Source organism: Vanellus vanellus (assembly GCF_965231255.1).
Source record: "Vanellus vanellus genome assembly, chromosome: 1".
NCBI lineage: Eukaryota > Metazoa > Chordata > Aves > Charadriiformes > Charadriidae > Vanellus > Vanellus vanellus.
This window is the reverse complement of record NC_138905.1, coordinates 117,136,481-117,205,606: the sequence shown is the minus strand read 5'-3', so window position 1 is coordinate 117,205,606 and position 69,126 is coordinate 117,136,481. Positions and strand designations below refer to the sequence as shown.

At 39.9% G+C, this 69,126-nt stretch overlaps 1 protein-coding gene across 1 annotated transcript; it reads right to left on the bottom strand.

The window, feature by feature from the left end:
* Positions 1–20,188: 20,188 nt before the first annotated feature.
* MAP3K7CL (MAP3K7 C-terminal like) lies at positions 20,189–49,824 on the bottom strand. The gene is made up of 6 exons (XM_082498611.1): positions 49,813–49,824; positions 49,551–49,611; positions 49,186–49,294; positions 40,439–40,497; positions 30,235–30,350; positions 20,189–21,356 (listed from the first exon to the last, which is right to left on the bottom strand). Exons 2-6 carry the CDS (start codon positions 49,566–49,568, stop codon positions 21,176–21,178), a joined length of 483 nt encoding a protein of 160 aa, XP_082354737.1. The 5' UTR covers positions 49,569–49,611; positions 49,813–49,824; the 3' UTR covers positions 20,189–21,175.
* Between the last annotated feature and the right edge of the window lie 19,302 nt (positions 49,825–69,126).

Here is a 69,126-nt window from a genome sequence, read left to right as displayed (position 1 = left end):
TGAGTGTTTGCAGTCTCAAGTAATGCTGTGGGATAGCAGCTGTGTGGGCTTTAGATGAATTAGCTCCCTGCAGCAGAAAACCGCTAAGCCTGAAACCAGCAGAAGCTTAGCTTTCCGCCAGATGCAGATCTGCAAGCAGATTCGTGGAAGGACTGAGGTTCTGGGAAGATGGAGGGAGACCTGGTGAAAAACCTCAGGCTTGGGGGACTGAGGATGTGCATTCACAGGACCACAAACTAAATGCATAGCAGCCCACAGCGTTTCTGTGTGCCCTTCCCTTATGAAAGGGTCATACTGGGGAAGAAAGTCATCTCTTCAGAAAATAGCCTTTGTGGTATTAGGGAAAGAAGAGCCCATCTGTTTTCCTGAAGTTATAATATAGTCTATTGACAGTCTTCTGAGTGAGCAACTTGGGATGGTTCCTCAGCACACCCTTGTTTAGGAGGACTAATAATTCTGGTAGTGCATTATTCCCACGTGTCTGGTTTGGAGCTCTTCTCTGGCTTTTGCTCTGAACTGCTCTAACTGAGGAGTCTGCTTGTCAGTGCTACGTTATCAGGGCTATCTGGAGTATGGGTTTGTTGCTGTTCTAGTGAAATGCAAACCCTCTCCACCCAGCCCTAGGTGAAAACCCAGGGAACGTTTGTTATATCCGTGGAAGGAGATATCCTGAGTTTTCTCAAATGACAAAAGTATTTGCGGGTGAGATCCTTGGAAGCGGGAAAGAAGTGGCTTCTCTCTCACACACATGCAGATTCATAAATCTCTGCACTACTTGAAACATTGAAACTTTGGACTGATTCCCTAAGAACTGTAGTCATACTCCTAAGAGGAGAAGGATGTTGAGTCATATTGAAGAAAGGAAAGAAAAGCTGAATGTTTTTTCTATTACAATCATCCTAGAGGTCAGACGCAACCAAGACAGACAGATGAACAACAAAAACACTGGTTAAATGATTCAAAAGGCTAGCTTTTCTGGCATGAGACAGAAACGTTTCAAGCCCTCTGAAAGAAAATATGGAAATGAATTGTCATTCCAATGTATCTAAGCATGTTTGCTTTTTGAGTCTAATGCCTGAAGAAGGATTAATTTTAAAATGTTTTGGTAGAAAACTTCTGAAGGACTTACACTTAGGCTGTCTGAAGGCTATTGTAAGTGTACCAGGATCAGAAAGGTGAACAGTGAAATTGCACTGGCTTTTGGAGGTGTCTGACAGTGTCGTAAAGAAGAGACAACACATGATTTTTTGCAGCATGATATAACATAATTTTTTTAAAGTACCTAATTAAGCTACTCTTTTGCCTAAATAAGTTCTTTTAGGATCACCCAGCTTGCTTTTGCTACATAGGATGATTGCAAAAGTGAATGATGTATTTGAAGACTTGTCTAAGACTGGAAAGCATACCAAAATTAGGAAAGAATACCATACATTCAAATACTTCAGGTTTTAATTTCGCAGCATAAGGTTCTTATTGTAACCTACTACTTCTGTATTGATCACACAATGACTTGCCAGGAAGACAGTTTGAGTGTTTGACGTATTAACTCTCCTCTTACAGCTTTCTGAAAAGGGGAGTTATTTTTCTGAGGTTGCACATTTTCCCATTTGTCATAACAGAGGAAAAATTGATTCAGTGCCTGCTTCTGTTTAGAGCTGCACGTTAAATGCCCCACAACAGAAGCTGTTCAGTCTCTGGGACTCATTACCAAGTTGGAGTCTCAATTGAGAAACGGGCGCAATTGCTAGTTTGTTTGTCACTGCGGTGATCCAGTAAGAGGAGGGAGCCAATCTTCACCCATCTGCCGTGCCTATCTGGATTCCCTCCTGTTCTCAAGCGATGGGCCAGTCAGCTCATGGTGTGCTTGGGTGTGACTGCAAGCCATGATGAGTCACGGTTTAAGTGCACAACTCATACCGAAAGGAAAATGAGGCCAATTTTAAGTCTACTTTTGATTTTATCTCTAGCTTAGTTCTGTGAAAGTCACAAAGAGCCCAAACCTGCTACGCACAGCAAAAGGTAACCCGGTGCAAATAAGACACAGAAGGAGATACCACCGTAAACATGCAAAAAAAGAGAGAAATATACCTGCAGTACTCTGGGCTGGGTCTGACTGTCATGGAGTCTCTTCTCAAAGCCAGAGAATTAGATAATGGAAAACCTAGTGTGGTCTCTTGTCGGAGGATGAAAGTTGCTGAAAACAGCAAGTTGACAATTGGAAAGTGTACTTGCGAATCTGCAATGTGTTATAGAAATGATGCGACTGATTATATAGTGTCATTTCCTGATAACTTGGTTCTTTGTTAATTTTTTGTCTTATGAGGTATTGCCTAGGACACAATAGTTTGTTAATTTTTTGTCTTATGAGGTATCGCCTAGGACACAATAGTCAGACAGTTACCTACTGTTCCTGCTTCCCTTCTCCCTTCCTTGGACAGGCAATGATCCACACCTGTGGAGGCTAGTTCTGCCAGCACTGGAGGAGACTTGTGACCTTTATTAGAAACCTTTTGGAGTTGGGTTTCTCACGGTGCAAGGTAGGAGCTTCTTGAAACCACTTTCAAAGTTTATCTCAGGAACACACTGTTGGTTTTTTTTCCCCTTTCCCTTCACAGAATCACAGACTGGTTGAGGTTGGGAGGCACCTCTGGCTGTCATCTGGTCCAACCTCCCTGCTCAAGCAGGGCCACTTAGAGTCAGTTGCCCAGGACCAAGTCCAGATGGCATTTTAATATCTCCAAGGATAGAGACTCCACAACCTCCCTGGGCAACCTGTGCCAGTGCTCGGTCACCCTCTAAAGTGAAAAAGTGTTTGCTGATGTTCAGATGGAGCCTCCGGGGTTCCAGTTTGTGCCCATTGCCTGCCACTGGATACCATTGAAAAGAACCTGTCTCCATCATCTTTATACCCTCCCTTCAGATATTGTACCCACTGATGAGATTCCCCCGCAGCCTTCCCTTAACAGGGATGAAGTACTAAAGGAGGGCAGAAATAGGCCAAGCTGCTTAGTCAGAGACAAAGCTGACATATCTACTCAGCAAAAACCTCTGGCGCTCTTCTTGCTACTGTCGAATGATTACAACACTTTTTGCGACTTGCTTTTTCTCAGGCAAACATGTAGATGTTGCACTTAATGACAGTGCAGGTCTTGGGTGTTTGTTGAAGCCTGGATGCTGTTCCAGCCAGAGCTTGCCTAGCCTGGAAGCTTTTCAAAACACTCTGCAAAAACACCTGAAAAAGGCAGTGAAGACTTATTTAGACACCCTGGACCACGCTGCAGCCTACAGTTTCCTTATGCCTTGTGCCAGATACAATATCCAAACTGGATAAATGTGTCTTAGGCTTGAGTGTAGGTATGAAAAGCAGCCTGCGGGTATGTTGGTGATAATCCTTATGGCATATTTTGTATCTTTCCTGAAATGACCCCCTATCTCTTGTTTGCAGAGCTCACGTAGGGTCGTCAGTCCCCAGAAGAGACCAGTTGGGTTACATGTTGGCTGCTTTACCTCTCAACAAGCATTCGGAGTGGTGAGGAAGAGGAGGGAAGGCAGAGGGAGTGAAGGGCTGCCACTCCACCAGAAAGGTGGGAGAGAATCAAATTCTTGTGGCTGCTTCTTTGCACACAGACTTATTTCCTGATAAGGAGAATTGCAAACCTGACCTTGAATTCCCTGTAAGGTGTTTTCTGATTGTTTAGTTTAGGAGATTAATTTTCTCATATTATTTCATATACCACTGTGATCTCGTTTCTCCTATACAAAATCCTCGTCTTTTTATCTATCTAGCAAATTCTGGCTATATTGATGCAAAGACTATCTCAGTACGTAGCTGATTGTTCTAGGACTTTGTGCAAGACACTTGTCTGTGGTCAGGTGTACTCCACAGGAGGTCAAGACCCTTACAGCCTTTCTAAGGGATGTGGCCATTTATGGGCTCTCCAGAGCAATATCTTCTCTATCTGCTTTTGCCGAGCACGCTGCTACTTTTGGGGCTTCAAGAGGGAGCGCTCAGCAGAGCAGTCTCCTCTTGAGTAACCTCTCAAAACACCCAGGGTCAGTTTAGGATTTGTGAGTTGCTCGCAGCAGCAATGTTCTCCGAGGTGTGTTGTACCTGTGCATATTGCCTACTTCTCCTCACGTCCCTCCACCTCAGAATGACTTGGAAAATTTGGGATTCTGGGGCTGAGGTGGAGTTTTGCAAGTCACGGTCCACCTGTTTACATCTCTACGTGCAGCCACGGCAGAGCACAGTCATGTTTGGTTCTGATAAGATACAAATCTTCAGCTCTGCTCATTTGCATGCCTTCCCGCCATGTGAAAGCAAGTTACTGTCTAAGAAAATACAAATACCTTGTACTTTATGACAAACGCTGTAAATCAGAAATTGTGGTAATTACCTCACATGACGTCACTCTAAGAAAGAAGAAAATACCAATGTTCTAGTTAAGTGCTTATGAATCACTACCTGTTAACAAATGACACCACCTGTCACATTTCACGTACGGGCTCAGAAAATGAGGAGGACGTACTGAACCGAGGCAGTTAGTGACTGCGTTGTACAGTGGTTATTATATGACATCATGAGATACAATATACCGCACGTTTCTTTCAGGCAGAGAAATGTAGCAGAAACTGCACAGCTGACACAGTGCTAGGAGAAGAAATCTTAAAACGATAGTTTAAGTCACAAAAATGTGCAATTTTTTGCATGCATAGAGCAGAACACAAATTAGGTATTTTTCTCTATGAACTTAATAAGCACATGCAGAAATTGCATGTAGATACACGGTAGTGACTATTGCCTTATTAACAGATTGCAAGGCGTAGGTAAGGATGAACAATCCAGGGGCATTTTTAACAATGTTTCTGGAACAAAGCAGTAAATGAAACAGAAGCATTCGGGAATGCAAATGAGCTGCCACTCCAGCTGGGAACATAGGCTTTGGGATTGGCATTTATAGCCTATGTAAGTAATGTTTATGCAAAATTGCACAACTCAGGTTGTGTGCTAAGTACTCCAAAGAGAGAGTAAAATGGAATACACACTGAGTCCCTCATCTGCAAAGACATTCAATGGAGTACATGTCAATAAGCGGAGGAGTAGTCCCACTAAGATCTGAATGAGCAAGTCGTTAAAAATCTGTTCAAAACATACCCTGTTCTGTTGCATATCAGGAAATATCAGAGGGTTTTTTTCTCCATTATTTTGATTTGTGTTTTTTTAATATCACTTGGCAGTTTCATTGGGGGCACAGTATGATTTAGAAGACTGTAATAGTAGCAGAATGGGAAGGAAACTTCCAAACACCAATTTAAAAAACAAGGAATACCAGATCTTCTGTATGAAACCAGTTTTTAGAAAATGCTCTTGTGTATTATCAATAATAACCAATTTTACTGTCTTTGGAAAATTACTTTTTTCCCCAACTGGTCCATATATGAGACTTCTAAACCTGCTGTCAAAGTGCATTCAGATCAGCTAAAATGTAAACTGATATATAAATAAAACACAGTTTGAGGTTCTGCCCATTCTGTCTCTCATTGTGCAAATCTTGTCACTTTAACTGAGAGAGGGCATGCGTCAGCACAGGCATGTTTGTTCGGATTAGTGGCTGTTCTTCTACCAACAAGAAACTTAAAACTGTTTTTTATGTTGTTGGCAGTTGTATTTGTAAGGGCATGATGACTAAGCTTCACATGTTTCTATTAATACAAAGTTGGCTGTCATTGATATCAATACTTGCTGTTGCATAAAGTGAGAAGTATTTTAGATAACCACTTAAAAATTGGTAGAAACTTCTCAAATGCATGTTGCGCTATAGATTTGGGTTTAAAAGTTCTCAGTTGTACAGTGCCAAGGAAGCCTTATTTCTGTCAAGACGTGAACAGCGTGCTTGTTCTTTCGTTATTTGCCAATTGCAGTGGAAATGATGCAGCACAAAAAACTGCTGACTGAAGAGTCAGTTGTATTTTCTAGGTGCTTTCTGGTTTTGAAATAACACTATGGGTTATCACAAGTGGTGCAGGTGTTTGAATACAGCTTCTGCCAAGTTTTTATGCTGCTGACGCTGGTAAGAATGGAGAAATTTACCTTAGAAGCTGCTTCTTAAGTAATATCTTGTTATTTTCAATATTAATTATGAAATTAAGTTTAAAGTAAAGGTCTCATTTGTCTTATTTGTCATGACATTCCTTAAATGAAATTGTATCTTAACAGTTGTGTAAAGAATAATATTGTGTATTGTATCACAGCCATTCGCTGCTGCAGATAGCTGTGATTTACTAGAACAAGGGAACAACCAGAAGGATGCGAGTTAACGTGTGCTGGTGCCAGGTGACATAACTCCACCAGTACTATAAATCGTTGTACCCCAATGAGCGATAATAAAGACGGTAAGTCTTTCAGTCAAGAAAGACGGCATTTTCACCCGATGAGGCCTGTGATCACCAGATGAGGCCTGTGATGGGGCTCTCTGACAAGCAAAGCACGATCCTACAGGCCCTTTGTCATAACCTGAAAGCCAGTGTCCCCGTGGAGAGCTGAGCAGACTCACACCCCGGGAACTTTCCAGAGGTTCGCACAGCCCAGCCTTGAGGGGGTCTGCTGCGCGCGGTGTCTGTCCTCAGGAGGGTCACTCTATTAGCTGGGGTCTATGCACCCACCTGCACTTCTAGCCCAAGTTCATGTAGGACACCTAGCTTTTGCCTAAATAATTAGCAAAGACATTAACAAAAGCTTGCATTGAAAAATTAAAGAACAGCGTTTTATTTGCAAGCATTGCTCTTCTGTGATTCTTCTGGGGAGCTAGAAGATGTAAAATACTAATTGGAGAAAAAGGGGAGGGAGGCGACTTCACAGAACAAGTAGCTACTGTGTTTTAAACATACCGCGTTCGGTACAGCAGTGAAAACAGCAGTCGTGAGCCGGTGATAGAGTGGCACAACTGCAAGTGCTGGACTGTGGAAGGAGTTTGGAAATATACCTAGGTGGATCTAGGTATACAAATACACCTGGTTATCTAAAACTGAGCTCTGCTTACGTCCAAAATGTTAAAGCAAGCAATACGCTCCTTGCTTCTCCTCCTGAACATGGCTCAGTTTACTCCATCCTTCCCTGTTTGACCTGAGCATCCTCTCAGTGCCTCTGGTTGTGCTGCTGAGGATGCACAGGCCATCTACGGCCCGAGAAAGTGGGTGCCTCGTCCCTGCTTAAGTGCTCTGCTTGAATTTCGGGGTGCGGGAGTGCCGAGTGGCGTTTCCAGTGTCCCCAGTCTGTGAGCACAGCTCACCTGGCGGGCACTGGCCTCCCACAAAATGCAGCACCTTGCCTTCTGACTGGGGCACCTAGCTGGAAACAGAAAGTACTCGGCCCCTTACCTCAGGGCTGCAAATTATATCAAAAAATATAAGCATAAAATTTGGGTGGGGAGCCCTGGTACCCAAACGTTAGGACCCTGTTTCTTATTTGCTCTCCCCCCGCTCACAGATTTTGCTGCACAAGGACCCACTTGCAACATGAGAGAATCAGTTTTCGTCTTCCACGTGTGTGCTTTGACCTATTTAACCTATTTTCTAGTGATGAGGACATGGTCTTCGAAGCTGACAAGGCCTTCCATTTCTTTCCTCTGAGCATTTTTTGAATGATTTTGGTAGAAATTACTAAAAAGTCACAGATAACAAAACTGCCATCACCAGTCTTCATTAGTTCTTCTCATCTCCTTCTGTTCATTAGTTCTTCAGGCATTAGCCTGCTTCTGTTGATTAAAAAGCTTCTCTTCTGAACACATCACAAGGGTTTTGTTTTAATCCATGTGCATTATTTTAACCTTGTAATTGATGCGTTACAAAAATAGGCAGCAGGCCATGAAAAATGTGAAAATTAGCTTGGATTAAACTGAGCTTGTTCAGATGCCATCAAGGTTTCAAAGAGCAAAATACAACATTTTGCCAACTATGCTGGCTAACTTTCAGATCCAAGATGTACACGATTCATTGGCCACCATAGTTGAGCAAGTGTTGTGGGATATATATATTAAAAACGAAGCTTCATCCAAAGGAAAAAAAAAAGTGGCATTTAGGTAGACAATGCCCTGGGAAATTCTTACAACGAAAGCATAAAATTTAACCGCTGATGGAATGAAGCAGAATTAGTTAACCAAAAACTCCTCCCAGAAACAAATTAGAAGTGCTGAGAAAAGTTGTATTAGTGCCTGTTTAATTTAAACTCATCCAGCTTATAGCAACTGTTAGAGTACAAAATATGTTGCATTATCAGATAAAGGCAGGAAACAAACTTCTGAGAAAATGGGTTCCAGGCAGGAAAGGTGCCTCCAGACTATCAGTGCCAAACCAGGCTGACTAGAGATAAAGTCTTCTCCCTACCCTACAGGTGGTGAAAGAGAAATAAGCTTATACCAAGGAGAAAAGTATTGATGTTGGTTTAAAAAAAAAAAAAAAAAAAAAGAAGCAAAGAAGAGGCTCAGAAGAGCACTGGGGAAAAATAAATCAACTGGTCAGCAAGAGGTTAGAAAGCAGAGTAATTATTAAACAAGTAGTTTATTGCCAGGGACTAACAATCAGGAAAAAGCTGCCCATCAAGAAAGTTAGTTGATTGTTAATAAATTAACAGTTATTTTGTTAGCAATAAATTCCTTTTTTTTTTTCCCCCAAAGTTTTGGTGTGGTTATTAAATTAATTTTCCTATGAAAACAGCCATCTAACAGCAGGTTGGAGCAGTTCTAGCAAAAACCGCAATGAAATGGTTCAATTCACAAAAGGAAATGAGGAACATTCTAGCTGAAAGAACAGGTAACAGAAAAGTTCAGTCCCAAAACTGTTTATAAACAGCATTGAAATTAAACATTTCTGCTTCTTCGAAATGGACTGGTAGTTCATACCAATGATGCATGGATAAACTGCACACAGATTTCCCAGAAATAATTAGGCAGAAGGGTGAAATCGGAGCCAACTTCACAGAGTGGGTAGCCCAGCTTTAAAGAAAATTAGTAATAAGATCCAGGAAGGAATCACCTGGAATAGCAACTGAAAAAAAATAGCAGTCCAGAGCAGCTTCTCAGCTGTTCAGAGTGAACAGACAAAGTGGGCTCCAGGTGGGGGCACGGCAAAGGATGGCAGGGAGCCCAGGCACTGCTCCTGCGGGGAGTCCCCAGGAGTTCCTGCAGCAGCAGAGGTGTCTCAGCAGACGCGTCCTGGGTTTTTAGGTCCTACAGACTGACTCTGGGGAGGAGAGAGGTTAGAAATCACTGCGTGCTTTTCGCCCTCTGTCCTCCGCCCATGAAGGAAAAAGTCCAAAACAGTTTTCCAAGGAAGCCCCAAAACACCCATGTACACTGTCACAAGGTTTACAGTGCATATCTATTTTCTTTCCAGATCTTTATTACTCTGCTAAGATAGAATAAAAAGTCTGTTCTTAAGCTGGGACATCACCAAAACCCTCTGAAGGTCAAAGCAAAGACTGCAGATGAGCAAACTTGTTTGTAGAGTGTGTTTCCCATCTCTCTTAGCTCAAACCAACAAGTAATTTCTTCTTTCAGCATATTAATAAAGCAGTGTCCTACCACTGGTCAGCTGTTTGTCTCCAGGATTTCCATTTTTCCGGCTTCAGACCAGAAGCAGTACAGAGACACCATTTCTTTGGGGTTTTTTTAAATGTTTTTGTTTTACAGACTACGTAAGTACCAGATGATCTTTTTCCACTTTGAAGAAGCTTCAGGCTGAACCCTGAAAAAGCTCAAGTTCTTCTTGAAGTAGTACAGACATTGTCCATTTGTATCTCATACATCTTCATTGCAGCATCACAGTAATATTTTTTAAAACTGTTTTTTTTTTTAACAGGAATGTTTCCATTGTGTTTTACATCTCATTTTCCATTGTATCTCCTCTTCCTGTCAAGTGCTCTAGAGCCCCTGTGGAACTGTGGGAGCATTTGCTCTGCAGGTTTGAAGTCTTTTTGGCTGCTTCTTTGCCACCTCTGGAGCCTGGTGGCAAACGGCCACCTTCTCTGTCCTCTGAAGACCTCTCTGCCTTTTGCCAGTTGCATGAAAAGCACCAGGCAGAAGCAGCCAGGCACGGTGTGGAGCAGTCCCTTTTGCTCCACTTGCCCCTGCAAAAGTTGGAGGTGGCTCCATGAGGAAGGGAAGTCACACAAACCTGCTGCGCTGTGTGTAGCACGCAGCAGGGCTTTATGTTAGACCCCTAAAGTCAAGAGGGCAATGACTGCACAGACATGCCATAGGGATCTCAAGTTCCCTTTCATGTGTGCTCAGTTTGTACCTGTGCCATACCCACCTGCGTGTGGTTGGCAGAACAGTTTGTTGATATGTATTTCGTTTTTGAGAGGGGTTTTTCAAGTGAAGACAGACCAATTTCCTGCTGATGCAACTCAGAATCCAAGTTTTAGGTACTTTTTATGGCCACATGGCATGACTCAGAGTACCAGGAGTCTCAGTGTTAGCAGCATTCCCAGAGGGCTAATACTTAAGAGCAGAGAGCCAGGTTTTAAATGAATGAATGGCTCTTTTATACAGATGCCATATGCAGTAAGGAAGAGGCACATGGAGACCCAGCTGGTGGGTGGTTGGACCTGAAGGTCCCTATACAGCCAGTGGAAAAGAAAAAGACCTCTACAGGAGGCACTTACAGTCTGAACAAACACCTACTCCCTGCTGTTGACTCTGTTCCCAGAATAGCAGCAGCCCCAGATAACATGCAATCTGAATTGCTCACGTCTTTTTTAAACTGGGGCGCTTTCCGTGGTAGTCCAAGTCCTTGTCAGGTATCAGAGGAGATCTTCGTACAGTCTAAATTTTCAAAGGTGGACCCTGGCTTGCTGCGATGGTTCAATTTTGTTTTATTTCAAAAATAAGATATTCAGAAAGCCTTATCACCCAGTCTCTGAGAATGAAGCCCTGAAAGACTACTGCATGTTGCTTACCCAAACACTACTTAGTTTTAAATTATATAGTGAGCGATCTAAGCCCACTGTGGACTACTCCATCTAAACTCGTCCTTTAGCTGGCATTGAGTCTTCTATCTAAAATAGTATTTAGGAATGTATCCAATACATAATTAAACGAGGCTGGAAGTTTTTCTTCGTTTATTTTTAAATAACAGTCCTCAAGAATACTCCAGTAAGGCTGAGACTACCTGAAGATGATGTGTTTCATAGATCGTCCGCTTGTTTCGGACAGATATTAAGTAATTCCTATTCTTGAAATAGGAAAGCGTGTCATCAGACAAAAAGCTCCAAATGCTTAAGATCATACTGAAATAGTCATTTTGTTTGTTCAGCTGTACATACCATGATAGGCCTGAGCTCACCGCCTCTCTCTCTTACAGATGCACTCTGCTTTAAGTTTCTTATCTTTCGTAAGCATATGTTTTAGTACTCCTGACTAGGTAAAAAAGAAGAAAAGAAAAAAAAAAAGAAAGGAAAAAAGAAATGAAAAAAGAAAGGAAAAAAGAAATGAAAAAAGAAAAATGAAAAAAGAAAAAGGAAAGGAAAAAGGAAAGGAAAGGAAAGGAAAGGAAAGGAAAGGAAAGGAAAGGAAAGGAAAGGAAAGGAAAGGAAAGGAAAGGAAAGGAAAGGAAAGGAAAGGAAAGGAAAGGAAAGGAAAGGAAAGGAAAGGAAAGGAAAGGAAAGGAAAGGAAAGGAAAGGAAAGGAAAGGAAAGGAAAGGAAAGGAAAGGAAAGGAGAAAGGAAAAATAAAGGGAAAGGGAAAGGAGGAAGGGGGAAGGGAAGGGAAGGGAAGGGAAGGGAAGGGAAGGGAAGGGAAGGGAAGGGAAGGGAAGGGAAGGGAAGGGAAGGGAAGGGAAGGGAAGGGAAGGGAAGGGAAGGGAAGGGAAGGGAAGGGAAGGGAAGGGAAGGGAAGGGAAGGGAAGGGAAGGGAAGGGAAGGGAAGGGAAGGGAAGGGAAGGGAAGGGAGAAGGAAAAGCTTTGGTTTTCATTATCAGTGATCAGTGATGATAAAGTAAATCAGAAAAGCAGCAATGGGTTCTAGCCAAATTTAAAGGCAGTCTTCTTCCTTCCTCGGTCCAGGTGTTTGATCATTTTGCATTTGAACATGACATCTTCCTCCTTCACAATTTACAACGACCAAAGGAAGGGTATTGACAGCATGGGAGAGTCAAACTGCGATATGAAATCACAGGCAAAATTGTCTGTGGTCATACATGCCTGTCTGAAGTATGCCTTCACGGGGGAGAGCAGTCTATGCGCTGAACAGTCACCAATGCATTGAAACTCTTGGGTTATGGAGTAAGTTCAGCTAGGAAATATTTTAGTTCTAAGTCTCTACTTAGCACGTGGAAACTGAAAGTTTTATATGCTTATTATACATCCAGATTTGAGCAGGCATTCACATGGAGGGCAGAGAACACACCTTTAACCCAAGCACTCCTCCTCTGCCCAGTTCCTACATCAAAAGCAGAGGGGCGTTTCTCTGAGAAAAGGGTGTCGCAACCACAACTCTGAGAAATATTTTATTTCTCTATCTCACCTTTGAAGCAGCTGAGAACTCCTCTTCCTGGAAGAACAGAGCAGGGTATGTGAAGGGAGAGGAAAGGAGGAAGGGGACCCATCTGACGGAGACGCCCGTGGCATTTTCATCCTAGTCCAGTATTTCTGCTAATTTTTTCCAAAGGAGTATTTCTAAAATTCTTTGACAGTATTGTGCTGTTACTCTTCTAGTTAAGAGCCATTTCTAGATGTGTTTTATAGTACTTTGTAAATATTTGACATTTCTTCTGTGTTTGCTTGCTTGTTTAAAAAAAGCCTTGTATAGTTCCATATAATGACCCGACGGAGCCACTTCATGAGGGTTGGCATGGCTGCAGTTGTGCGAGTGGGAACAAATGTGCTTACCAGGAATGGCAAAAGAGAATGTTTTCTTCATTACTTTTAACATCTTAGGCCAGCGTCTGGCCTGTTCAGCAGCTGCAACTGGACCTAGGCCCAGCTGAAGGTGGCTGAACCAAAACGCTCGAGTTTTGTACGCACCGCACAGCATGAAGTTTGTCCCTGCCAATACCCGCGGTGAGGACCTGTTTAGCTCGTTGACAGACAGCTCAACGGAAAGGCCCCGACGCAGTGCGGTGTTTAAACACTCTAAGGACGTAATTACATTCCAATGAACTTGTAACAGTCAAGTTTCAAGCTGAGGTGCTAGTCTCCCTGGCTGTCATCCAGCAAAACACTTCTGTGCACGAATAGAACTTTACCACTGTGAATAGTCCTATTGGCAAATCAGTGGGAACTACTCATGGCTTCAAGTGAGGTATGTGTTCAAGAGATTTGTTTGATGTGGCCATGGTGCCCCACGGTAAGTGCCGTGTTGAACCAGGGCCTAAATCCAGTTTACCATGCGGTGCCTTCTTGGCGTTGCTGATTACCTGCCAGGAAGCCTCGCTCACTTAGATGTGGACACCCTCATTTCAGCAGCAATGTTAAGCACTTTTAAATGACCCTTTCGCATGCTAAAAATTCAGTGATGATTCCCTTAAGGACGGTAACATAGTGCTAGATTTGCATCAGAGCACTCTGGCAAGTCAAACTGTGAATTAAAAGTCTCTTGAATAGAAATTACAGGATTAGGAGATCATAAACATCTGAAAACACTGCACGTACAGTCATACTCAGGAGATAGCTATCAAAAACTGCTAGTAAAAATGTTGCCACTGCCTTCGGTAAAATCCTGCTTATGTTTTCTTTCGCCTTCATGCCTCACGTCTAAATACGGTGTAGCTAATTCTGTCTCTTGCCAGTTTTCAGCCCCTAATTAAAGGAGAATTCTGAAACTGCCCAAGTAGAAAAGCAGGCTCATTAGCATGCTTTTTCTGCTCTTTTTCCTTCCAAAATGTTCCAAAAACATGGTTGTTCAAATAAACAAGCCACCAGATTCATTGCAAGAGCCGCTGGATTCATTGCTGGTAAACCAATCCTAATATTCCAGCACAACCACTTTGGGTCGTTGAAACTTGAACTGTGGCTGGAACATTGCCCATGCATTAGGGCACTCTTCCGACGTCTAACACTTCCCGTGTTCGGATTACTTAACCTAAATACAAAGAGAAAAATAGGAAGATAACACTTGTGTTTTCTTTAAGAAAAGTTTAACTCATGAATACCAGGCTGTATGAGATTTAAGGCATATTAAAATTTGCCAGCAAAAAGAGGTACGTTAGTCAGCTGTTCTGTACTCTGTTATTTAAAGCATATTTCATTCTTAGTTTTTATACCATTAAATAAATAATCTTTACATAAAGTGTCTACAATCAGCTAGTACTGTCTAGTACTTTGAAAAAGTAAAGCCGTATAGGCCAGATTTCCAGGCACATAAATCCAACTGAACTCAACAGAAGTACTTTGGACAAATAAAGGCGTTGCAATAAAATTTGTAAGTATTATCAACTCTTTCAGCTTCTCTAGGATGACAGAACTCATTTAACTTGGGTGCTCATGTTAGCTGTTGTTCAATCTGTTGTTGAAAACCACACTTTTGTGCAAGTATCTCTAGTATCTTAAAATATCGGATATCACTCTTTTGGTCATTTCAGGTGTGATTAGGCAGTGAGAAATTAGTATACTGTCCTACACCTATATATATAAAGATTTAGTAGCTGTAAACACTTAAATAAACAAAACTCCACTTGGACAAACATAATTGTGTACCCAAAACATTTACTGAGGTATTTGTTTGCTTCATAATAACAGTGGTAGATGTCACATTACCCACCAGAGGGAGCTCATACAGTCAAACGTAAGGGTATCTCTTACAGCTGCAAACTAATGAGTGCTATTTAAAGGGTTATAAGCACATTTTTAGCAGTTAGTGCATAGCTGGATGTAATTTATATTACCTGGGAACTGTAATGTGGGGTTTTTTTCCCTTGAAAGAATACTTCTTTTATGAAATTAATTCAAAAATAACTGTTCATACTTTCCTTGGTGCAGATAACTTCATGAGGAGGTACTATTTCATATGTGAGTAGTGGGCTTTTTTTCTGATTAGACACACAACCAGGGAGTAAGCTCCCTGAATAAGCCTAATATTTAGAACCGCATTTATAGGAGTATGCTTGAACGTGCCTCTGTCTTGCATGAATATTAACACTTGCCTCATATATTTTTTGTACGGACATCTAATCAATAAACCTATATACTGACGTAGTTGCCGAACATGAATACAAAAGTGTCCGACCACAAGGCAGTCAAGGTTTTTAGGAGGTAATGTTTTTAAATAATGCATTTTCTTCTGACTACTCTTAAAAATTCGGAGCAGTTGACTTATTTCAGCTGTCCCAGCACAGCAAAGGAATGTGACAGGCGAGAGTCAAAGGACCAAGCAGGGGAGAGCACTGCGATGGAGTGGTTGTGGAGAAAGTCTGTAGGCACAGGGCAAGCTGGGTTGTGCACTGAGGTGTGTCATACTCTTGTAGGAAAGTCACAAGACAGAAGTGGAAGGTTTTCGATCACTGAACATCACGTCACTGTCCCTTCATGTGGGTAACGGGGGATCTAGTTAATAAAAGCACCAAACTCTAATACTTGTGCAATGGATGCAGCACAAGCCTATTAGTGGGGATCATAGAATCATAGAATGGTTTAGGTTGGAAAGGACCTTGAAGATCTGAGTAGTGTTTACTATACATAGGCTATTTATCAAGGCTGTGATTTATTTATCTTTAATGCAAATACAGCAGTTGGCATGGTATTGGGCTCAATGATCATTATGGGTCCCTTCCAACTCAAGATATTCTAAGATTCTATGATTAGCGGAATAGAGTCATATACTGATACTGGTTATTCCTCTTTCTGTAGAATAACCATCTGCAATGCTGTGAGCATCTTTATATCACAGTATAGCTGTGTGTCATACTAGACGTATCACACAAAAACATAACCTTAATGAAGTAAATATTCCCGTATAAAATGTTTGTGGCTTGTTTTGGCTTGGAAAAACTTTGGGAAACATCCGAAAAAAGCTTCTTACTGTTGAGCTAAGGACAACAGCCTATACATCCCACCGGTGCAAGCCACAAAAAACAAGACAGCAAGCAGTTAAGGCCCACAGCTCACTCACTGGTTCCTCTTCCTAGCTGTAACTACTTCCTTTCCGTCACTTACAGTTCTCATATCGCTCTACTCATTCTGAGCACCCACGGTGCAGTCTGGCATCTGGCTGCACGTGTTACGTCAGCACACACATCCTCATTTCATTTCCCTAATTTCTGTATTAAAATTTAATACAAAATTCCGACAAATAACTAAATCCACAGACCACCTGCTCTCCCGTTGTCCCAACCCGTTCAAAGCAAGCAAGCCTGTCTCACCGCCAGCGCCTGCCGGCCAGCAGTGTGCCTTGCTGCTGGATACCGGCACCGAATCCCAAAACACGGTACGGCTGTGCCATTTGGAAACCGTCTCAGGCACACGGCGATCATCAGATCACGTCATGAGATCACCAGTCAATTGGATCTGAGCTCTAGACTGATGTTGCTTACTCAGGAGGGGGTACAGATGCACGGGTTGTGGTAGGGGAGGGGAGGGGGGGGGAATTAAAGGAACTGAGGTTTAGAAGGGGGAACTGGTGATTGGTGTGTAGAAATGCTGAGTGACTTATACGCTAAATCTTGTGCTTTCTACAGTGTAAACCACTGGACTGCGCAGTCTAGAAAGCCCGGGTTGAGGTTAACAGTCATTTGTGAATGACTGTCATCTTTCATTCATACAGGTATGAGTAACGCATGACACTCCTTGTAGGGAGCACTGAAGAACCTAGAGGTGACTGGCACTCTCCCATGCAAGGCACATTTTTTTCGTTCTTAGAAAATAATTGACTTCTTTGAGTTTAAAATGTCAGCTGCACAGTTTTGGTGCGCATCTGAAGGACCATCTCAATAACACCCGGTTTAACGTTGCAAAACCGAGGGACTCCGTGGAGGAAAGGGTAAGGTCGAGGCTGCTCTTCGAGACGCTTCCGTCTTGCGCGTTGAAGAAGCAAAGACTGGTGTAGGAAAAGACACCGAGTGACTCCACCGCTAAGACTGCGACTAGCTCCTTTCTGTAAGGTGGCTTGTGACTGGCGTTGGAGCAGCAAATGGGCACATGCCAGAACTTCCCAACCACCCAGCCAGGGTGGCAGGCTGGGGACACCTCTGTGTCCTGCCCTGGCCTATTCGTACCCGCCATGAACAACCTGTACTGCTCCCAAAGGCCTAGATGGCAATGAAGCCTCTGGGTGGGAGGTGACACACTTCCAAAGATTATTAATTCACAAAACCAGCCAGAATAAAGATAATCCTGGAAAGGGAAACATTTAAGACAAAGCCGCCAAACCCAAACCCGCAGGTCCTTATCTCCCTGACTTTTCAAGTGTAAAATCGCCCTAGCCTCTGGCTGTGTCAGGACTGCATGAGTCATATCCTTGCTAACTGGAATACTTAAATTGAGCTTGTTCAGCATTTGTTACGATGGAAGGAAGTTAGCTGGTAATAATAGGAAATGGAAAGCACAGGTCTTGTTTTTTTAAACCCATGTACTTCACTGTTTTCTGAAGTGGTCTGCAACAAATGCATTTGTCATCCTAGCGGCATGCTTACTTTTGCTAACCTGAATAACCTGGATAACAGCAAGAAATACGCTTTATCTGTGTAACAGACTGTGTCTATGTAGCAGTATGCCTTTCGCAACTTCTTTTGTCATCTGAGCCTTTCACATGTCTTTCCTTGCCTTCTGGTGAATGGCCAGCAAGAGCCTCGGACTGCTCCCCTGTTTTGCTCAACGCAACCGCAATCATCACAGGCTATAGTCAGAAGTTATAAAATTGAAGGTTTCATTAGCAGCTGAACTCAAAAGCTGAAACTGGCTTCTAAGTTCCTGGGTGAAGGACAATATAAAAACATCTTTGAAATAATTGTATGAAACTCTTTTCTACAGTGCTATACTTACAATGGACCTAGCTAGCAGACCAGTTTAAGGTCTCTCCTTAAATTCCAGAAGGATGCAAAACATATTGTCTATTTGGAAAATACAGCATAAATACAACAAACAAACATGTTCTTTAAAAAAATAATTTCAGCTATTAAGTCAGCAGAGCTACGCAGTTCAAAGTAACATCTAGAGAAAAATTCAACATGTCAAAATTGGAAATTTATTGAATATGAAAATGTTTATCATTATTATGGTCTCAATAAAAAAAAACCAAAAAAACAAGAGAGGGATGATAGATACAGCCGTTACCTCTCAGAAGGCCATTTTTACTCTTTGTAACACTTGAATGATTTTCTGGGTTCACAGAATCACAGAATGGTTAAAGTAGGAAGGGACCTTAAAGATCATCGAGTTCCACCCCCCTGCCATGGGCAAGGACACCTCCCACTAGACCAGGTTGCTCAAAGCCCCATCCAGCCTGGCCTTGAACACCTCCAGGGATGGGGCAGCCACAGCTTCTCTGTGGCAACCTGTTCCAGTGAACTGGGTTATGTTGACTTTTCTGCATTTTAATTTCACTTGCCTATGAGTATTTTTGTAAAAATCCATTTGTCTAACCTCCTGTCTTTGACTCCCATTTCACCTGATATTTTTTCTTTAAAAATTCGTTTTCATGAGATAACTTTAATTTTCATTCCTTGGTACTTTTATATCAGTTTTACTCATTTGGATTGTGATGCAGTTTTTCTGAGTCACTGTTCTTAGCCACATAAGCATCCATGCTGGCAGGCAAATATATTGATACAAAGCAGTTATTTTTTACTTTCACCATAACTAAAAGTAGGAGGAAAAATTAATTGCAAATAGCCACAGTCCAGATGAGATACAAATTTCTGGCTTCAATTAGTTTGGGATGTTTTCAGAGTTCCATGTTTATCCATGCTGGTAGTTGGACCACACCACAAATTTGGTGTCTGCACACCTGGAAAAACGTTTCATGAAGATTTCTATACTGGTCAGTACCTTTAGGTTAGAAATAACATATTCCCTGGCTACTCTTAAATTGCTATGTGTCACAAATGAGGCCCAACTTTCCTTCTCCACATGACTGTGGCTCTATCTCACGTTTTTCACCAGGAATATGATCTGTTATTATTGACATCTAAAGCATAATGGCTGCATGTAAATATAAAATTTCAAGGTCAAGACAATTACTTTTAAGTAAAGTTCTGCTGTCTGAGCCATCTGCATCCACAGCGAGTCTGTTAATGAAATCATTTTATGTACTTTGTACAGTTTTCAACAAATTCACTGAAATTTCCAGACTGGCTGATATTTTCAAATCTAGATGGAAAAAATCTCTGACTTGAATGACCAATTGATTTTGAAAATGAGAATCCTCTTGTTTAAAACACATAAATACAGACAAAAATAATACATCCTAGATTCTGCAGTGTCCTGGGCTCAAAGCAAACCCCTGAAGTCTGTACAGGCCATGTTTCCCATCAGTGCAAAATTCCGACAAGGCTTTTCCAGCATTCCCAGGCTTGACATCCCAAGTGTTATTTATTCATTACGATTTTTCTCTCCAGCTTTCACAAGATATAGCAAAAACTGGACCCTCAGATAACAATGAAAGAGGAATAAATACCATGTTTTGCTGCCCGTGGAGTATCGCAGCAGAAAGCACACGCCTCAGAGTGGCAATTTCCCTTTGTGTCTCCGCTTTGGCCGGGGTAAGGCAGTCAGCAGTGCCAGGCATGTACGCTGCCCCTGCTCCGGCAGCTCAGGAGAAGTGGAGACAAGGCTGTCCTCTCCCGTTCCCGCCTCATACTCTCCTACAGTAATGTCAGGTGCTTGTATTAACGTGGAGCCTGTTTTTACGCCTGTGCTGCAGGGAATACTGTAGGTCGTTAGCACAGAGGAATAAAGGGTAGCTTGTATTTTTTGTCCCCTTTGCTGCCGGAATTACTGGGGGACATTTTGGTGCCAAAAGACTTCCCCAGGAATTGTTCTGATTAACATAAAATCCCATTCTCATAATACATTAGTGATAATAATCAAAGCTAAAGCTATGGCGGAAATCTTAAGTTCATCATTTTCAGTTACTAAGACATATTTCAGTACTAATGACACATAAGTTGAATTCCAACCTCATGAAGATGTAACAAGCTGCATCTGTCAAGCAGAGTTAAAAATACAGGGTGATTTAAGAACATTCAGAACATAAAATGGCTTTTCTATATCCACTTTTAATGAAAAAAATACTGTATGAATAGAAATGGAAGTATAACAAAGAATTTTCTGTTGTTCTAGGAAAATACAGGGATAAATAGAGCAAGTAAAACGAACATTTTACTTCCAGGTTATTTGTGTATCACGGAATTCCTGTCCCTACTTATAGCCACTTATGTTTCAAAACAGACCAGAAAATAAGAACAAAATATCCTCATAGTGCTCCTACTGACATATTCTCAGTTGAAACTATGATGGTAGTATTCATATATTAATTTTTCATTTCTTACATGCTAAAAAGTACAATTAAAAGACTCTCAAGCTATCTTTATGCTTGAGGAAGGAAAGTTTGATCTCATCTGTTTCCTTTTAATTTCATAACTTGGAAACTATTACTGGCAGTACACTCATATGATAAAAAATAATTATGTTACTTCAATTTTTAATGTGCAATTTCTCAAATTTTATACAACAATGTAAAGTCGATATAGGATAATAAAGTATTGTTTTTACCAGTGAGGAGATCTGTTTTAAGATAACTTCCAAACACTTTAGGCTTGAGGAAAATAATTTAAAAAATCTTCACCAAACTAAAATTAACATACATGTATTCCATATATTAACATTGTCCCTGCTGTATGCCTTAGTATGGTCCAAATTCCCAACACAGAGACTATTTATATCATTTTCTAGTGTGTCCATATCTTCTTAAATTGGAAGAAATATGTTTAGAAAAGAAACCTGATCTACTAGAACATATAATGGGGATAGATTAACTTCAATTATGTTACTTGAAATAAAATATCCTTTATATAATGGATGAAATATCCATTATATTAAGCTACGGGCTGGCAAGCATTAAATCAAATATAGACTTCTACATACTCTGTAGTAAAGTATTATAACATATTAAACAGACCTTTATTTTAAAATCTCTTTCCAGCACAGGACCTATTCTGTATTAACTGCCTCACATAAGCTAGTTGAAAGTTATGAGGACCCCTGTCTTTTTTGGTACTGTATTCTGAGCTTTTCCAGTTGCTCTACACACTGCGTCTGGGCCAGCTTCAGTGTTCGGTTCTCTTCTGTCAGTTCTGCGTATTCCTTAGCCAGCTGAGCAGCATCCATGCTTTCTTTTTCCACTTGTTCCAGCCTGGCAATCAGCTCCTTTCTGACAATTATGAAAAAAATGAAGGATTAAAAATGGCAGTATGCAAAAATTTGTCATCCTGTGTTAGGTTAAAGCTGGACTATGGGCTGTTAATATGACTTGAGCTCTTGTGAACAAAGACCTAGAAAATTAATTTGTTAGAGTCCCCCTTTTCCCTTTGAAAGATGAAGCTGCCAAAATCTCCAATAGGTTTGCTGTTGAGTGACCAAACCTGCAAAATTCCGGGGACCTTCAGGTATCGCTAACTTCAGTAAGAGTTGAACATGCAGTTCATGGGGGAGAAGCAAGTTCCTAGAGAACATATGCTAATATTTTGCCTGAAGAATAACAATTTATTTTTCTCTCAATACAAAACATATTTGAAAGGCTATTCTGTGAAGTATGCCTGGTTTCCTTTTGTCTGCTACAAAGAAAAATTATTCTGGTATATACTAGACACATAAATCTGAACTACACGTGTTGTTTCTATAATGTGTTTATGCTGAGACCTCAGCCCTCCTGCTGAGGAAGAGCGATAGAGCTGCAAACCTGACCCCTCCTGGTCTTTTTAAGAGCAGACAGAGGAGGATTCAAGCTGTTGCTTCTTCCTGGATGGAGTCGCACAGTGCCCTGTATTCCCAGAGCTGGCCAGGAGCTGGAGTGTCCTGTATAGTATCAACTGAAATTACCTCAGCACGAGTTAAGATAAAAGAGGTCTTAAAACAAAACACACTGAAGGCATGAGTAACTCACAGCGTATCTAATCGCTCTCCACTTAGTTACCCGGCAGGCTCAGCTGGCCTCTGCTTTTTTCCCCCTTTAAGCCAAATCATTTATTCACCCCTGCTACAGGAAATCTCTTCTAAAAGGTTCTTTTGATCCTTCTATCTCAGAGATTAGTTAATCTTTAACTGTTCATAGCCCTGTGACTATATTTTTCGGTCATGTCTAAACAATGCTTGTAAATCATCAGTGGGAAGATGTCGTGCCTTCAAAGGGGACAGCTTTTGCTGCAGTCTTTAAAGGAGCCCTCTTGTCAAGTTAGACCAGTGCTTTCAGACAGGAAATTCTGGCAGATCACTAACTCTATTGCCACAGGTCAAAGCATTCATGAAACAATAACATTTCAGTATTTGCTGATCACTTACATTACTTATAGCTGCAAAACTGCCACTTACAGCCTCAAAATTGTAAGCACCCAGGTTTTGAAAACCACTTTTATCTGGCTGCCTTTTAGGATCGGTTTGATCTTCCTCTGTCTTTACTACAGCTTTCAGTGACAGCACACTTTGCCCACGGTTTAGCTGTTTACAGTCACAGTTAGTGCCGTTCAGGGGGTCAGTCTTCAAGAAAAAAAACCAAGAGCATATCTTTGTTCAGCAGAATTCTATTAACATTTTGCCCAATAAAGTTGTAAAAAATTAAAAAGCAGCAAGCCATTAACAGATTCATTTCTCTCTGCTCGGGCCATGCTAGATCAACTAATTTTCAAATTGGCCAAGATGAACTGATCTTACTAGACAGTTCGATATTCCAGCTCCTATTAATGGGACTATAGGCCACAAAGGAGTAATTGCATTTATGCTTTAGAGACTGAGAAATGCATTTAGGGACAATGAGATTTTACAAGTCCAGCTATACAGCTTCAATCACTTCAGTCTCTTTGGGCTGCCTCTAGAAGACTTCTGTCTCTTGGGACCAAAAGAGAGCTTCAGCAATATTTCTTTGCAATTACTCTACTGGTGCAAAGCTGGACTGAAGGACTAAATTAGGCTTTTTCAAATTACAGATTGTTGACACAGAAGAGTTCCAAGCAAATTAATTCAGAATCATTCTTCCTTACTTTTCTAACGCTTACGAGTTTCTTAAAGTGAGATGCAGTGAACACACTAATAAGTAATGAGCATCTTAAAAGCAGGTAAACCTTTTCCACCGGGACTTTCAGTATGTGTAAAAGAAAGGTACTAACTACTCTATTTGGACTTGAGCCAGGAGTGGCACAGACAGACAGTGTGCAAACTCAGACAGCTCTATTAACGAATGTCAGTCCTGATTTGATAAGACGAGGCTATGTGCAAGCATGGCTTTCATGCAGCTCTCCAGTATTACGCAAGCAGTACTGATAAATTTTTTTCACCTTGGGATTCAGCTTTGCTATTAAACAAAATATAAATGCATTAAAATCAAAATATACTCATTGCTGTGGTGCACATTCTAGGACCTCCCTTGCAAAAAGCAGTTTCCTTGCACTGAGGTAGTAAAATTGCCCACTTCTGAGTCAGCAGAACCTACTTATTTCCTTCCCATCAGGATCGACACCTGTTTACAGGGTAGGGTGATGTTTCAGGCAAATACTGCCAGCCTGCCACACAGATCTAAAATTAGAGTACCAGGGAATTGCTAAATGTTATGAATGGTGTGGTTTACAAAGCTCACAAAAGGATGAGGACAGTAACTAACATTTGCTTCTGATCTAATCCAGGATTTGAACTTAGCTTCCAGAGGTTAAAGAACACCATACTAAGCTCTTGCACTATCTAGCTTTTGTTATGGATGCTTAATAAATAGATCTAGCACTGTGTAATCTGTGTTTTCTGTTAATGGTTACCCTGAGTTTAAATATTAACAGCATTGATAAGGTATTTTCTAAAACGGTGCTGAGGTACTTCAAGTTTTGACTCAATCTGTAATGTACACTTTAAGTGGTCTTTTTCAATCTGTAATGTACACTTTAAGTGTTCTTTTTCGGAGAGGGGTTTGGGTAGGAAGGGAAGACAATTTGCAGCATAAACCAATAAACCACAAGCCATATCAGAGCAGGAGAAAAATCTAGCACGGTCTTAGGGAAATGATTTCTCTTGTCCTGGCCTTAATGACTGACCATGCAGAGAACAGAGTTCCTTTACAGTAATATTCACAATGAATAAATACCAAGAAAAGTGACAGACAAAGCAGATAAATCTATCTGGACGTAAGTGTATTTGGAGATGGACTGGACTCAAGCAAAACAGCTTCCACAGTGCAAAGAGGCAGACTCGTCTTTCGCCCATTGTGAACAACATATTCATATTCAGGATTATGCATCTGTGGTACTACACATTTCTTCCCAGCTAACACGTATCTGTGTGTTTTGGTAGCCATAAGGTCATTTACTCTTCCCATATTTGACATGGTTTCACGTCATGAGGAATCATGAGAACCTGCAAGGTAATTGCTGTCTGAGGAGAATGCCCTTGCATGTTCAAAGTCTACAAATTAATTTTTAAAGCAATGAGACAGCCTGTTTTAATGTAAATGAAAATATGTCTTGGATGCCAGCACATAAAAAGTCTGCAAGTATTTATCACAAGGGCAAATTGAGGTTTCTCTTTGTATTAGAAAAGCTGTCTTTTTCATTATTTGGCAAGTAATACGTATTTTGGATAAATGTAAGATGATGAAAAATCAGGTCTAAAATGGGAAAATTATTAAGATAAAAGGTTGCCTTTGTGTTTTACACCAATCTTTTTCTGCAGTACCCGAAAGTCTGAAGACTACTTGTCTCAACAGCATTGGGAAAGGCACCCCAGAAATAGTGTATCTGGGGAAACCACCTGGACTTGAGACTTTAGAAACAGTCCTATGGTCTGTCCCACAAAATTAAGCAGACAACTCCACTGCATGTCTACTGTAATATATGTAAAAGAAGGAAAAGAAATCATATCCATGGCAAAGAAAAGGAGTGATCCTAAACCAGGTGGTGATCAAATGATATTTTCTGGTGAGTTATATTAGAATTGTCTGGGGGAGGAAAAAGAGAAAACCAGCCAGTGCTAAGAATATAAGATATAGCTAGCAACCATGGCAACTCTAATATTTAACTACATAATCCAGGGTCATTATCTAGTAATAGCAATATAACAAGTGCTCAAAATAACCAGCCATCCCATCCCTTTCACCCAAACTTAGATACCCAAAAACATCTGTTATGGAAATACATGTGTGTTTCTGGAACATAAATTAAATGACATTCTGTGACCAAAATATGGTATGTTCTCGCTTCCACACCCTTTTCTTTCTTTTTGATCATGTCTCCCATTCCAGAGTGATTTTGTCCTTTGTACTATATGTTGCTGGCATAACTGGGAAGAGTTTGAGTGAAGATAGCAAACAAAGCTATGATTGTTTACATTACCAAAAAAGTCTACCCAATGTTCTTTTAAATTCTTTCAATTTCTTGCTTCCTTTTGTTTTTCTTTTTCTGGAGTAACTTCTTTTCCCCTTCTTATTTGCTTTGGCCTCTGATTTTGCCTTTTATGAACCTGCAACCTCCCTTTTTCTCTCACGTTTCCCATTTTCCTGTGAAATAGTTGTCTTCTCTCCCACGCCAAGTATATTACAGTATCTTGCCATCTACATTGCGTACAAGAGAGTGGGCCAAATAAGCTCTGTTCTTGCCTTGGTGAAAAGCAACCTTTGTCATTTCACATCACCGCCTTTCTATACTTTGGACATACTTGCTCCTCACACTACAGTGAGACACAAGTCAAGCAAAGCAGAATTAAAAGCCTTTGAAAAGTTGCAAAAAAGTAAATGTTTCTGACTACTTTAAAACAATGTTATTCAACTTTTTATTTCTTAAAGATGTTTCCTTTAGAAACATACCTGCATGTATTATCTTGTGTATAAAAGGTTACACTGAACTTTGGAAGTTGGAACAAAAATTGCTTAAAGTAGAATTATTCCATTTTTTGTTTTACTAAAAAGAACCAGTACCTGTATGGACAATTATGCCAGGTTAGCTTAACATAATTTCTTCCTCCTATCCAGCAAATCGAAATCCATTTCCTGCAATTTTCCTGACAGTCATTGTCTTCAGTATTCTGTGTGCATAGTGTACTACCAGTAGGCACCACAGGTGCAGACACTGCCAGTTGGGTCTTGACATTCTAATTCCACAGGTGAGCTGATCTGTGGAGAGTAAGTTGGGAGCACTGACGGGGGCACCATCCAACAGCACTTCGGGTCGCCTTTGGAAAAAATGTACGCTGAATAATACTGCACAAACTGTTTGTTCCCATTACAAGGGATGAAAGTCTATCTTTTTCCATTTTATAAAAATCATATTAAAAAGAAATAGACACTAGATAGCAGGTGTATTAGGCAATTGTGAATCTCTATTTCCATACATTCAAATTCAAATGTAGAAGAAGATAAAGGCACTTGCAACAGGGGCAAATGTCAGAACACTGAAAACTCCGTCTTTTCAATGTGATTATAACTGCTTTTGAGTCTAAAAGCTGTGCATCTCATCAGACTTTGTAGAAAAGTCAAAGCATCCTTCCCTTTTGAGAATGGAATATTCAATGTGCATGCCACCCCAGCCATTGTAATCCACTCTTCATTCAGCCCATGCTACCCCATAAACTTCCTTTAACTTTCAAACTGTAACTGTTGAGAACATTTTTAGATATAAATCAGTGATCACTAGGCTAAAACTCTCTTTTACTTCTTGCTTACTCATTCACCTCCACCACTTAAATTCCCTTTCTATCTAGTTTTATAGAAAAATCGAGGTTAATGTGTTCAGGTTGTGTATGCTTACATGTGTGTAAATAACTAATAACTTTTTAATCCACTTTCCAATTTCAACGAACTTCATGCAGTGAAGAGGTCCCAATTAGTTTCTGGAAGGTTTTATAAAAACAGATTGCTACAGAAAGGAAACACCCCAAAGGTGAAAGGCACATGAGACGTCCTCCAAAATACTACAAAATGGAGAATCTACCCGGAGGGAGGAGTCATAAATAGTTCCCATCTGGAGGAAAAAAACCTTCAGTTGGCACTTGCAGCCTTTTAAACCTCAAAATCAAATAACCACAGCACACCAACCTGTTGGAAATTAAGCATCTTCAATCTCAGTGCTTGTAGGACCACTTCTTCAGATTAAGAGATTTGGAAGGTAGTGAAATATTTAGGCCACAAATATGTAATTAGAAGGCACAAAAGAATCACAATAATATAACTATTTGTTGCCTTATTCAGCCACTTTTGTTTTAACATATGTTTACTGGGGCATGAAATCTTCTATCCACAGAACAGGTTCAGCACAGGTAGCAGTGGTGGAAACTTCCTCACATTGTTCCACTGTTGACATTCACTGGTGGAATGAAGGAAAATGCCAGCTTGAAGCCCCTTAATCCATCCAGGATAACCACTGCTGAGAGGCTGACTTCTGGGCTCAGAGCTTGATTAGGATAGTTTTGAGCTCAGGTAAATAATTTTGTGCATGTATCTGTCATTCCCAAGAAGCAAAATATTTCTAATTCAGCTAGTACCAGAGACTCCATAGATAACAAAAAACGTGTTCAAACAGCATTTTTCTTCATTTTAGTAAATGCAAAAATATATATGTGAGTCTAGTTCTCAGGGCTCCAAGCTTGCTTTATAAATGTGCATAACTGACTCAGGGATGTGTCAGTAATAATAATACATTTATATTAGTAGCCTATAAAAACCAAACAATCTAAGGCTACCCTTTGAGTTTATATGTCTAAAGTTAAGCACTAAAACAACCATTTATTATTTTTTGTTCCATTTGGATTTTCAGAGAAGACAAACACACATGGTTTCCACTAAATTCACTTGGTTGCTAAACACACATAAGCATCTTATTTTAGACAATCAAATTTTGCAAATCATTGCAAAATTATTTGAATTAATTATCTTCTCTACATCTTTTTAAAAACACCGATTACTTTGGATTGGCCAAGTTTAATTAATGATTAATCAAATGGGACAAAGTAATGTTAATCTCTTTTAGTTATTTTTTCCTCTTTTTTAAATTTTGTGCCAGTCTGTCAGCAATTCAGTGCCATGCAGGTCCTGCAGTGGAAGGGGATTTGTAGTGGGAAACCTCAACTAGTTTGGGCACTTTAGGCACCAACTAACTATACTGTACCTGTAGCCATCAACCCTGATAAAGACAAGTCTCACTTTTTCACCCTGCATAGTCTGGATTCAAGGAGATCTTTGGCTGTTTTACTTGTAAGACTACAGGATTTCACCAGTTTCTCTCCCATCAGTTTGCTTCTGCAGCTGAAGACTCCCATGGGAGCAAACTTGGCTGAACAGCACGATCAGCTGTGCAAAGATTGCTATGAAACAGATACAGTGGTCCACCTTCTACTCAAAGCCCACGCTGCAACAGAGCTCTTTTGATCCCTGTTGCTATATTACAAATGTTTCTGTTCAAGCAGCATTTGGACGAATGATGGTGTGGTCTTCATTTTCACAAGAGAGATCTCTCAGAGATCGACACTGGGGTAATTCTCTCTGAGGAAGGCAACACTGCTTGAAGTCACCTTCAGCATGAATGTAAAAATAAAAAAGCATTTGAAAGAGAAAGTTTACTTACCAGTAACTGTTACTCCTTGGGGTAGGTTGTATGTTAAAAACTTTCACTACTTTAGTTAATATTACTTTAGTTTCATTAGAATCATAGAATCATAGAATTGTCTAGGTTGGAAGAGACCCTTGGGATCATCGAGTCCAACCATCTACCCTACTCTACAAAGTTCTCCCCTACACCATATCCCCCAACACCACATCTAAACGTCTCTTAAACACATCCAGGGATGGGGACTCAACCACCTCCCTGGGCAGTCTATTCCAATGCCCGACCACTCTTTCTGTGAAAAATTCTTTCCTAATGTTCAGTCTAAATCTACCCTGTTGGAGCTTGAAGCCATTCCCTCTTGTTCTGTCATTAATTACCCGTGAGAAGAGACCAGCACCAACCTCTCTACAGTGTCCTTTCAAATAGTTGTAGAGAGTGATGAGGTCTCCTCTCAGCCTCCTCCTCCTCAAACTAAAAAGTCCCAGCTCCTTCAACCGCTCTTCATATGATTTCTTCGCTAGGCCCTTCACCAGCTTCATTGCCCTCCTCTGCACTCACTACAGCACCTCGATATCTCTCTTGTATTGAGGTACCCGAAACTGGACACAATACTCGAGGTGTGGCCTCACCACTGCTGAGTACAGGGGCACAATCACCTCCCTACTTCTGCTGGCCACGCTATTTCTAATACAAGCCAGGATGCCGTTGGCTTTCTTGGCCACTTGGGCACACTGCCGGCTCATATTCAGCCACTTGTCAATTAGAACCCCCAGGTCTTTTTCTGCTGGGCAGCTTTCCAGCCACACCTCCCCAAGCCTGTAGCGCTGCATGGGGTTATTGTGGCCCAAGTGCAAAACCTGGCACTTGCCCTTGTTGAAACTCATACCATTGATGTTGGCCCAATCATCCAATCTAAGTCCCTCTGTAGAGCTTCTCCTCTCTCTGAATTTTTTTTTCAGAGATCTTGTGGAAAGGGACAAGGAGTCACAGAGTGCACTTTGCCATTTTAATAATCATGCAAAGATGACAGGGGTATGAGTATAGGCCATAGACAAGAAAAAAAGACTCCAGCTTATGCATTTTGGATATGAAAACCTAAAATGTCAATGTACATAGAGACAATGCACCTCACAGAAAAATGTTTACTAATATTTTCAAGTACTCTAAACTTCACTGAGGATCCATTACATTCTTCATTAAACACATAAAGTTAAATTGGAAAAAAAATCCCCAAAATTAAAAAGGGGACTCATACCAGCTGAACTAGATTGTTATGTGACCTGGAGGCTGTCAAGGAAGGCTTTAAGGGACATCTGTACAACTGAGGGCCCAGAACTATGACAACTCTGTGTCTTTCATGGCCTCAGTTGATCTTAAGGACCAATGGCCTAACTGTTGTGCTGTACTGTGACTGTCAGGCAGAGGTATAAGGTCAGAAAATATCATGTGAAACCCTCATGTTTAAAACAGGATTTTACAAAGAGAATATAAAACAGTAAATACTTTGGGAAAGTTACTCACTTTCTTTCTTCCAGCAGAGCAATTTCTTTCTTGACCTCATGGTACTCTTCTGCTATTTTGCAGTGCTGTTTGTACACCTGCATAGATTCCTTAGAGTCATGACAAGGAGGCAGCGGCTTTAAGAAAAGAAGAAAAAAAAATATATATACTGCTTTTGAATGAAATAAAAAGAAAAACACATTGTCGTGGTTTAAGCCTCAAACCGGGAGACACATATTTTGAAAGATACAATATTTATCTTAATTCCTGTGAGAATACTTAAAGAACTTTTTTTCCCCTAACTGCAGGATATGGCCAAATATTCCTAGTGATGGCCTTTCACAGAAGGGAAAAAAACACTTCCCTGCATAAGAATATGCATAAACCGTCAAACCTGGTAAGGATTTTCAGAACTTTCCCTGACAACTTGCAAAGTATCCCAAAAGATTGTTCAAAGAAAGATTTCTCCCTCTTTTTCAGCTACAGTGAAATAAGAATGCTAAAGTCGATGCATTGGTTAGACCCATAAAATTTATGAGTGTGTTTTCACTGCAGAAACTGCAGCACTGAGCAGAAAGTTAATTTGAGTGCAAATGAGCTCTTATACTCCAATTCTGCAAGAGGAGAAGAAAAGACATGGAAAGCTATTGACTAAACACTCTTTTTTTTTTATAGATGCAATGCTTATTCCTGTTTATTACTAAATGGGACAGGACCATGAATTGGGACACTGGGACTGATTCTGGTGGACTCAACAGCAGTTATACTGCTGACTCCAGTGCAGCCAAGATTCCAGGATAGGTTCTAGCCCAGCAGTGCCTCAAGCTGTGAGTAGTTCTCTCAAGTTCATACCCAGTTTCTCTGCTTCTCTATTTCCTGTAGAAGGGGATATATTTAGTTAGCAGAAATGTTGTGAAAGTTAAATCAACTATATTTGCAAAGTGTTTTAAATTTCCCTAAGAAGTGCAGGTGAGATTGAGAGTAGAAGGATGACAGCAATTAAAAAAAAAATCGATAAAAAACCCACAGTGAAGGCAAAGGCACTGTACCTCCTAACCTAAATACGAACATTATTGCAGCAAGATTTTCATTTTTTTCCAATGCACACCAGAGGTAATAAATATGGCTAATACAACCACTTTGTCCTGGGACTCCTCATATGAGTTTCAACTAAGATCTTGAAAATACAATTTGGTTGAATGTCAGTGCTTTTTGTTTCTTAAAAAGAAGGCAACTTAATTCAGGCCTCAGGCTTGACTGTCACATTTTGGCTATAACACTTTCAGGAAGTGTAGTATTTTTAAGTTATTAGCCATGAATCAATTGACTGTAAATGAACTCCAAATAGCATGCTTGAGCCACCTGTCTGAAGCAAAAGGAAGCACTTAAAATAGTTCCTTTACTGTCCAGTTAAAGAACATCCAATTGCCGTTCTCAGTATAAGTAGATTATTTTTTATTTCTTGTTGTCCTACTTTGACTCTTCTCTGTAGTATAATATTCCTTGAATGACATTGTGAGAAAAAGAAAAGCACAAGTCTTCATACTTTTCCTATTTAGGATCTTGTAAACATTCGTTTCAGCTAAATTGGAAATTTAAATTTTATTAAACATATTCAGAGACAAAGATCAAAAATATCTTTATCCAGGAGACAGGGAAAGTTTGCTTCGGATGTACCCCAATGAACAGCTGTAACTAATGTATGGACCTTGCAGGTACTTGTAGATGGTATGTGGTTCCTCACTGAAATTTCAACACAGACACTCATTCTCCATGCTCTAAATTTGAAAATGCTGTGGCAGAATTGTTTCACAGCACATTGTTTCATTCTTTCTGACCTTGGAGAATTTGGGAACCCAGGGAAAGAGCAGTCCATTACTTGATGAATCTGGTCCCCAGGAAAGGGCTTTTAATTGCATTTCAATGTGGATGAGCAATAGCACCATTCATATAGCCACCCAAATAATGAGCATAAATTTAACAAGACAGAATATAGAAGTCTCAGTGCTCTAATCCAAGAATGCAAGGGTGAGCCAAAGTAGCATCTCTGGTATCTACCAGAGATCAGCAAACAACAAATGCGTCACAATAAAACAATTTTGAACAGTACCCAGGGGAAAGTCCCCAAACAATGATACTTCAAAAGAAAAAAAAAACACCTTGCTTTTGCTTCCAACTTAGTTTCCACAAATCTAGCTGGTTTAAACCAGTTTAAAAATTAAAGCAGCATTCAGTTACTATATTCCAGCTTCCCACTCAAAAGATATATATAGAGAGCTAAAAATTATCTAGTCATGTTGAGACTTAGTATCTAATTCCCACTTAGAACCAGTTGCTGACTTTCAAACCCCTTCCTATCATTGTTTCCTCTTCAGTCTCATTTTTTGTTACATTGATATTTTATTACGCAAAATAAACTGACAACAAAAGATACAATCAGTTTACTAATAATCTGTTCATGCAATACTTTTCAATCTTGTCTGATGCTACTAAGCACTATATCAAGAAATTTTTAAATTTTCAGTGTATTTTTACTTTAAAATGTAAATTTGATTCTGTTTTTACATAACTAGATGACTGGACAATTTGGTTTGCTCTTCTGTAATTTTGAGATGTGTAAGAAAGGTTTTGGAGATAGTACCTGTGGTGTCCATGAGTAATTTCTGGCCAGCAGGACAAGAAACAGGCTTATGCATTCATTATTTAACAAACACCTCTACTGCAATCGCAAGAAAAAATGGAGAGATACAAGTCTGGTCAGTTATTTGCTGCCCACCAGAAAATGCAAGCCAACAGAAAAGCACAGGGAAAATATTTTAACCATGTCTAATAGCCTACTTTTTTGACATAAACAAGAGTGCAAAGAATTAATGATACATCTGTTCCCATCAAGAGAACCGTGTCCAGAGGAGAGCCACGAGGATGATCTGAGGGCTGAAGCACCTCTCCTATGAGGAGAGGCTGAAAGAGTTGAGGCTGTTCAGCCTGGAGAAGAGAAGACCCTGGGGAGATCTTATTGCAGCCTTCTAGTACCTAAAGGGGGCCTACAGGAGAGCTGGGGAAGGACTTTTTACTAGGGCATGTAGTGATAGGATGAGGAGGAATGGCTTTAAACTGGAAGAGGGCAGGTTCGGATTAAACATTAGGAAGAAGTTTTTCACTTTGAGGGTGGTAAGGCACTGGAACATGTTGCCCAGAGAGGTTGTTGAGGCCCCATCCCCGGAGATGTTCAAGGCCAGGCTGGACGTGGCCTTGGGCAACCTGGTCTAGTGGGAAGCGTCCCTGCTCATGGCAGAGGGGTTGGAACTCGATGATCTTCAAGGTCCTTTCCAACCTAAACCATTCTATGATTCTATGATTCTATGATTTTCAGAAGATGGCAGGGCAAACTCCTGAAAAACAAACGCAGAAACAGAGCCAAACTCACTTGTTCCAAAGGGGTAACTCCAACTAGCCAGCAGGCATTTACAGTATTAACATATTTCCAGAGAAAAGAAAACAATAACCGAGTAGTGACAGTTACTGGACTAGCCCATACTCATCTAAATGGGAATGGGAGGAACCTGCGAAATCAGCGAGTCCCGTCCCCTGTCATCAGGAGCAAATCCTGCAATTCACAGGCTCGCCCAGTTCCGTCTAAGAAAAACTGAAGTGCCCTGACTTAGTTTTAAGACTGGCCCAGGGCCTCACCAAGCATTAGAAATGTCTTTTCATTTCCAGTTTGGTTTTGCTGGAGACATGTTTGTATAGTCTTTTATTGTGCCAGCGCTATCTTTCATTCAAATGGTGGTTCTTTGTCCTACCTGTTTTACCCCTGAGATGTACTTACAGAGGGCTCTCATTTACTTTTTAAGACCTATATCTTGGTAAAGCTGCATTCCTCTAAGCCATTCCAGATGAAATTTCCATTTTCCCTAGCTTCTCCAAGCATCTTTCTCTGCTCTCCATTCTACCCGGAATGACTTTGTTGAATGTCTGTGGCCAGGCCATGGGAAGTGTTGCAGATGCTACCTGGTGGCATTTCCGAGGCAGAGAAAAAGAATTGGAATTCCCAGTAGAAAGCACTATTCATCCATGAAGTCTGTATACTATTTCTTTTTGGTAAGAGTTTGCTAGTTTACCCAGGTGACTAATTATAACAGGCCTTAATAAAGTTCAACTTGCAGTATATATTTTTTTCACTCAGAAACCAACAGCCATACTTTAATTTCCCTTTATAACTGCCCGAGCTTGTTATTCATTATCTTGCTTGTCCATAAATTAATATATATAAAAGCATACCTGCTACATAAGCAAAAAACACCCCTGCCAAAGAAAGTTATATTTAATGGCAACAGTTGCTACTTTTAATCCTGCTTATTTCAGGCTTCAGTGTCATCCACCCTCATTTTCCTGTCCTGGCAAAATATGCACACACGGCATCTCTGATTTTGTTCACAAAGCTAGTACGAAAGTTACAGCTTTCAGTCATACTAGTGGTTTATCCTTCTATGGCTGACTTTCAACAAAGTCTGATTTTTCCTTGAATTTTGTTGAATAACTCACTGTGACATTGACAAACTTTCTACAGAATCCAGCAAGTAGACACTAAGAGATCCTGTTATAGGCTATTCTGTAACTACACATAGGTACGTACATCTTTACAAAACATACACACTGTTTATTTAGATTTTTGTTTGGAACCCAGATATGAAAGATGTTGGAAGATGATATGCCAGGGCAGCTCATGAAGAAATAGAAAGAGCCTGAGCATTTCTGCCTGTTTTTAAAGACAGGTTGAAGGAGTTGTTCTAATTAAAATCTTTGCTGGGGGACACAAAAGGACAGTTTTTAGTAATTTTTTTTTTGCTTCACTCACATGACAAATTGTGTTTTGCTTTGCCGTATGAATATCAGCATTCCATACCCACAGAAGTTGTATAGTTGACAGTGTCACCCAAGTGTTCAAAAACTAAACCAATTTAATTTTTAATTCACCTTTGTTTGATTGTGTTTACTTTTTGGATCTACTGGGAAAAAAAAAATAAATCAAAACTTTCTCCTGAAAAGGTTGAAGTTTAAAGAAAAAATTGTATCATGCAATTTTGCCAGCCGAGCATGTGGACTCATCTAGAAGGCAGTCTTTAGCACTGGTCTAATTAAAGAGGGGTGTCTCACTTTTCATAAATGTGGTAATTTTCATCTAAAATATTCTGGAAAACCAGGAACTTCAGTGCCAATATTTTGCACGTGTCCCATGTTCATTATATGGCCTTGTGTATTCATCCGTGATGGACCAAATTGCATTATTCCAAGCAAAAGTGACAGCTGCACATTGCAGCTACTTTTTTTGTTGCGTGACTGGAACTCTTCAACCTGCTTCAGATATCTAGTTTAAGATGTATCTACTGTAGTCTAGTTTTACTGTGAAAGTAAGCGGTTCTCTTTCCTCCAAGCAATTCAAGTCAACTGGATGAGAGCAAGTGAGAATTTTGCTCTCCTTTCCTGAGAGATTTTCCATTCTTTTCTAACCTTAGTATGATGCTCTGGCTTTGTAAACTTCCATGTCTTACATAATCTAAGACCATAGTTATCACAGCAGCATTACAGGAGACTTATCAAGTTCATAGGCAAACAAATCTAATTATAGAGTACCACAGTACTCTAGGAATTATCTTGGAATTTAATACATATTAAAAAAATACAGCATACCCTTTAAAAACACGGTATACTTTTAAGCTTTCTAAAATAATTTGTATATGTCTAACAAGAGTCTTGGCAGTCAGTAGAAGCAATAGTTCCATTATAAAAGTTCCAGAGTAAACAAGGTTTCTGCTAAGTACTTGTATCACACACAGCAAACTGCCCCTTTCATAATATTTTCATTAGGTCTTTTGTATAGACATTTCCCACGAAAGCCTAAAAAACTATCCCTTGACTTAACAAACTAATATTATGAATGGTTGGAGCCTTTTCTCTGTTGCAGCAATTTTACAGTCATCTAACTCCATTGATCTCAACAGATTCATAAGACAAAATATGACATAAATGCCTCTCAAGCTCATGATTTCATGAGAAGAGATGATAAAGGATTACAGAACACCCTGTGCATCTGTATGTGATTTGTGTTCTTCCTTCTTCAGGAAGAAACTCCCACCTGGAATAAGGACTTTGCCAGAGAAGAGGGAGATGAACAGAGCATGTCACAGGAAATGCTGGAACAGGACAGGCAGCAGACAGGGTGTAGTAATGTGGGTACTTAACACTAGATACCTTCCTCTATATTCAGTGACCTAAACACCAAGGCCTTAGATGCTGATGTAGGTGTCTTAAAATAGCAGATAACCCATAGTAGAGTGTCTGTCAGAGGGGCTGCCACCCACTATGCAGCTAATCAAGGAAGCGCCATCCAAGCCCCAGTCCAACTTTTACGGGAGGCAAAGGTTAACGCTTCCCAATAACAAACTGACAAGTGCAGCAAGCCTGCCCTCGCTGCGGTACCCACTGCAGCGCTCACGCGAGGGTGGCTGGAGGGGAAATGATACTGAGGCCGAAATAAGCAAGTGCTTTATCCTCATTCAACGTGTTGCTCATCAGTGGGAAGAGAGTAATTTCCAATACTGCAAACAAAAGGAATTGAAATCAAGAAGTGTATTAATATGAGCTGTGTTTCGTTGGTAGCATATCAGGAACTTCTTTGTAGTTTTTTTAATAATAAAGCTGCAAGAGACCAGGATTTTCCTGCATATAGAATAAACTGCTCTGTTCTCATATGTAGGGCTTTTGTGTCTGGTTGACCATACGTTACTTTTTCTAAAAAAAAAAAAAAGGCAAAACCTGTGAGTTAAACAATTGATATTATTTTCTTACAAATTGCTTCTTGGAATTTCTTCCTCTCAGAGTAGTGGAAAAATGTAACATTCAAAAAGGTACTTGGAAAAGACATTTTTGGTCTGAACCTAGCTAGTAGATCAGAACCCTAGACTGATCATTTTTATTCTTCAGAAAGAAGCTGTAACTTTCAACTAGGATTGTCCTCTAGTAAGAGTCCTTATAGAGAATTAGCTATTTGCAGTTAGTCTCCTAGAAATACCTTTTCTCCAGCCAATCCTACCTCTACCTCTGTGAAGCTGGCACGGGTGCTTGGACAGCGGGGTTTATTACCCTGTCGGGGGAGGCTGCATTGAACTTTTCCCTGCCATTGGATACTGGTGCCCAGCAAGTAGGTATGGTAGGATTGTGGTAGGAAAAGTGGGAACACTAGGTAATTCTGCTCAAACAGCCAAGTTGTCTGCCAAGGCCTAACATAGAAGGACAAGGGCTTGCAGCCTAAAACAGAGGTGCAAATTGCTTGGTACTCAGGCTGTGGTCTACTGCCTGCATGCATAAAATTCTAAGGCTCTGATTTTCCAAGTCACTCGGTGAACTTGCATAGCTTTCAAGCTGCTTTCAAAATCCAACCTGAAGATGAGCTAATTTTGTCTTTTTGTTTGTTTGTTTTGTTTTTAAAACAGGTTTCAGAATTTTCCTTTGTATGTTTGAAACCTAGGAAGTTAATACTTTTTTTTTTTTAAGTGCCTATTCTTATACAGCCACCTATCCTGCATTTATAGTTTGCTTCTTTAAATAAAATACAAATGCTTTTGACTGTATTTATGGCATGGTGATGAAAATCTTGTGACTCTAGATGTGATAGTTTTATTATAAAAATATGTACCAGCATTCTTACAAATTCAAGCATTTCAGGCTGCTATGCCACAGTTGATTAAAGGGTTTGTTTACATGACACTTCATGTGCGCTGCTGTATACTAGCTAACTTTGGGATAGAGGAAAGCATGGATGGAATGACAAGAGACACCACCATTCAGTCCTTCCGCAGGTCCTGGTGAAGCCCGTGTTGTAGTTTGCTTCTGTAATACAGGAGCTACCTGTTTCAAAGCTGGTATGGTTACCTTAACGTAAATTGCAACCACATGCTATACAGGCCTGACACACCCTTAGCAGTTTGGATTGTAGCAATTTTTAAAAGTAATTAATACAAAAATGTAACTAGGTAAATTATAACCTTGTTACAGTTATTGCTTGTTTGAAATTTTAAAGCAGTATAAACATAATGTAATTACATTAAATAGTTATAAATTTAAGATGTGATCCAGATGGAAAAAAGCAAAGAAATTCAAGCTTTCGTTCCTAAACCTAAATGCACTGTTACCTCTGCATCAGCTCAGAACCCTGTGTTGATTTCACTGCCTCTGGTTGAACATAAAGGCGTCTAAATATAAATATGCACATAAGCTTGAAAAGTTAAAGGATGAAGCACTACCACTAACTTTATCCTTTTGAGTGGTTGAGTCAGCCAGATAGTCCTCATAAGTTATCCTTTCAACTACCTCACTATTAAGAAAAAAAGTTTCTGAAGGATAATAAAAAGAACATAATCTGAATCAAAGCCTTTGGTTGCTTCTTTGAATTTGTTATCATATTGAGATCATGAGAGGAAAGGAAGGTTCTCTTGAAAAAAATGTCAGGTACTTAACAGACCAAGAGGGTGTACTTAGTGGAATTGCTCTAGTGCGTACTTAAAAAACTTTTACTGAAGGGCTATTATATCAAGCAGACTTGAATGCTTCCAGAGGAGCAATTTCAGTCTATCACGAAATTACACATTTAGAGTACATTGCATGTTCCAGAAATGGGTCATAAAAGTCCTAATAAAAACATCATCACTTGGCCTGTAAAGTACCTACATCTAACACTAGTAATTTTGTTTTTATGTACCAATAGCAGTAATAATAATCATACTTTGCTCTTTTAGAGCAGTCTTCACCCACTGATCTCAATGCTTTTTAACACAAAAAGGTAACCTAATTTCAGAGATATTTATTAACCTAATTTCAGAGATGAGCAGAGGGATGAAGCAACTCCTCCAGGATCACACGATGTGTCACTGACAGAGTTGGAAACAGAATGCAGGTTCTTTACTTTCAATTCAATGCTTCAGCCACAAAACAGTATTGCTTTTCTCAAGCTGAATTATTCTGACGGAAAAAAATACCAATCGTTTTTGCTGCACTGGAAGATCAGTGGAATAAAGAGGCCAACATACTACCCCGTTCCTTTCAGCCCAAATCTTAGGTTGCTATTCATTCCTTTAATCTTTCCTAGTTGCGCCTAGGGAATCTGCCCCTATTCTCAGGATCAGAGGGACAGAGCAAGAAGAGTCTCTGTCATCCTCCATTCCTTATTCAGTCATCCTTTTGATGAGAGCAGCAGGAGAGAAAAGTCAGTCCTTTAAGACAGCAGCCCTCCAATGTTGTCTCACTACTTGATGGGGACAGGAAGGATGACATCATTGGACAACACGGTCTGCTAATGCCTTTCTCAATTTACACTCAGGAAACAACTGCCTTCATATTGAAATATCAGAGGAAGTCTAAATGCTCCTGGGAAACAGATGATCTGAAGTAGTTTACAAAAGCCAACAAACACTCCAGAACTGCCACAGAGGAAAGGGAAATAATCCCTGGATACAGAACTGGCTCTGTGCCTGGTGAAACACCGAGTTGCCATCAACTGCCGTCGGATTGTCCAGTACATTGGTGCTCCATTGTGCTACACTGACAAATTGGAGTGGTCACAAAAGGATTTACCACTTTTATCCCATGCCATCTGCAGGCACCTGCTAGGACAACCGTTAGGGTTGCTGGCTAGGCAGTATAAACTAGGGTAACTTTGAGGAGGCTCTCATCAATCCTGATGAATGGCTTTAGTTACCCAAGATTAGAGATAAGATGGCACTACAAAACACACCTTTGCATTCTCTTGGAATGCTTCAAAGGAAGCTGATCATACCGGTCTTAGTAGAGCCTGTAGGCATGAGAATACAACACCTGGCTCATTCCTTCTCCCACCAAAACCACAAGAATTCTCTTCATTGCAGTGCAGCAGTACACGCTGTGTTTTGCACGGGAATTGTAAAAAAAAAAAAAAAACAAATTAAAAAGCAAGTGACATTGTTGAAATAGTCATTTCTCTGCAATTGGATGAAAAACATCAAATCATTTTTTCTGCAGATGTTGAAAAGACAATGTTTTCTTCTGTGGAAATATACTGTCTTATTCAATGTCAATAGGTTAGAGAAGCACCACTGAAAACTTTCACCTTAGTGTAACAACCAGAGTTTTTTTTTATCATAACAAATACAGTGAATGTGAAGTAGAACTGTACTTAAAAAATAAAGTTTACCTGCAGCTGCTGATCTAGTTCTGGAAATGCCAAAGGGAAGTTTTCGGAGGAAGCATCATCTAAAAGGTAAACACGATGTTAAAAGTCAATGTATACCAAAACCAGCATTTCAAATGATCTGTTTAATGTAGTTCTACATTGCACATATTCACAATAATGTTGGGATCCTGCAAACACCTTCGCATCTGCTTTTCTTTCTATGCTTGAGATACCTTAATAGACTCCTTGAAAATACTACTGTGTTGGCAATAAGAAAATGTTTAGGTGCTGGAAGGACAGAAAGCCTATTTTGTATTGCAATGATTAAGAAACAAAACAAAGCCAGTTAGTGTGGTAGAACATGTGATAATTTAATAAAAACAATAAATCGAAACAATCTTTCTTCGTGAGCGCTCTATTATACTGCAAAGTAAAGAACTTTCCAAGGACAGCATCCTTACGACCAAAGAGTTTATTACTTGAATGAAGGGAAAGATATCTTCCCCATCACAATACCACGACTCACCAGGGCTAAACCAACAATAATAGAAACCTTTTCTCCCACCACAAGAACACACAAACCAGCCTGGCAACCCTGGAACTAGAAAACTGTTACCTACACAGATGTGATTAGAATGGGGAAGTCACCACAAATTTCTCTGTAATGCAAAGACATGTCTTTACTCTAACCTGTAGATAACAATCTTTATGGGATACAGTTAGTTCGTTCATGACAACAAGCCTTACTGTGGTTTTATTTATTTCGTTATTTTTAGTACAGGCTTCCAGCAAAGGTGGGACAGACTGTGCCAGTTACGTCAGTGTTGTGTTGTGGACACCTGCCCACTAGTAGTTGGACTGAGATCAGAAATATGAATCATACTTGGTAGCGTCACAGCTAGCCACTGCAATATTTCTTTCTCAGTGACTTTCACACTATCAGTTTTGCATTGGATTCTGATGACTGTTTATGCATCTTACTACAGGGCATGGGAGGTGAGGAGAAGGTTACTATTAGCTAGCTTACAGAGTCAGTTATTTGTAATGTGTCAAAATTAAACAAGGATGGCTCTCTCAGGAGAAAACTGCTAACATAGGTCAGATCCTGCAACCTGCTCTATGCTGGCAGACTTGTACACTAAAACAAAAACCCCAACAAGATTAAGAGGACTATGTATCAAGCCAGGATTCTGAATATTCTTAAAGAGTACAGACTAGGATTTAAATTATTTGTCAAATATTTGTTATCTCTTTACCCTCAGTGGTCATACAGCAAAGTAGATTGGGGGGAAAACGTAAAATTAAGTCACCTTATCCCATGAAGAATAAACATACTGGCAAACATACGGTCAGAGTCTTACTTTAACTAACATAGCTAGAGCTGAGCACCTCTAAGAAGGGATGCCCAAGTGATACAGAGGGCAAAAGCAAAAGCTTTTGAACTTCCTCAGGAAACAAAGTGCAGTTCTATACTTTCATGGGGAAGGGGTCTTGCTAGTATTATCAAAAGTTCATACCTCCCCCTCAAACTTCATTTTTCACACCATCTTCCAAACATTTCCATTCTGCAAAATACTTAAATTGCTTTAACTGTATAGAATTGTATCATGCTGATATGCAGGTGTTTACCTTTAATTTGCTGTTGCTTTCTTGTACAATATTTAAAAATAGACTAATATTCTAAAAGAAGAAAGATGAATCATATGGCAAGGCTAAAAGGAAGGATGGAATAGGACGCAGTCCGCCTAGGGGTACAGCTGCTCTACAAATATTTGGCTGAATAGCTGTTAAATATTCTGACAGAGATATTGGACCAGAGTCATGGACAGCAGTTAAGCTGCTATTTGTTTTGACAATTCCAGCAGTACAATCTTTGGTACAGTAGCTTTAAGGGGGGACCTCAAACATTTTTAACTTAAGAAAAACCAAGCAAAAGCAACCCCAAGAATCTTAAAGATACACTAGCCAATAATTACTTTTTCAATGCATTGGATAGTAATAAGAAAACAAAATTAATGCAGTGTCAGATTAGAAAATATATTGGATTATCGTCAGAAAAGAATCAGTAAAAAAAGTTTGGAAATACTTTAAAAAGGATGGAATAGAGAGAGAAATTACTATAGAGGAAATCCTTTCAATAAACAGAAGTTCCCTGCTTATTTTTTGAACTCAACTGACTGAGTCAATGGTACTAAAAATAGAATATATTGGTATCCTAACCATTATGGCATACCATAGTACATTTTATAATGGGCCTGCCCTAGCATCTATTGAACAGCTGCTAGGGGTTTTTTTTAGTTATGCTAGTTTAAGACTTGTTTAAATCATCATCTGATGTGCAGAATAACATCGAGAATAGTTGGGGAGTTAAGAGGTTTGAAATTTTTCTGAGTTCCTAATTCTCTTATGCTCCTTTGAAATTTTCAGCTGAAGTATTTAGTTTACAAAAATTAACAGAAATCCTCACAGCTAACTGCAATCTTTTTTTCCACAAAAAGAACAACAAAAAACTTTCCCCACAGCTTCCAGTGAAATAAATTGCTGCATCAGGTCATTCTGTATTTCAACGTTGTCAGAGTAACAATCACAACAATAACAATGAGAATCAGTTGGTAAAAAGGAAGCATGTTTAGATTTCACACAAGAGGAAAGCAAATGACAGCAGTCATTTGCCTCCTAAAACTTTTCAGAGGATGTTTTCAGAAAGTCAACAGGAAAGATATAAACTGTTCCATATTCTTCCAAAAGAATCACTATTGCCATTACAAGATTGAATACTGGGTGTTAAGTAGAGATCAGACAAAATCACACGGGCTTCTAGCCTTAAAAATCTACAACTCTGAAAATCAGAAACATTGAAAATGCCTGAAATGTCCAATAAAATATTCTGAAGATCAAAACATTCTCATAACTATCTCATCTGTCTGTATTTGTTCTTTTCTATTCTACATCTCCTTCACTAGACAATAGAATACAGAAATACCTCTTTTTCTCCTTTTATCAATTTATTATCAATATTTAATGAGTGCCTAGATTGTTATAAGGAATCCCTAATATAATCAAAGACACCCTTTATAATAAAATTAGTGGCTTTTCTGTACCACAAAACCCTGAAAATAACTAGGCTGATTCTTCCCAAACACAAACAGCATCTCACCCCTGTGGTCACTATTTTACTGCTCCTTTCCCTGTCACTTGTAAAGGAAAAGGATTTATTATTCAAGGTGGTTGTTGAAAACACGTTTTGTTTAAAAAATAAAAAATCAGAGATTGCAACTTAATGCACCTGAAAATGAGTCAAGATTCTGGTGAAAACAGAACAAGCAAGGAGGAAAAACATACATGTGGATGTTTTGGCCATGCCAGCAAACTCAACAGTGCTAACCTGTAATGCAAAAGAGTCAGATCAGGGACTTCATCACAGCCACCTAAGTTAAAGTATCTGTTGCATGATTTCTAAATGAGTAGCCCTTCCTGATTTCCCATAGATCCCGAAGCTAATTTTGAAGGTCTATATTTAAAAGTGTAAAAGTGCATGAAAGGTAAAGACCTGTACTCTGATTACAAGATATACGTACATACAGTTGATGGTTTTTTAACCAAAAACTTGGTTCATCTGTAGTTTGACTTTCGTCAGGTTCATACATTCACTTTGCTTGTTGCTGAAAACTGTTATTATAACAGAGAGCATCTGAGGGAGGGTGTCCAGGGAAATCACTTCCTCCTTTTGCCTTCCATCAACTGGGCTGAGACAAAGAACACTTCTGTGTCAGGGCCAGCTCTCTGACCATTCCTACAGCAAAACTAATGACATAACAAATGAATAATCTCCCTAAGCATGTTGCCCAGCCAACACACCTTCATGCTGAAATGGTGTGATGGGCAGCTTTGTATAAGGACAGCAAGGCTAAGCTGCTCAACCTTCACTGTCCAGGTGAGCTCTTGTCTCTCTGCCGATAGCACCTATTAATACAAACATGAGATGGGCTTCTAAGCTATCTGATTTAGAAGGCTGAACTGTATTAAGACTGATTGTCTTCATACAAAAGGCTTACTACTTATCAGTGAAGTCTTCATGCATTCAGTCCCTCGCTATATGCTAATATTGCACATTTGGGAATGAATCATGCTTTCTGGAAAGCTTCACTTATTTAATCATGTTCTGGCTTTCTGGAGATTCCAATAGCCCAGACCTCCACCATGTAGACGAATGAGTGAAATCCCTCACACTTCGCTGTCTGACACAACGTCTGGGACAGTGAACAGTAATACCACAGTCTCTTCCTATATGGCTGCTCCATTTAGCTGAACTGCGGGCTATGGGCAATACTTAATGAATAAATACTTTAAGAACAACATCTGATTTACTTGCAGTATAAACTCGCAAATTACAGTTTCTCTAGGATCTTCGCAAAGATAGATAGAAATAGAACATAAAAATTTAAATGTGTTGAAAGTACATTAAGGTTGCTAAATCAAGCACTCAAAATTTAGGAAATGCCAATCACAGCTCTGCTTCCTTGAGTAACTGACTTATGATCCAGTCTTTAATTATACAATCAGGTACTATTTTTTTCTCCTACATGTGTGGGCAGTGTATTCAGATCTCTTCCTCCTAAATTAAAGAATTAAATTGGTAACATAAGTAGGCTGTTATCCTGTAAGTGGATCAGCCCTTACACAGGAAAAATGCTCAAATTCAACTGCAAGCACTGCAAATCGCAGCGGGACAGCACTAGTGAACTGTATATCAGGGTCCAGTTTTGGCCCTAGGAGGGTAGTGAGATCCAGCAGCTCCAGCCCTGGTTACTGACAGATGAGCATAGACTCATCGAATTTGTCCTGGAAGGCTGTGTGGCTAAGTGACTGCGACTTGGCACTGCTGTGTGAAGCTCCCGGACTTCTATTCACAGCCCTGCCTGACATGACCTTACACAACCTCACAGTTACCTCACTCACAAAATAGTGGGGAATGGTCACTGCCTGACCCAGGAATAGTCTATGAAGGCTTGCTCAATAATAAGAGTTGTGGTCCTCCCAAAAATAGAAATCGCCCATAATAGAAGAGATAAGAGGAAAACTCTCCTGCTCCATATACCTTCACCTAAGCCTAAAGCATCTTCTGATGAATGCACAGCCACTATTGCTCTGAGAGTATGTCACCCAAGTTGCTGTCTAATTTCCCAAAGATCAAGCCACTTACTTGAGGTTGGGTGTAGTTTTAGGAAACTAGCTTTGTAAATTTTAGCTATCTATTTTAGCAATCCCCACTGGTTTTCAACCGATGCACTATCTGCTGGAAAGCCTCTGTTTCCATTACAACCAAAATGAGGATGAAGTAGGGATTTGAAGGTTATTACTGAAGAAGCAACCATTGCAAAACAGTCTTGCATGATCAACCATAAGAGCAAAAAATTCTTCATGGCCACTAGGATAACAAAGGCATAAAGAGGAGTAAAATAAATCATTTGCTATGCTTGCAAAAATATTACATTGTTGCACTGTCACTTTCATTAGAAGATGTATGTTTTGCCTTTGTTTTCAGTGATTTTTCCGGAGAGTGCTATCAGAGGTAGACTAATTTCAAACAAAAGAAATTACTAACGATTTCAAACCCAGTCATTTATCACCACATGTCACTAGCAGAACTATTCAGCTAGATTCAAGCTTTTATTCTAGGAGGGAAGGTGAAGACATGTTTACCTATAAATCTTCCCTTAGAACTATAACACAAAACAAATCCACTTGTCTAAATTTCATAAAGTTGCTGTTATAATCACTGTATCTTAATATGTTCAGTAAATAAGAGTTAGTGATGTAAATTAGGGCATATTGAATTTCACTGGTTTAATTGAATTGATGTTGATGAACTGCAATGAACTTTCTATTTGGGAACAATTATTTAAATTTTGGAACTCCATAGTCAGTTTAACTTACATTAGTTTCCAAGTGATATAAGATAGGTTGAATAATACAATAATATGTTTCAAATTAATGAATTTAAAAGTCAAATTGGTGCAATACGGTGTGCAGACACACCCTGGGAAACCTATGTTTGATGCCAGCTTAGTGAACTTGTGTAAAAGAGCCAAACATAGATATCTATATATACAGGAATAAGAGATACACAATAAAACTGTCTTCTTATATAGCACCTGCTGATCGGCTGCTCCTGAGACTTTTAAGGAACTGGTCAGCCTACCGTCACATTAAAAATACTGCACAAAGCTGGCCAGGATTTCAGTCATCAGGTGTTGACTGACAAATAATACAACACAATTAAATTATTTCTTGTACACTCAGGATAAACCAGCTCCAGTCTTGCAGGTCAGTTAACACAAAGTCATCTCTTCTCATGAGTTGAGAGCAGTTTCTCCTTTCGCTGCTCCTCACACCCAGTGCTTGGTTACAATCCTAGCCAGTGAGATAATCACCACCCAGAAGAAACATTCCACTTCCCCTTTTTATATCTAGTTATGCTGCCAGTTCCTCCTAGTAAGCAGTTGTACAACCCCCGGAAGAAGAACGCAGCCTTTCTTGGTGAAATCTGTCACTGTGCCTTTCAAGTGAGGTAAAATTTAAGAAAAACCTTAAGTCAAACAGATGCCCTCAGCACTTAGCCCTGGTGAAGAAATTTTTATATATACCCCAGCTGTACATAAGCATCACCTGATGCTTTACTATCACACTTAAATCAGGTAACTCCTGTTTGAACTGAAAACAAATACTGTTGTCAAGGAAAAAGATTAAAGAAATATAAAAAAATAAGGAGGAGAAAAAAAAAAAGCCAAGTATGGAATACCTAAAGGTCTATCTGTTAAATATTTTTGCAGCTCATCTTAAAAAAATAAGTGTTAAATACTTATTTCTACTCTCTTGATTCAACTACAGTTTGATGGAAATTTTCAAACCTGATAAAAGTTTATTTGCTTTTTCTTCTTTAAATATATCAAGTATAATCACTATGTTCAGGCTTACCACTAAGAGCAAGAGTGGAATTCTCGTGACGTGTTAAAACAGTATGCTGGTTTAGACCTCCTGGTATCCCCTAAGGGGATGTAGTGCAGAGGAGAATATGGCACTCACTTTCCTGGTTGCTATTTAGTTTTAGCTGTACTCACAGAGATCCTGGATTGCATAGTGCAGGAACACTTTTATGTACACAATAAAGGATTCAAAATTATGGAAAAGTTTAACAAAATGTAGCAGAAAAATATTACCTTTCTGTAGTTGAGTTTATTTCTCTGAATGTTAAGAGAGAGGCTGGAATTATTAGCAGGATAGAAAAGTAAAAAATAAAGTATGATGCAATGTTAAGGAAGCTAGGCTTCCTGCCTTTCATGTCCTCTTCTTCCAAGCTATTCACAACCTTGTCATTTCCTACTGCCGTCTCTTGTCACAAACCACTCTACGCTCTTTGATTTTCTCATGGTCTCAGCTTTCCCTGATGTGTTTTCAGTGTCTCACATAAGCAATCTTTTCCCATAATTTGTAAGAGAACTCCCCTTTCTTTTACATCTCTCTTCAAGACCTATCTTTGCCATAATTCCTGTAAGAAATTTACCATGTTACTATATCTTGAGAGATGAGAATGATTCCTTATTACTTTATTTAATAAAAATGTAATTACAGGATTATTTTATTTTATGAAAAAGGGCACACAGATAGCTACATGTGTTTCTTTATATTCCTTGTCCCAATCTTTCTGTGCCACTTATCTTTATGAGCTGAAAGTTATATGCAATATATGAAGATGTTTGTTTTTAAATTCCCTTGCTTAGAGAATGAGATTCTATTTCAGGTTTGTAGCTGCAAATTAATATTACACAAAAATTAGCTAGGAAAGATAATGCATATTCTAAAATATTTTTAAAATGAGAAAATTGTATTCAAGCTCAGACTCTATTTACCCAAAGCTCAGGAAGCGTCCTCACACATTATCCTACAATGCATACCATCCCATAAAGCACTCATCACCAGTGGGTTTCAGTTATCATTATCAGAGATCCTTATATTTCATGCCATAAACACATCTCAACCCTGAGTCCAGGCACTCACCTTTAGCAACGGCACAGCCAACTTATTTGGGGGATGCTTCCCAGCTTCTGATTTACTTTATTTCATTCTGATTTCCACCATTTGGCAACAGGTCTCAGAACCTTTGTAATATTTAAGGTGCAAACTGGTAATATTCATCTATTCCAAAGGCCAAGGGGTCCATGTATATACAGGGTATGTTTGGGGAAATTAATGCTTAATCAGCACTAGCTGACAGGATAAGCATCAATGAAATTTCTGCTGCTTTCTCAGGGAACATGCCATGTGCAGCATCCGTTTCCTGGAACCTTTCACCAAGCTGGGCACGTGTGGCACTTTCCAACCTTCCTGCTGAAGGGAAAGTCTCTTCCTGCTCTAGCCTCATCCTCGGAACAAAATGTCCTTTTACTTTTCTAGTTTTAAAATTCCTTAAATTCAGACATCCTGCATATGCAGGTAAATGTGACAGTTAATTACAGTTCTAACTATATTCCACAAAACACTGAAAGAAAGCTAAAATCAAAACTGTCAGTCTAATGCTTTTAGTCTAATGAAATATTTAGTGGAAACATTAAAAGTTATCAGACAGGAAAACTGATCACATGCTACCATTCAGGAAAAAAATCCATCCATAATACTGGACATCATTTGATATTGTAAACACTGGTAAGCACACAAAAAATTTAAAAGCAATTATTTCATTGTGGTTTACTCAATAAATGAAACTGTACCTGGGGAGTCATTCAGGCTGAAGGCAATTCGTACTGGCTTATCAGCAGGTACCCTGGCGGTGGTGATCATGTGGGCACTTGAGTCAATGCTTTTACTTGTTTGTTCCAGCTGCAATAATACAAACAATATATTTATTACAAAGCATGTGACACCATTCAAAAAATGAGTTTTAATGCTTCTCATGCATTCACATGAGAAGCATTCTTATTCTAGCTAAGCAACGTTTAGAATCAAAGTCAAGGGAGCGCCATTTCACTTTTCCATTTAAAAAGGATTTAAGTGAAATTCAGTGCAGATACTGCTTTTCTTTTGCTATTTACAGATTACAAAGAATGATGGCAAAGGAAGCTTCCCCTCTCCTCACCTGCTTGCTCCCCGCCATTGCCCCTTCAGCAAGCCTTGACTCGTGGCAATGCTGCCGGGTTCTGAAGGTGAAGAAGGAAGAAGGGGTGGGGAGTTGAGAGTAACATGACCCCAAGCCTCCCGTATGATTGGAAACGTGCACACCACTCCACATGGTGTCAATGAGGAGGCACCCATCCTCCTACCTTCCACCCATACTCCCCCAGTCAAACTGTGCCTGATAGTCACACATTTAATGGTCAGAAAGTTACTGGGTCTCAAACCTTGGTGGTGATTCTTCAGTGGAACTCTGTGCAGGTGTAGGGGTCTGTCTGCATGGGTTTGACTCCCGTATCGGGACCTTATTCAGTCCTCGGTCTTTCTTCTGAGACCACCAATTCCAAAAAGTGGTTTTACTGAGATGAAACCCTGTCCATTAAGAAAACTGCTAGTTCATTTCAAGCAGGGCACTAAACAAGTGTTGAGCAACAAAAGAATTAGCTACTACTGATCTGTAATGGTATAATCAAAGCATATCTGAACACTCAAAACTTGTACTCAGAGCTCTACTATGTATATTAAACTTTTTGAATGAAAGGTTTTGTTTAAACTCTATTAAATAGCTGAATGCAAACTTAATCTCCTTGTATATCTAACACAAAGCTGCTAAAATTCACAGATATTAATCTTTTGATTAGCTCCATGTGTGGAGAACATGAAGTCAGTGGGACTTCATGCACGCAAAAGATCTGCCCATAAAGAAATTATTTTAGGACTGAAGACTATGCTATCCGGAGTGCATTGTATCCATACCAACTATGTCGACAATCATGAGAGTAGCTTTTACATTACCATAAAAACTCCTCCGTCAATTAGAAACCAAATTCTTCAGGAAAACACAATGAATTTACTAAAAGTTGTACTTCATGTCAGTAGACAACACAGCATTTGGCTAGTTTCTAAAAGCCAGCTTCCCAAGCCAATAGTCTTGCAGTGTTTCAGTAAAGTAGCTATTATATTGCATGGAAATCCCAACAACTCGTTCTAATTTACACTTAATTATTTGGCAGTCTCAGAAAGTCAATAGAACAGAACAATATTTCAGGATTATAATCTTCCTTGGTGATGTCCAAGTGAATCAAACACTTCCCTGGCATCACTGCCTTGCTATCAGTGGAAGAGTATCAAATTTGCATTTGGCCCATTAATTTTAGCATTTCTTTTTTATTTGCCTTGTCTGTCTTAATATTTAGGTAGCAGAGTGATATGGTTACTTTGTAGCAATGCTACACAAGAAATTGTTATTTGAAGTGCATAATCTTCTCTTAAAATAACAACAAATAATCTAAAATCATTACTTTGAATAAATCTTATTTGGAGCTGAGAGTGTCTCTTTCTACTAATACATGAAAGATATCAGGGATTGTTCTTTACTCCCTATGACTAATGATCAAGACACAAAAATTGAAGTGATATCTATTGGGAAGAGACAAAGAAAAGTCTACTCAGCTGCCACAGTGTGTGTTTTTTGGACTCACGAAAGGATCCTTGGAGTCAACTGAAATACTCTATTTTGAAGTGCATTGAATCAGACTAAATAACTTCTACCTTCTGAGTATTATTGATCTCTCTTTTCCCCCCCAGACTCTCCCTCTATAAGAAACATACAAGACATCTCATTGTTTTTTAAAAACAACAGAACTACTAATCCAAAATTCTTTATCATATTTCCCTTCCACACCTTCCAGTACAAGGGAAAGAAAAAAAAAAAAGATATTTTAAGTGATAAGCACATCCTTGAATCAAGACTGTTCATCATTCTGTGTTGGTGGCACACATCCCCCTGACATCTGCTTACTATCTCAAGTGGTCTTCCACATCCACATAAGAGCATACTTAACATTTCGTATCATAGCCTAAGAAACTAAAATGATGAATTCTGCTAGAGGTTTTAAAGTTGCCATAACAATATTGCTGGAAGTAAATCTGTTGTCTTATCCCAGCCACATACTCCGTGGTCTGCGATGTCTTTAAATTACCTCTTCTAACCACCTGCTATGTGAGGGCAAAGATCAATACCCCTTCAATAAGCAATGGTGAATTCTATTGTAACATAAAAGTGTTTTCATTTTATTCCCATCCACAAAAAGAAATCTCATCTTTGCACACAGCAATTACCCTGCTACCTATTTTTTTTATATTGCATTTATCCCTTCACTCCTTTTTGAGCAGAATCCTCAGGCTCTTAATCACAAAAAGCAATCAAAGAGAACAGAGAGGAATGGGAGCAGCCTATGTGCAAATGAGGTGATACAGGAAACACGCACACCGACTGCCCCCAATTCCCCACCTGCTTTCTCCATGCATGAAGAACAGTATCTCTGTAGACAGAGATGAGGGTGAGTGGGCAACCTGGAATTTAATGCAATTTAATGAGCAGCTCTCTTCTTCACAATTGCTTATAGAACTGGCTGCTGTTTCTCCATAAAAAAATCTGCAGCAGAACTCAGATTAAGTGCTGTTAGAGCTCTATCAATTTAGTTCAGTTTTCACACCTGTTGCCTTACCTCACTTAGCGGAGTGTCTGCACTTGTATAATCCAGGGCCAGCCACTGCCTTGGCTTGTCGTTGCCTTTATGGAGTAAAGCTTCAATAAAAGAAAAGGCTGCACCTGCTGCATAGCAACAAACTGACAAGGTCTGAGAAGCTGAGACAGCTGTCAGGGCAACATGCTGCTACCTGCACTTCCCATAGGCTTTGCTGTCCCAAAAGATCACCCTTTTCCGCTTTTCTCCACAATTCCTCTTTTCCTTCCTCTCCTTGCCAGTGATGAGGGATTATGATGCTGTCACGCTTCAGGGAGGAAAAAATCCTTCTGTCACAGGCATTATTAAGCAGCAAACTGTGGCGAGCCCAAGATTTTTAATTCATTAGTCCTGGCAAACCTAAAATACAAACAGACTTGCTTCATAGGACAGGAATGTTTTCAGCATGACCCAATCAGTGTCTGTGTCTATTCCAGCAAACTGGCAAAGATAGCATGACTCCAGTCAGCAAAAATGTCTGCAGCTCCAATCAGCTTGGGCTGACACTGCCAACTTGGACTGGCTACAAGCGAACTATCAAATGATAGCAGCGACTATCAAAGCTAACAACAAGGGATGGGCTCGGCGTGTTAGGCTGAGTTCATGCTGGCTTTGCTCAAGCCGGGCTCGTCTCATAGCAGACGACACAGCCCCACACTTCTGAGGAGGCAACGGGCAAATTTCAGAATGCGTACACTGTGAAAGCAGATGTATTTATAGATGAGCTGGCGATGGCACTGATAGCTGGAGCTGACTAAATCAGAGATTTGCCTGAACTCAGAGGGTTTCCTCGTGCGATTTTGGATAGCTTTTTGTCAGTTTTGAAACCGCAGGCAAGCAATTAATAGATAAATCTTGAAGTATCACAAGAGAAATTAACTTCTTCAGCCTAAACTTTTATTTTCTCTAGTTGTGTCACGCACATGCACTGCCTACATGACTTCTTTGATTGACTGCTATCACAGTCATTAGAACAAAGGAAGAAAAATGGAGAACAATTACAGAATGATTATACAGAATATCTTTGTACCTATTGTGCTGTGCTTGAAAAGGGGGTTCTTTTATACTTCAAAATGTATTTTGAAGGTATATTTTATATTTTTAAATTCCAGATGGAAAAGTTTTGTCTAACCCAGCTCTCCTGCATTGGCACATCACTAGATTCTCTTGGCTCAGCTGACATATAGAGAGGTTGTAGGACAAGTAGAGATTTGAAGGTTTGAAGTTAAATTTTCATCCTTCCTCACCCTCTCACCTTCTGGCCCTAGCCCAGGATTGACCTAATCAGTGCAAATCTCAGGAAGCCAGCAGTTGCCCTTGTGGCCTCAAAAGACCTTTTTCATACTTTGAAATGACTAAACTGCAAAGATATTCTACCCACACTGCCTTACCCCCCCCAATGACCCAGGAGGGTAACAGACAGCTACACCATTAGTTAGGTATCTGGTGAGGCCGCCATTTTAACTGCAGTGAGATTTCAGAGCAGACTATGGGCTCTGGCCCAAAGAGTTAGTGAAAAGCAGGACTGTGCCTCTGAGTATGCTGACCATTTCCTCTTCTCTTGATGTCTTTCTGAAAAGGTTGAGGGTTCCTCCCTTTATATCTCCTTTGGAAGGGGAAGGAGAGACATTTGTCTCTGATCACCACCACTATTGCAGATAACATTCTACAGGTCAATACCATGAGCAGTTGATATCAATCTCCAGCTCCAGGTATAATTACTGTGAAAGTGTTTGTTTGAAGATACAGAAAATCCTGACTCCAGTGAAATCACTAAAAATATTCTGCTTCAGCTTCCATGGAGAGAGGGTTTCCCCCACATTGTAAGATCCTCTTCTGCTTCGTACGGACAGATGGTATTTAGATGGTATGAGTGCCTTTATTACATGCCGTTACATTACAGTAAAGCCTAAAAAAGTCTCTCTATGTAAAGTCTTAAGACATGGAAACTCTTCAATAGCCATGACAGCAAGGGTCTTGGACAGAAATGATGGCTGAATAGCCCAGGGGTGTTTTTTCCAGATGGCTCTGACACTCCACATTTCCAGACTGATACTTTAGTTGTACTCAGTTTAAATAGTATGCGCACTCACAAATTGAGTTCATAACCATTTTATCATAGAATCATAGAATGGTTAGAGTTGGAAGGGACCTTAAAGATCATCGAGTTCCAACCCTCCTGCTGTGGGCAGGGCCACTTTCCACTAGACCAGGTTGCTCAAAGCCCCATCCAACCTAGCCTTGAACACCTTCCAGGGATGGGGCAGCCACAACTTCTCTGGGCAACCTGTTCCAGTGTCTCACCACCCTCACAGTAAAGAATTTCTTCCTAGTATCTAATCTAAATCTACCCTTTTTCAGTTTAAAACTGTTATGCCTCATCCTGTCGCTATACTCCCTGATAAACAGTCCCTCCCCCTCTTTCCTGTAGGCCCCCTTCAGATATTGGAAGGCTGCTATAAGGTCTCCCCAGAGCCTTCTCTTCTCCAGACTGAACAACCCCAACTCTCTCAGCCTGTCCTCATAGGAGAGGTGCTCCAGCCCTCTGATCATCTTTGTGGCCTTTCTCTGGACCCACTCCAACAGGTCCATGCCCTTCTTATGTTGGGAGCCCCAGAGGTAGATACAGTAATCCAGGTGGGGTCTCATGAGATTGGAGTAGAGGGGCAGAATCACCTCCCTTGACCTGCAGGCCATGCTTATTTTGACACAGCCCAGGATATGGTTGGCTTCCTGTGCTGCGAGTGCACATTGCAGGCTCATGTTGCGCTTCTCATCCACCAACACCCCCAAGTCCTTCTCCTCAGTGCTGCTCTCAATCCATTCTCAGTCCAGACTGTACTTGTGCTTGGGATTTCCCCAACACATGTGCAGGACCTTGCACTTGGCCTTGTTGAACTTCATGAAGTTCGCAGGCGCCCACTTGTCAAACCTGTCCAGGTCCCTCTGGATGGCATGCCTTCCTTCCAACATGTCGACCACGCCACACATCTTGGTGTCATTGGCAAACTTGCTGAGGGTGTACTCAATCTGAACATCCATGTCACCAACAAAGATGTTAAACAGTACCCGTCCCAGTACTGACCCCTGAGGAATGTCGCTTGTTATTGGTGGCCACTTGGACATCAAGCCGTTGACCACAACTCTGAGTGCAGCCATCAAGCCAATTCCTTATCCACCGAGTACTCCATCCATCAAATCCATGTCTCTCCAATTCAGAGACAAGCATGTCACGCAGGCCAGTGTCAAATGCCTTGCAAAAGTTGAAGCAGATGATGTTAGCTGATCTTCCCTTATCCACCAATGCTGTAACCCCGTTATAGAAGGCCACCAAATTTGTCAGGCATGATTTTCCCTTAATGAAGCCATGTTGGCTGTCACCAATCAATTTATTTTCCATGTGACTTAGCAGTTTCCAGGAGTATCTGCTCCATGATCTTGCTGGCCACAGAGGTGAGACTGACTGGCCTGTAGTTCCTCGAGTCTTCCTTTTTTCCCTTTTTAAAAATGGGGGTTATGTTTCCCTTTTTCCAGTTAGTGGAAATTTCACTGGACTGCCACAACTTCTCAAATATGATGGATAGTGGCTTGAAAACTTCATCCACCAGTTCTCTCAGCACACGCGGGTGAATCTTATCAGGTCCCATGGATTTGCGTACCTTCAGGTTCCTCAGATTGTCTTGAACCTCGTCTTCTACATTGGGCAGTTCCTCATTCTCCCAGTCCCTGCCTTTGCCTTCTGCAACTCTGGCAGTGTGGCTAGAGCCCTTGCTGGTGAAGACTAAAGCAAAATGTTGTTTTGTATCTATGGTACACGTTTTTGTTAAAAGTCAGTGTTTCTAGTTAAATCTGTATTATTATACACACTTTAATAAAGAAAGTGGCATCACCTGTACTTCACTTAATATGCTTCTAAGGGATATGCTGCTCCCGAAAGCTATGAATCATGTGCTAAGATAACAAAACTGCACAAACCAAAAGGCCCCTGATTTGCATTTAAATATCAGTTCCATGCTTTACACAATGATTAGTCACCTGGAACTACTACTTCACGGAAGGTAGCGTATTTTTAAAATGTGAGAATATTATAGCATTCTGTATACAGAATATTAAATTTGAAGCATCAAGATGAATGATTTGACTGTAACCGTTTTATCATCTATTTATTATTTGGGCTATGGTGCTAAATCTCTCAACAATATGTATTTAAACAGTATATTTTAAAAGGTTCTCTAAATTACTTTATAACAATAAACTAGGGAAGATCTCAATTTTAAACAACTGGGAAATCGAAGTCCAGGGTGCTTTACTTCCGTGACTTACTCAAATTAGTAGTCAAAAGCATTTTTGGGTAGAGATAAATCCCACTTCTCTTACTCACTAAGAAGGTGACTAAAATCTGCACATCTAAGAAAATTACTCTCTTATTTATTGCAACACAAAATGATACTTCTTTATAACAGGCTGCACATACACCTTACAGTCATCTCTCTGAAAATTACAGAATGCTGGTAACTCCAGTTTTTTTGTGCAGGACCGCAGCCTGCCCTGTTTCCTTTCCAGCATACTCTAAGTCATCAGGTGCCTGGTACCCAAGCAAAATTCTTTCACTCCTGCACCACATTATGAAACTGGTGATATGCTAGAAGAGAGTATAATGTTTTATTAATCAAAAACACCTTAAGGAAACACTCTAAATTAGGAACACTGGGAATTACTGATATTCAGTAGTAAAACCATGCAAATTTGTAACAAATTTTAGGATGAAGCATCAGTTATTCTACAGATGTAAAAAAAGCCAATATCTGCTATCTAATAAGACACCTGTTGCCTTCCCTTTTTTAGCTGTGCCACTTTCAATTCATCTCAGTTTCCTAGTATAAGTAGTATTTTAGTAGCGTATGACCTCATTCATGTTAAAATGGTGTTTCACAGATTGCCAGTCACTATTTAAAACACACTTGAAATATTCTAGCATATGGAAGATGTTCCAAGAAGAAATTAAAAAAAAAAAATGCTTTGCCTAGAACTACACACAGAGCGAAATCTTCATCTTATAGATTCCCCTGAGTTCAAACAGAATCCCATTTTTGACAATTTCCGATTAACTTATTTCTGCAGCAAAATTTGTTAAAAATCCCACTGTGGGAGGGATTTGGTACCCCTTACTGACATTGGGGCTGAGCAGGGTGAAGCTGCCCCATGCTATATATTGATTTTGAAAGCATAAACATTGATGAGTCATGTTCTTTAACTCCACATCACCTGTAGAATTTCCAATACCACTTGGGTTGCGTGGCTCAGAATTTGCCAAATATTAAAAGGTATATAGATGGTATATTCCATTTGTCTGCTTTGGTAATTGAATAAGTGCCCTCACACCAGCCACAAAAATAGAATTTCTTTGTTGACCTGATCTCTTCTTGCAGTCCATAAGGATAACTATTTCAAGTCTGCATGGAACTGGGTAGAGAAGTGGTTTTCACTACAGCAGCAGTTATCCTAGGTGCGATCAGAACATCCAGTATGATGTAACCAGATCACAATTTTCCCAGCCAGAAATCCAGAACCAGAGAAGAATACTTCTTTCTTGTCGTTTGGATAATGGAAAGGTATAGATCAAGCATTCATTATTTAGCCTTGTTGCACCTCACTCACCACATAACATCCCAAGTCCTGGCAACTGGAGCAGCTAACAGAGCACTTCATTACTGTTCTTAGATACTACCTCCAGCCTCCTTGCCTAGGTAGCATTTTAACACAGGTGAAATAACATACTTTCCCCCAAGCTCTATACTCATATATGTCTGAACCCTATGCAATTAAATTAACTAATTAAAAGCAGCATGAAACATACATTGACTTAAAACATAGAACATAAGAAACTTTATAATTAATGGCAAATTGATATGCAATAGCTGAATTCACTTACAAAGGATCATACAAATCTAATGAAGGAGATTGTTGCAGAGAAAATAAAAAAATTGTCTCAGTCAAGGTAAAGTGGATTTACAGGAGTTGACTCAACAATTTTTACACCTACCTCAAGATCATCTGGAAATAACTGCATCTTGAATCATTTGAAAACCTCGTTGGTGAAAAACTCTATTGCTTCCACAGCAAACTCTAGACAGAAATTGTGGGAAGGTAATTCCATTGAGAGGAAGAAAACTGAAGCCTTTGAGATATGATGCTGCCAAAGATCCTTGTGTATCTCTTGCATAGAAAATAAGATGAAAGATGAAGTTAGAAATATTACTAGAAAAGTCCCACTATTGTCAGAAATCAACAGGGGCAAACTTAGACGCTTCACTCACATCAACATAGAGATGGAAATAATCTTTAAAAACTAATTACGGGAAGAATGATGGTGGGTCATCTCAACAGGGAATGATGAAGGCATACACAGATAGACAGTGTGCAGCCGAATGTTCAAAGCTAGTATTGGCTAGCACTGGCTAACTGGAAACACCAGCACTTTCTTGCAAGCACATAACACAAATGCATCAATGTTGCTTACCAATTGTGCCACTAAATCCCATCCAACTATCCTAGGATAGAAGGACAATTCTCTCATATCCATGTAAAAGTGGACTTCCATTTCAACTGGACTTGCTGTTCCTTAAGGGAATGCTTAGCTTACCTTCCTTAAGAACTTACCTGAAGAGGATACTACAAGACATTACAGCCTCACTTGATGATGGCTGAGGTCATCATGCTCTCATGGATATATGCACAAGACTTTCGAGTCAACACACTCTTTCATGAAGCTTTGCTGCTCTAAGGAAGAATTCAGCACCCAAAAGAATGTGGCAAAATCCCCAGCAGCAGCTGATATTCTGCCCATACTTGAAAGCTCACTGCTGATTCAGCACCAAAACTGCCTGAGTTAATAGTGCCAACTGCAAACATAGAAAAGGAGTTTAGAAACAATAAATGCTAGAATATTTATTAGCAAAAAATTTTGTTAGTAAATGCAGCTTATAATAGTCCAGGAAGTCCTCACACCTCCTCTAGATATTAATCTTCCCTCCCTCCCCGAAGACAAAACGTATGATATTTTAATGATATAACCAGCAAGAGCTGAACAGACAGTTCAGCAGTGTGGTAGATGCATCAGGCACGACTATCACACAATGACAGGATGGGTGTACATTAATTTATCTTGTTCTGTAGAATGAACTACATTAAACAATAAATTGTTATGGTTACAAAGTCAAAAATTGTCAGACTTATGACCTGCCTCCCTATTTACAGTTGGTTTGGAATCCTTGTGCATCTCTGATACAGTCTTTAATGATGGATGCTCATGCCACTTTCCCCCATGAATCCAAATTCAGCCAAAATTGCTTGTTCCAATGAAAGATATTATATTTTTATAAACCCAAAGATACTATATTTTTATAAAGGCACACTAGGAAAAAAAAAAAAACAAAACTTTGCTCTGGTGGAGGAATTATACGTGACAATTTCAAAGGCCACATTACCCAGAGACAGCGCCTGCTCAGAAAACAAGACTCTACCAAATTTCTACTGGGACACTGACAAGACAGTAAGGACAGTAAACTGCTTCTTTTTCAGAGGGGGAAAAGAGCACTTGAACTTTGCTCTTCCAAAATGATTAGCCATGCCCCTGAAGCAGACTGCAAGCGAAGGACCAAACACTACCATTTTGTCGTTATTAGCGTCACACTCTTCCTCTTATCACAGTACTTTAATAAGGAAAAATCAGATATTCTTGTTATCCAATGTACAGGACTAAGCCAGTGATATTAATACTCCAGAATATTCCCATATTAAGTCACCCACACAATACCGTTTAAGTGCAACACTGTCAGGAAAGACTTGACATTATCTAATTAGCATTAGTCAAGATGACATATTGCTTCTAGAAATGCCATAATATTGATATTTCTCAGAAGAAAGAAGTGCAAATAGGCTCTGCCATCAGTTTCTCACAAAAAAAAACCACCACAACCCACAACAAAATGCCCAAATTTTTTGTATGTTTTTTAGTACTCCACCGCATTCCAAAAGTTTTATCACTTAAACTGAAACATGTCTGCTACAGGATTTTTGAGAGATTGGCAGTAATGACTCCCAAACACACTGGTTACCTTTGAAAACCCGTAATTCCAAGCAACAGAGAATAAGCACTAATTTGTTAGTCACTTGCACCTAGTCCATATTGTGAATAGAAACAGCCGTTTACAGAGACCTGCTCTTCAATGCTGCCCCTTAGAGGACACATTGGAGAAATTCATCCAACTCGTGTCAAAGAGCCTCTGAAGACAATACAAGGAGAACTGGATCAGGACAGTATAATGTGGGACCATTTGAAACCTATTGACTATTTTGATACTGACTGTGCACTAGTATGGCATGTTAATCTAAAACCCCTTAATCAATTTAAGAAATTGCCTTTGCTACAGCAATTTTTTGTCAAAAAACAACCTTGATTCCCCATACCACGTTCATGCAAGCCCCTAATGGCATCCTGGGTTTGATTTTATGATCCCATAACACTCTCACAGGCAAGCTTAGGAAGTGTGGGTTAGATGAGTGGACAGTGAGTTGAACTGAGAACTGGCTGAATGGCAGAGCTCAGAGGGTTGAGATCAGCGGCGCAGAGTCCTGTTGGAGGCCTGAAAATAGCGGTGTTCCCCAGGGGTCAGTACTGGGTCCAGTCTTGTTCAACATATTCATGAACGACATAGATGAGGCCACAGCAAGGTTGCTGATGACACAAAACTGGGAGGAGTGGCTGATGCACCAGAAGGCTGTGCTGCCATTCAGCGAGACCTGGACAGGCTGGAGAGTTGGGCGGAGAGGAACCTCATGAAGTTCAACAAGGGCATGTGTAGGGTACTGCACCTGGGGAGAAGTAACCCCATGCGCCACTACAGGCTAGGGGTTGACCTGCTGGAAAGCAGCTCTGAAGAGATGGACCTGGGAGTCCTGGTGGACAACATTGACCATGAGGCAACAATGTGCACTTGTGGCCAAGAAAGCCAATGGTCTCCTGGGATGCATCAAAAAGAGCGTGGCCAGCAGGTCGAGGGAGGTCATCCTCCCCCTCTACTCTGCCCTGGTGAGGCCATATCTGGAGTACTGTGTCCAGTTTTGGGCTCCCTTGTTCAAGAAAGACAGGAGAGAGTCCAGCCGAGGGCTACAAAGATGATCAAGGGACTGGAGCACCTCTCTTATGAGGAAAGGCTGAGACACCTGGGTCTGTTTAGCCTGGAGAAGACTGGGAGGGGAGCTCATCAATGCTTAAAATTATCTAAAGGGAGGATGTCAGGAGGATGGGGCCAGACTCTTTTCAGTGGTGCTCAGCAACAGGACAAGGGACAACTGGCACAAATTGGAACGCAGGAAATTCCGTCTCAACATGAGGAAAAACTTCTTTACTTTGAGGGTGGCAGGGCACTGGAACAGCCTGCCCAGAGAGGTTGTGGAGTCTCCTCTGGAGATATTCAAAACCCGCCTGGATGTGTTCCTGTCTGACCTGCTCTAGGTGAACCTGCTTTGGCAGGGGGGTTGGACTAGATGATTAACAGAGGTACCTTACAATCCCTACTATTCTGTGATTTTCTTCACGTAATCATCCACAATAATCCAAGAACAAAATGAAATCTCCAAACTAAAACTGTACTGAATCTTTTTTAATTTATTTTTTCTTTCTTCTTTTTTTTTTTTTTCTTTTAAGGCTCTGTTGGCAATACCAGCTAATTGTTTTAATACCATGAACTATATGCAGGCTGCTGTAGCTCCTGCTGTAGCTCTCCGAATCCTAATTTGCAGAGTAACAGGAATGCCACCTTCACAGGGAGAGAGCAGGGAATACTGATCTTTAAATCATCTGAATTACAAACTCCTGGTAAAAATGTTTAAGATTCTCATCTTGCAAAATACATCTCTATTTATGTGCAAAGCTTCCCCATACCTTGAGTGACTTTCCTTTAGATGAGCAGTTAAATCTTAATGTCTGGTAACTGTCCATTTCAGATGAAGTGTTATGATACACAAGACTGCAGTCTCAAGCAGCCATCAATGGCATCATAAGAAAAGCTGCAAGATACGTGGGGTAGCACATACATTTTGGGGGGTGAAATTGTACGTTCCAGGTTACAGTTTAGATCATCAACTTCTCTGCCACTTGAGTATTACAAGTCTTCAAACACAGTGCAAAATCAGAAAATTACTACTGAAATACCTAAAATGAAAGTTACCCCCATTGCATTCACTTAGTTTCTACAATTTTACAGCCATAAATAAAATGACAGTAGTTTAAAATGAACAAAACTAGCTATTGATAAAGCCCACAATTCTTGAAATGTTAAATCCAGTAACAGAGTGCTGTTTACTAGAGCTGGATAGTTTGTTTTACCACAGCTTAGTGGTTGATGACATTTCAATTTTAAAGCATTGCTTTCAAAAGTTACAAAAAACATAGCATATAGGCATGATAGGCTGCTTTTGAATTTTAAAAATGCAAAAAAGTAAGAAAAAGAAAATAGTTTCAAATATTTGTTCTCTTAGAACTTTTTTTACAAGACATAGTTTGCCATGATTACAAAATAGTGAAAATTGAGAGACATTGTCTAATTTCATTTGCTAACAAAACATTTTTTAAGAGTTCAGAATATGCAAATATTACAAGGGTTTTCCTATTCATCTTCACACTGCCACTCACAGATTTCACCAAAACCTCACTTAAGCCTCTTAAACCCAAGAAATAGACACAAAAAGTTAAAGCAGTAGGTTCTTATGAGACTGTAAGATTTTACACAGCAGATTCATTATTTTCTCCAAGATTTCAGGGAGAAACACTGAAAGCACATATCTGGAATCCTTTAACACAGGCAACTAGACATAGATGCACAACTGAAAACAACCTTTTCTTTAGAGCTGCTGAGAAGTCTGCAGGAGGGCTTCTGGGGCATTTGGAACCTTTTGGAGCCATATCATACAACAGGACAAAAACTGTAATCACACTTGTTATAAGAGTTCCCTTAATTTCACCCTATTGACGGCCCTGGGAATATTTATTATAACTACTAAGTCAGACCATAGATTAACTGAATAAGCCACTCTGTTACCAGTAACTTAACCTACATTATCAGTGGGTAAAATCATAAGAAATTTTTTTTCAGTAAAAATACTGAACATGGCACCCTTAAAAACATACACTCTGTATTTCACTGTTTCAGCTTCTATTGTGATTCTAGTATGCAAAATCAATTATTAGCTCTCAAATTCATAATCCTTTATAAGCTTCATCAGAACAGAGCATTTTCTTTTGTAGTGCTCCTGTAAGTGTCAGCAGTAACAGAAATTCAAGATTAAAGACAAATTGCTGGTTAGACTGTATTGTAGAGGATTGGAGGCATGAAGGCACAATGAAGTACCCTACTAGGTGTGAGAATTCAAATTTCAGGGACTCTGAAGGCTTGAAAAGCAGGCTTCAAACCACTGAGGAGAGCAAAGGCAGTTACACTTTTGTTTTCAAAAGCATCGTAAATGGAATGACTACTTTGGGTTTTCCCGTCTTTCCCAAAGATGTCTTTCTGAATCCTACTCCACTGTATTTTTCTGAGTTCATGCACAAAGCAAGTCCAATTGTCAAATCTCTTCTTTTACTAACAAAGCAAATTAAGTTCAAATGACGCAAAAACGTAGCAGCATGGTTTGGAATCCTGTACGCTCTACCTTCCACTACTCCTTTCTGTAAAGATGGTGTCTTCTGGGCCAACCTGTCTAAAGCCTTTGTAAGCGATCAAACAAGGCAATGGTGCTCTCAGAGTTTCTGAAGGTGTTGGGAATGTAGATGACTCCCTCCTAAACCCGCAACATGCTGATGTTCAAAGTAAGAGAGTGGTGGTATGGCTTGCTGCCACTTGTTGTCCCACTTCAAGCACTGGTTTAATGTCTTCTACTGTCTCTTTGCCAGCTGGCTGACAACAAGGACATCTGTTAGTGGATCAAAATAACTGATGTGATGCTGTAGTATATGTTTTGGACCATTTTCATGCAAGAGAGTGATTAGCAGAGAATCTGTAGTGAATCTCCTACATGGCTTACTGATGTCTGTATTTTAGTCAATAAAACTCAGAACCAGGACCATAAAGATGCATAAAACATTTAGACATTCACTTCACTGTACTATGTTTAAAAAAAAAATAAAATAATAGAAATGAAGAATCTCAAGTGCATCACAGGTAAAATCTATTATTTGCTAAGCAATGAACACCTAGCCTGCAGAGTTGGTAAGATAAGCAACACTGACAATGAAAAATAGTTGGAACAATTATCCTTCAAAAGCAAAAAAAGCAGAGATTTCTTTACCGCTTGATCACTGCTTCAAGAATCTTAACCCCAATACAGGGTTGGGAACTAAATCTGGCTGAGAGCCAACATGGAAAACTACTGATACTGCTGAGTCAGGGATGTGGTGTTGCCACCTTCACTTTGGAACTTCGACGTCTGGTAACATCCTTAATCCTTTTGCTTCCCTCAGCCTAATTCTCCCATTTCCATTTCACCCATTCATTGTGTAGCATGCAAAGTGTCCAGAGATCAAATACACATAAATCTGAGTGAACAAAGTAATGCAGTATTTCTGTAGCTTTACATATTGTCATAGCACAGTACAAACATTAGCTCCTGCTGATTAGATGTACATTAGGGTGATTTTCTTATTAAATAAAGATCCAGGACATTAGCTTTTCCGTTGTTGTACATATTACAACACCGATACATTCACAATTACCTGGTTTGAAGTTGTTCATTAGAAAATGTTCTCTGCTTATTCTTTATATGTACACTGTGTTGCACTGCTTAAATGATACTTTGGTAACTGTCCACAATTATTTGATTCATATATATATATATAACTTTATTTTTCTCCACTGTGGAACTTAAATAGCAACAGTGTAGTCTTCAACTTATCAGGTTTTTCAGGCAGTAGGTGATGTGTCTACTGTTCAGACACAAGATCACACTTTGGGGATTTAGCATGCAATACTGGGAACAGGTCCTGTGCAATAGTCCAAACTTCTGGCATTAATCCATTCCGTGGCCTTTGGCCCTTACTAAACGATAGCATGATTCCATTATTCGTACAACGTGGTATAGTATCTCCTGCTTTGCAGAAGTGCACAGCATTTATTCATTAACGTGTCTTTAAACACTTCAAGAATCGTGTGGGAAAGACCAGGCACTACTTTGCGAGCTATGATTCTTAGTTACAGCTATCAAGGTTATGCAGTGCAGAAGTGAGGGCTGCAAACGTGTCTTTGGAATTCTTTTGATTCACAACCAAGCACAGATTCAGGCCAGTTTCTGAGCTGCTGGCAGATATATGGGGCTGACAGAGTAGCCAGGAAATAATGGGCCACACATGAGTTCCATGGGTCATGCTGGTGGGTCACACTCTATGCTGGCAGCAAGTAAAGTGCTCTGCAGGCCCTGGGCCCAAGTCAGAGACAGGTGCGCCAGGAGAATCCCACTAACATGAGTTTTGGAGAATTAATGGATTTCTCAAAAGGTATATTCAGATGACAAGCAACTAAGAACCCTAAAATTAGTCCCCAAATAAGAATGGGGACAACACGAGAAACAAAATTTGTAGTTACTTGGACAAAGTCTTCAAAATTATTTGGACTGAGAAACAAAGTATTGAAAATCAGACAAACCTCTGTCTTTGTCCTGAAGATCTAGTACTGTTTTAGACTATCCTTAGAAAATTCCAGATTGGGCATCCAAGTGAAGACACAACACAGTGAAGAAAGAAGACCACAAATCTCAGTGGCCCAGGTGCCAACCAATGTAAGTTGTGGTCTTGATCTCAAAATCCTACCCTTTAGCTACACTTTTTTCTGGTTAGTGTCTGCAGAGCTGAAGAAATGCAAATCGGGCGTGGTAGTAGCTTGTTTCCAGGAGTCTGCGGACAGTTGTTATTTATTTTACTCTTCATTACTTCATTTGGATGCTATTTCTACAGAAGTCTTCGTCTACTCAATGCCAAGCACTCCACCCTCTTCCACTATTTCCTGTCTTTTCTAATTACAGCCTAAAATTCCTATTTCCCTCTCACTCCACTGTCTGATGTTCTCCGAGATCCCACATCCACATAGCTACTGATAAATTCTTCACACCCCAACAAGAACAGCCAAACTTTCAACAGCAGTTGGCTTGTATTTCCAGGTATTTCCACGCTCCTGTGCCTTCCACTGGAAAAAAGTTCCCATACGACCATTTTGAAAACTGAAGACAGATGTTTCTCTAGCCCTTATCTGATCCTGGATTTGACCTCCTCATGCAAAACAGAACTCACCATCTAGATGTCCTTTTTGCCCAATTATGTTTTCTTTCTTATGACATCAAAACCAGAAAGACCTCAACAATTTTGCTTTCTCTCATGAAGTAGAGGCTATTGAATTGTATGTTGGTGTGTACTGTACCAGTGTCACAGTGTGATTTTATGCCTTCATTGTACCTGCAATACAAAATCAATGCAAACAGCATCGATTCCTTTCTGAGACCATCATCCTTTCCCATCTTGTTTGTTAAGAGGAACGTCTGAATTCTTGCCACTTGTGCAGGTAGAATCAAATGCACTGGATCCTTAACTCAGCTGCAGACTGCCATCATTACGTTGACATGTCAACATTTTCAAACAATTTAATCTACAGATCCCATGCAAAGGCACTACTCCTCTAAAATCCCCAGAAGTGCTTTCCAGTGACTCAAGCTAACTGGATTAGCTATAGCAGAAAGTACATGCACTGAGCTAAGAATAACAAATGGTAAGAAAATTTTGCTTTCCTGTCTAGCTTGCAACCCTCTGCACCAGCAAGCAAGATAAATCCAGGACAAGGGTAGCGTTTAACCCAGGAGCTGTGGACCAATGACCTAAGAAGTACTTAGTGATTAGAAGTACTCTAGTTGATTAGAGTGCTCCTTCTCATTATGTAACAAGTGTGATAAGCACAATCTGGGAAAAGCTGATGTAACTGCTACTACCGTTACTAAGAGAATTATGTTCACCCTGAATGTTCAGCCTTGTGTGGTTCACAGTTCTCTGTTTCAGGTATAAGCGTGATTCTCTGCAAACTAGGTATGGTCCTCAGGCTTCCCTCAACATGCCACTCACATTTTTTTCATTGGCCAGATGTCAGTATTGTTGGACAAGCACAATCAGATGTTATACTCACAACTTCAGCAGATACTTTTCTATCCCTTGTTTTCCAATTGCTCAGGTTCCCACTGCTGAATAAGCAAATAGAAATGAACACTCTGTCCTTTTTATGAACTTGCCAAGATCTTGCTAAAATTTTACCATCCTAGAATCTGACAAATATGTGCCTACAGAGAAGCTGGGGATTTCCACGTGTACAGTAATAGATTTTGGCTGGTGAAAGGGCAGCCAACTGCCAATAGCCAACCTTCTGACCTTTGGATGGTCTTTTAACATGGCAATGTCTGTGCAGAATATAAATGGTGTAGATGAGTAGCTAAAAAAAGATCAAGGCCAAGTCAAAGTCGTGATTAGACAGTGAGTCCCAAATAACTCCTGATTATAACAGAAAGAGATGTTCTAGTGATAGTTTAATACAGATTAATATATATGTATATTGTATATATTCATAATCACAACCATACATATATATTTTAGTTTTAGTGGCATTCTGGCTTCAAAAAATGTAGCTAGCATAAGCTTCAATAAAAGCTTATGTTCAATAAAAGCAAGACTGCTTCAGTGCAGTTCCTGAAATATTTGAAGATAGCATAAGGCAGGACTGCCACAGAGAGACTGTTGCTCTGTCTCCCTTCATCTCTCCTTGTGCCAGCCCAAGGTTTTGCACAGCCATGTAGTGAGCAGGGAAGCTGAAAGCTGGCCAGGCTTCTTTTTGGTTAGTCTTAATGCAAATCAGTTCCCTCATCTGGTTCATCGCATGGGTGAATAAATGTTTGGCAAGAGATGATTTGAGAGAAAGGAAAGGAGAATGCAGAGGTGAAACAAGCAGCCAGACATGGGACTGCCTTTGTGGCCACTGTTCTGGTTTAAAATACTGGACCTGGAGTGTGGAAACATTGAGCAACACTGACTTTATGACTCTGCAATATTGTGAGTAGAAACAAACATGGGTAAATATATTTCTCCAAGCAAAAGCAACACTCAGGAAGAAGCCTAAACTGGAGTGAACTGGACAGCCAAAGTGCTGAATAAGAAGAGTCGAATCTTTCACCCCCAAGTTGCTGGATTCACTGAAGTAGAGTTGACTCAACAAGAAGCTCCATGCAATGCTGTGATGGTTACTATCAGCCTGTGTGAGCTGACTTTGCTTTTTGCTGTAGTTCCAACATCATGCAAGCTACATTTCCTGTATATAACCACTTTAGAGACTAATTAAATAACAGCATTTTAATTATTGAAGACTCAGAAAGGGAGTGTCACCTTCTTAGTAGGATGAATGCTCACAAGGTTAACACACCACATCATTGCCAGGCAATAATCACCCTTGATTTAATTTCTGAGCTAACATTTACTAAGGTTCTGACATAGAGAGTGCTTTGGAAAGGCCGTCCCTGAAAATCAGAGAACAGAGTTCAGAAGTTATGAAAAGATAAATACTCAGCCTTTCTTGTTATGGTAAGGTTATAACGAGTGTAAACTTGAGAAGTGTTTTTAACAGTAAAATCCTGTTTCTTTAGCGTCCTACATAATATTGCCTTGAATCTTCTGTTATTGGTCTTGGTGAAAATCAAGAAAGGAGAACACCAATGTATATGAACAAGCTCAGAAACATCTTTTGTTACAAATCAGTACTGTTTGGGGCATCATAATTTAAACTCAGGTTGGCAATCTACCTAGGCAAGTGATAGGATGCCACAGAAAAAGAGCCATGGACTTCCCGGCTGAAGACTGCAAAATTTCCAGGAAGCCATTTCATCATTTAAGCATTCTATTTCCTATCTGGAAAAAAAAATGGACTCAAGTCCTGCAAC

Excerpts from the sequence above, each read along its gene's own strand:
- MAP3K7CL (XM_082498611.1), bottom strand. Across the intron at positions 40,498-49,185 it reads CAGCCTGAATGACTCCCCAG|ATGATGCTTCCTCCGAAAAC; the intron begins GTACAGTTTCAT and ends TTTACCTTTTAG. Across the intron at positions 21,357-30,234 it reads GCTCTGCTGGAAGAAAGAAA|AAAGGAGCTGATTGCCAGGC; the intron begins GTGAGTAACTTT and ends CATAATTGTCAG.